This window comes from Pinus tabuliformis, chromosome 7 (genome assembly GCF_031772625.1).
Source record: "Pinus tabuliformis cultivar Carrire ecotype Pingquan chromosome 7, CPIR1, whole genome shotgun sequence".
NCBI lineage: Eukaryota > Viridiplantae > Streptophyta > Pinopsida > Pinales > Pinaceae > Pinus > Pinus tabuliformis.
This window is the reverse complement of record NC_142293.1, coordinates 521,745,749-521,817,837: the sequence shown is the minus strand read 5'-3', so window position 1 is coordinate 521,817,837 and position 72,089 is coordinate 521,745,749. Positions and strand designations below refer to the sequence as shown.

At 37.8% G+C, this 72,089-nt stretch overlaps 1 protein-coding gene across 1 annotated transcript; it reads left to right on the top strand.

Moving 5' to 3' along the window:
• Window positions 1–37,811: 37,811 nt before the first annotated feature.
• Window positions 37,812–38,540, top strand: LOC149248361 (uncharacterized). The gene has a single exon (XM_089449326.1). The coding sequence runs from the start codon at window positions 37,812–37,814 to the stop codon at window positions 38,538–38,540; it is 729 nt and encodes a 242-aa protein (XP_089305452.1).
• The last annotated feature ends 33,549 nt before the right edge of the window (window positions 38,541–72,089 follow it).

Sequence of the window (72,089 nt, the reverse complement as noted above, 5' to 3'; positions counted from 1 at the left end):
ACTGAGGCAGATACACGTTTCAAGCATATTAAATTTCAGTTAAGTTTCACATGGTCCTATGACCCCTTCGACATAATTTCTAGTCTAAGAGTGGAGCAAAAGACCACTCCTTATTCTCATACTCCCAGGCCCAAAATTGAGAAGTTTATGAACAAATATCAATGGGAAGAGAACACCTTGCAGGAAGCTGAGGAGCAGATTTTATCTACAACCACCTCATAAACACTAGTCCCTCAGGAGGAACGTGATAAAAGGCCTAGAGAAGAAGAACCTTCTCATGTGACAAAAATTGAAGCCAAGCAGTTCTTAATTTATACAAAGAGCCCCAAAAATAATCCACCACCAATTTTTATGCAGCATGAAGAATAACAGACTACTATAGTCATGACAAGTAAACATGTTTCAACAACACCATAAGATATTTTTGTAGGTACAAAACAAGTTGACATTTTTATAGGCTCTCCATCTTCCTCTGCTTCACAAGATCCTCCATATGTAGCTCAGACAACAGACTTGGCTCAAGGCCAAATAGAGCCTAATATTTTTGCTAAGTACAAAGCAATCAAGCAGAAGAATGAAATGTTAAAATCTAATACTTACACTCAGTTCTGGAAGCAAACTACTACTTCCCAACACAGGCTTTTGTCAGCCTTTGATACTGAACAAGGGAGAATGCAGATGGCTTTCCTGCAAGCACATGTTCCTTTTCCTAAATCACCAACAGACTACAAGAAGACAATATTCTCCTTTGATACAAATCAGATCCATCTGATTGATCAGATGGACATGCACAAATAGACTGGAGAGATGTTGTATTCTACATTGACTAACACTGCCATGACAACTTCAAAATTGCAGGCCTTCATCAACAACATATAGTCGCAACTAAAGCTGTAGAAAATCTCATCCTTGGCAAGATATACTAGGATTAAGTCATTAGAGGACTTATTCATAAAGCTAGGTTATGAATCTAGTGATGTAAATGTAGTGGAGGATATTGTAAAGAAGAAAAAAGTTGATATAGCAGCTCTCAGGAATCAGCTCAAGATGCCATCTATAGAGGATCCTCAGACCAAGGAAATGGGAGAACTATAAAAACAAAAGGAAGACATGTTCAAGATAATAATTGAACGTAATGTCCATATTAGAGAAATGGAGGTGGAACTAGAAATATTACTCAAAGAGAAGGAGAAATCCTCACAGTTGGCTATATTCCCACTTACAACAGTACCAATTGCAATTGGAGGAGTAGAAGAGGCTTCAACATCAACAACAACACCAACATCGACTACATATTCTACCATTGAATTGGTTAAAGCCATGTAGGAGATGTCCATTGAGGGAAAGGAGATTGAGAAATTTAAAGAACATTTGAGAAATCTATAGGAACAGAAGTTGAAGAATGACAACTCAAATATAACAAAGTTACAAAAATGTCACAGGCTTGCTCAAAGAATAGAGTTTTTAGAGGGTGAGTCAGTGATGGCTCAAAATCTAGCACAGGATAAAGAAAACATATGGACAGATATCAATGCATCTATAACTGAGATTTAGCCATCAATCCAAATCATTTTCGAGCATGAGGAGTTTATGCAGAGGTCAAAAACATTGATAGAATAAGTGAAGGAAGTATTGGGAAATAAGCCAATTGAAGCAGGAACATTGATCAAACTCTTAAATTCTAAGACTAGAGAAGAACTAGAGGAGCTAAAAATTGAAGATAGGACTGAAACCATCTTAGAAATCAAGAAGGTTTTGCAGAAGAGAAACCTGATGGTTCAATTAGAGAACAAATGTCAGACTCTGGAAACTGTTGTCCAGAGATTTCATACCAAGTTTAATCTACTGAATCAGAGAGGTCTGTCAGGTTTAGTGGCCATGAATGACAGGTTAATCAACTTGAGTGACTATAGTCAAAAGCTTTACACTATTGCTAAAGATAAATCCAAGTTTGTAGGGGTAAAAGGAAGTATGAAAAGCAAAGATTTCTTGGAGGCTTTAGATTTTGATCTCATCATCAAACATGAGATTAAACATATTTTCATCAACAGACCCACCTTTGAGAAATATACCGAAGTTGATGAAACATATAGAAAGCTAATAAAACTTTCTATCCCCAGTGAAGATCTATGGGATCACTTGTGTGAATTACTTGAGTGAAACATTTTTCATCTCAAACAACAAGGCAACACCTTTTTGGGACCAATCATCAACAACCTTCCTCGACAATAGTGCCAACAGCTCTAGTAGTTCTGAATTCCTAAATTTATGTACTATTTATGTAATATGTTTTAGATATTTTAGGATTCTGTCTTGATCTTTTGACATTAAGATATTTTGTAATTAATTTCCTATAAGTACTTCATAATTCGAAGTAATAGAGGTTGATGTTTTATGTAAAAGAAAGGACCATTGATGTATATTCGTTCCACCGAGTTCCAGTGGACACATTTCACTAATACATAATCTTTTTTAGGATTCCTATGTTAGATTTTTTGGTGAAGTGATCTTCTCTCTGTTATTGTGTTTTCTCTATTTTCCTTATGTGTTTCTTTTCTCTATTGTTTTAAAGAAAATTAAGTTTAGGATTTCTTTTAATAGCACCTTGTTTTGGCTTAAAACAATATAAATGTTTTCTACTGAAGTTAAGCAATAGAATTCTTAATTTCTCTCTGTTTAATGGATACTTAATCATTTCTCTTTTTCCATCTCATTAAACATATAAGATCCAATAAATTTTGCTACCTTGCCCTATTAGACCTGTTTGTAAATGTTGAAATAAATCCATTTGAAGTATATTGCATCCATTACCCAATGGTGTGTTGTTACATGCTCAACCAAACCAAATCTAAAACCAAGCCCTTGAACTTCCACAACTAGACTAATAACTCAAAATAAACAAATCTAAATTTGAAAGAGAGATCCCTCTCTGAAGTTGGCAAGGCTAGATCTCAGCTTCCAAAGTGGTTTTGTGGTTACCTTTCTATTTCTTTCACAGTCTTAAGAAATACATAGTGCTAACAGAACTATTGTGAATCTTACGGAAGATTTATTCAATATGTGGGAATTGACATTGATAATGAAGATTTAATGTATGAAGAAATCAAAGGAACATTATTTGAAATGTCTTTTATCTAGAAGAACTAGTAGAGACTAGTTGCCATAAACCTTAGGAGTGTTTTCAGCAAACATTAACCTATCCCTTAGCTGAAAATCAAATTAAGAAGAATCTTAATCATAATAGTAATATGCCATTCCATGAGTTTGATGAAAATGTACAACAACCTTGCCAGTATTTTAATGATCAAAATGAGATCAAGTTAGTCAACAGAGTTTTCAACATTCTTCAAATGACCAAGAAAATTATAGGGACAACCATCTAGATATATTTTTAAATCAATCATTTTCTGGGTTTTTGTCTCGTGGTGAAAATGGTTAAAATTAGAATTTTGAAAGTGCACACATGGAAACTCTAAGCAGTGAAACCAATCATGAGGATAGCTAACTAGAGTTGTAAATAAACACTGAAGAAAAGCGAGATTTTTATACTCCTTGAATGACACTAAAACTACTCTTGATTTTACATCCTTGGAAATGACAAACTCGGAATTTTTTAAAGGCCAAGATAACAGTCTCATCGAGTCACAAGAAAGGGAAAATTTAAATGTTTTTGTTGCACATGATGTGGTAGTTTTGTTTGAACCTGTTCAAGAATGTATAGAGGTTTTTTCTGATGTGAATGGTGAACAACCTCCTGCAATGTTTTTTGAGTATGATGTTGAGAATCAAGATATAGATAGGAACAACCAACATCTAATCATGAAAAGAATGCGTTTTTGTTGGTAGATCATCAAGAAGAGGTTAATTTGCATATTTTTGATGATTTTTTGGCTAGCCTGTTGGAGTCATCAGTGCAGGCAGAGTTTTTGTTGTCTATGGACTATGGGTTTCCGTTTCAGCTGGAGCTTAAGTTTGTTTTTTAGAACAATGAAAACAAATTCCATTAGGTTAGATTAGGAAATGGCATGCAATGAGTTTGGTTTTTCAGCAGTGAGTTTTTCAGTTTTCAGTTTGCAGTGTGCAGCAATGTGTGGTTTCTAGTTGTAGAGTTAATTGGTTTCAAGTAAGGTTACTAGTTTTAGGTAAAAGGTTGAGAGCATCCAATGGATTAGGCTAGTGGTCTATGGGGTTCTTGCTGCCATCCATGATTAAAACCATCCCCATGGAGCCAATTATTATCATATTTTTTAGTTTGATTTTTTTTAAGCGCTGACAATGGGAGTGTTAGTGCATTTTTTTAAATGGTCAGTTAAAACTCTTTTTTTTTCCTGTATAACACAATAATTTCAGCCAAAGTTTCCAAACAAATGAGAACAGACTTTTCAAACTGAAATAGATATTTTCCTAGAACATACTCATTTAAAATAACCTCTCTCGGTTTTCTAACAGCTATCACAGTTTTGGAGATTCGAATGTCTTTCTCGACCCTATTTTTCAGAATTTCGCCAATTTTATTTCCTTAAAATGTGAAGTGCATGTGTGTTGTTCCAAGCTCGTGGGCATATTTATGTATTTGTTTATTTTGCATCTAGAAGAAATAGAATATCAAATGGCAATCACAGTAGATAGAAGATTGGTGTTATGCAGATGATTGGATGAATTATAAAGTAAAGGACATATGTGGCAATCAAATCACAATTTTCTAGGCATCCAAATTAGCATTTGAGGTGGTTGAGGATTTTATTCATCTCTAGATGTCAAATAATTAAATTTAACAACTTCACATCAAGTTCCAGATCTTGGGAAATAATTGTAAATAAGATTCATCTTTTTAGGTACATATCCAACACATCATGAACACCTGGCAACATGGATCAACCGTTAAATATATTTCTAGATTCCAAGGGAGGCGTTCCATATTTTTAGGTTAAAAATATGCATTCGAAGGACACATGTGGTAACTAAGCATCAACCAAATAATCATTATTGTATTCATCTATATTTAAGGAAGAGTGAACGGGCCAGTTCTAGCTTCTTTAGAGGATCGAATTAGCTCCATATCACATATTTTCATGCACAAAATCAACAATACGAGATACATCCAAGTTTCAAGGTAGAGATTAGATCTATCTTTTTTAGGAGATTTAACTAGCAGCCTTTAACCATTCGAGGTCTTTTTGCAATCATTTAAGATTTAGTTTATTTTTTATATTTTTGTTTAATTTTATTTCCAGAAAAATAGAAATAGATTGAGATTCTATTCTCTATATATTTTATTTTTCATATGTAATAAGGGTTTGGAAGCTTGGAAAAATAAAACCTTGGTGTATATTATTTTTTGATACCAATAGAACCTGCTGCAAACAATATTACTGGATTTCAGAGATTCATGTGTGGAAAGTTTCCAGTCAGTTTTCAACTGTGTTTTTCCTTCTCCGTTGTCTTAATTTGAATTCATGGATCTTTAGTATTTGAGTACAATGTTATGAATCATAATTCTTCGTGTATGCTATGTTCATGATTATTCAGATACTTGTGTGTGTTTTTTTAGCTTAAATGTCAACTGCAGAATTCACATGGTTGTTCTGTCTTTGATGTTTACTTTTATTGTGTCATACCATATCTTGTTAACAATTGTTCTAATGTACTTGTTGTTATATTACCTCTGTTAGACTTTTTTGTATGGTTTGTAGCTAGTGTTTTTACATTAGAGACACCATGCCTGATGGTTTTAACTTTCCTTTCCAAACCAATTTCATGTTACCCAACAAAACCTAGCCATTAAGATGAAGTGACCTACTGCTAAAAGTGACCAAGAGTGGTAGGGTTTTCAAAGAGAGAGCCCTGCCTGACTCCGAAGGGTCAGCTTCCAAGTCCAAAGTGGTTAGAGGTTAACTTACAGTTTTTCCCCCACAGCCAGGGTTTTCTCTAAGTGATAACGTTTGGTGCCCTTGCTGGGGAGGCGAAAGCTTCAAGAAAATATCCTCGAAGAAATGACAATGATCAGATTTGACAACTGATGGTGAATAGTGGTCAAACAAAAAGCGGTTGTGCACCCTTCACCAGACGAATCCATTGCCAAACAATCCAGAGTTCATGGAGACTCCACCGTCCGAAGAATTTGAAGCTTGAAGAATATATTGATGGCTCCATTGGTCGAAGACTCAGTTGTCTGAAGAACTATTTGGCGACTCGACTATCTCAAGATGGATCCACAGTATGAAAGGTATGTTCCTATGAATCATGTTCATATTCTTGGCTTTCTAAATCATATTCCTTGTATAGATTGACAATTATATTTTCCAAGGTTCAAAGATGAGGATGGGGATGTTGCTGCTCTTCATTTGGAGAAAATTCATATGCATATACATAGGCTTAGGGTTAATTTTCTTGAAGACTACCTGATGAAAATTTTTATGGCAACCTTAGAAGAAAACACAAGATTTTTGTATGAAAGGTTGCCACCTACTAGTGTTTATTCTCTTAAGTATTTTCATACTGTTTTCTATGAGAATTATAAGGAATGCTCCCAATATTCATCACTTTTTGAGAATTGTTGTGAGTCTTTAAAAATATTTTTTCAATATGTGGGAATTGACAATGATAATCAACATTTAATGGATGAAGAAACCAAAGGAGCACTGTTTGAAATGTGTTTTCATCATGAAGAAATAATAGAGACTAGCTACCATAAAGCGCAAGAGTGTTTTGAGCAAACAATAACCTATCCCTTGGCTGAAAATCAAATTGAGCATAATCTTAATGATGACAGTAATATTCCATTCCATGAGTTTGATGAAAATGTACAACAACCTTGCGAGTCTTTTTGTGATTAAGATAGAGATAAAGATAGTCAACATTGTTTTCAACATTCTTCAAACAACCAAGAAAATGATAGGGACAACCATCTAGATATATTTTTAAATCAGTAATTTTTTGGGTTTTTGTCTCATGATGAAAATGGTGAAAATCAGAATTTTGAAAGTGCACACATGGAAACTCTAAACAGTGAAACCAATCATGAGGATAGCTACCTAGAGTTGCAAAGAAATACTGAAGAAAAATGGGATGTTTTAAACTCCTTAAATGGCACTCAAACTACTCTTGATTTTACATCCTTAGAAATGGGAAACTCGGAAATTTTTAAAGGACAAGATAACAGTCTCATTGAATCACAAGAAAGGGAAACTTTAAATGTTTTTGATGCACATGATGTGGTTGTTTTGTTTGAACCTTCTCAAGAATGTATAGAGGTTTTTTCTGATGTGAATGGTGAACAACCTCCTGACATATTTTTTGAGTATGATGTTCAGAATCAAGATATAAAATAGGAACAACCAACATCTAATCATGAAAAGAATGCTTTTTTGTTGGTAGGTCATCAAGAAGAGGTTAATTTTCACGTTTTCCATGATCCTTGGGCTAGCCTGCTGGAGTCAGTGCAGACAATTTTTTTGTTGTCTATGGACCATGGATTTAAGTTTTGTCTGGAGTTTGAGTTTCCATTTTCCTTTTCTTTTTTTAGAAAATTGAAAACAAAATCTAGTCATTAAGCCTGCTGCTTGCATAGTTGCATTGGGTTTTTTATTTCCCCTGATTGGGCAAAGACTTTCAATAGGTTAGAGTAGGAAATGGCATGCAATGATTTTGGTTTTTCAGCAGTGAGTTTTTCAATTTTGGTTTTCAGTTTGTAGTCTGCAGTAGTGTGTGGTTTTCAGCTGCAAATTTAATTGGATGCAAGTAAGGTTTCCAGTTTCAGGTAAAATATTGAGAGCATACAATGGATTAGGTTACTGGCCTATGGGGTTCTTGCTACCATTCATGATTGATAACATCCTCGTGGAGCTAGTTGTTATCACATTTTTTTGTTCAAAATTTTTTAAAGCACTGACAATGGGAGTGTCAGTGCATTTTTGGAAAAATGGTCTGTTAAAAATCTGTTTTTTCTTAGAAAACATAGTAATTTGGGCACATTTTACAAACAAATGGGACAAAATTTTCAAAACCCAAAGAGGTTTTTTTCTTTTTGAAATGGACTCATTTAAAATAATCTCTCTCAGTTTTCTAACAGATATCACGGTTTTGGAGATTCGAATGGCTTTCTAGACCCTATTTTTCACAAATTCGCCAACCTTCATTTCTTAAAATGTCAAGTGCATGTGCATTGTTCCAAGCTTGTGGGAATATTTATGCATTTGTTTATATTGCATCTAGAAGAAACATAATATCAAATGGAAATCACAGTAGATAGAATATTGGTGTTATTTAGATGATTCGATGAATCGTAAAGTAAAGGACATATGTGGCATTCAAATCACAATTTTCTAGGTATCCAGATCAACATTTGAGGTGGTTGAGGATTCTCTTCATCTCTAGATGTCAAAGAATTAAATTTAGCAGCTTCATGTCGATTTCCAGATCTCGAGCAACAATTGTAAACAAAATTCATCTTTTTAGGCACATATCCAACACATCATGAACATCTGGTAGCATGGATCAACCGTTAAAGATATTTCTAGATTGCTAGGGAGCGGTTCCATATATTTAGGCAAAAAATATGTTTTGAAAGACACATGTGGTAACTAAGAATCAACCAAAGAATCATTAGGGCATTCATCCAGATTTAAGGAAGAGTAAACATGTTAGTTATAACTTGTTCAGAGGATCAAATTAGCTCCATATCACATATTTTCATACACATAATCAACAATAGGAGATAGATCCAGGTTTCAAGGCAGAGATTAGCTTTATCTTATTTAAGATATTTAGCCAACAACCTTTAACCATTCGAGGCCTTTTTGCAATCATTTTAGATTTGGTTTATTTTTTATATTTTTGTTTAATTTTATTTCCAGAAAAATAGAAACAGATTGAGATTGTATTCTCTATATATTTTATTTTTCATATGTAATAAGGGTTCAAAACCTTGGAAAAAATCAGACCTTGGTGTATATTATTTTTTTATACCAATAGAACTTGCTACAAGCAATATTACTGGATTTAAGAGATTCATGAGTGGAAAGTTTCCAGTCAGTTTTCCACTGTGTTTTTTCTTCTCCTTGGTCATAATTTGAATTCATGGATCTTCAATATTTCATAAAATGTTATGAATTAGAATTCTTCATGTATTCTATGTTCATGATTATTCAGATACTTATGTGTTTTTTTTTCAGCTTAAATGTCAACTGCATAATTCACATGGTTGCTTTGTCTTTGATGTTTACTTCTACTGTCTACTACCATATATTGTCAATAATTTGTCTAAGGAACTTGGTGTTATATTGCCTAAGTTATACTAGTTTGTATGACTTGTAGCTAGTGTTTTTGTATCAGAGACTCCATGCCCAATGGTTTTATCTTTCCTTTCCAAACCAATTTCATGTTACCCAACAAAACATGGCCATTAAGATGAATTACCTACTGCTAGAAGTGACCAAGAGTCGTAGGGTTTTCAAATAGAGAGCCTCTCTGACACGGAAGGGCTAGCTTCCAAGTCCAAAACAGTTAGAATTTACCTTAGAGTTCCCCCCCCCCCCCCCACAGCTAGGGTTTTCTCTAAGTGATAAAATTTTGGCGTCGTTGCCGGGGAGGTGAAAGCTTCAAGGAAATATCCCAGAAGAAACAACAATGATCAAATTTGACTTCTGATGGTGAATAGAGGTCAAACACAAAGCGATTATACACTACTCACCATACAACTCCATTGTCAAACAATCCAAAGTTCATGGTGACTCCACTGTCTGAAGAATTTGAATCTTGAATAATGTATTTATGACTCCAACGGTCGAAGACTCAGTTTTCTAAATAACTGTTTGGCGACTCCACTGTTTCGAGATGGATCCACAATATATAAGGTGTGCTCCTATGAATCGTGTTCATATTCCTGGCTTTCCTAATCATATTCCTCGTATAGATTGGAAATTATATTTGTCAAGATTCAAAGATGAGGATGGGGATGATGCTTCTCTTCATTTGGAGAAATTTCATATGCATATACATAGGCTTGGGGTCAAATTTCATGAAGAACACCTGGTGAAAATGTTGATGGAAACCTTAGAAGAAAATGTCAGATCCTGGTATGAAAGGTTGCCAACTACAAGTATTTATTCTCTTAACGATTTGCATATTGTTTTATATAAGAATTATAAGGAATGATCGCAATATTCATCACTTTTTGACAATTTTTGTGAATATTTCGAAATATTTATTCAATATGTGGGAATAGACATTAATAATGAAGATTTAATGGATGAAGAAATCAAAGAAGAATTGTCTGAAATGTCTTTTCATTAGGAAGAACTAGTAGATACTAGCTACTATAAAGCTCAGAATTGTTTTCTGCAAACATTAACCTATCCCTTAGGTAAAAATCAAATTGAGTAGAATCTTATTGATGACAGTAATATGCAATTCCATGAGTTTTATGAGAATGTACAAGAATCTTGCTAGCCTTTTCGTGATCAAGATAGTCAACAATGTTTTCAACATTTTTCAAACGACTAAGAAAATGATAGGCACAACCATCTAGATATATTTTTGAATAAGTCATTTTATGGGTTTTTGTCTCATGATGAAAATGGTGAAAATCAGAATTTTGAAAGTGCACACATGGAAACTCTAAGTAGTGAAACTAGTCATAAGGATAGCTACCTAGAGTTGCAAATAAATATTGAAGAAAAGCGGGATGTTTTAAATTCCTTGAATGGCAATGAAACTACTTTTGACTTTACATTCTTGGAAATGACAAACTCAGAAAGTTTTAAAGGCCAAGATAACAGTCTCATTAAATCACAAGAAAGGGAAACTTTAAAAGTTTTTGATGCACATGATGTGGTTGTTATGTTTGAACTTGTTCAAGTTGTCCTAGTGGATATTGGTGGCCACCTATCTATCCACTTGTACCCCACCATTGTTTCTTTCAGTTTTTTCAGTTTCCTTAATTGTAGCACAATTTACTATTTTTTGTAGTTTTATGGGCCTTGAACTTTCAGAGCCATTTTGAGGCCCTAAACAACGTTTTTTTGGAAAATGGGAAAACATGAGTCTTTATTTAATGATTTTAGTCAAAATTTATAATCCTCAGATAGATATTTCTAACAAGGTATCGTGCACGTTGTTATCTATGATAACCTCGACCCTGTTGCAATCAAGATTTTTAAAAGGGTCGTGTCTATTTAAAGACCCTTCATCTTTTAATGGCCCAGATTATCACTCCGCCAGATCAACGACTGATAATGCTTTTCGGCCCCCCCTTTCCATCCTACCTTTACCAGTCGGGGGGGTCTGAAAAGTGGTTTTTCCCACCGGGGCCCACTGCTACGTGTCCCTCCTACATGATTTCGCACCCCCCCTCTCAATACCTCTTACCACTCGCACCCCCCTCTGAAAACCACTCAACCCTTACACCCACTCCCACCATAACATGTGCTCCCGATTACGTCACCCTCACTTCCACTCCACCTCCACTTCCCCACTGCCACATATCTCCTCCCGCCTGATCCCACTCTCGATTACTGTTCCATCTCCCGGCCTCCATCCACAATGCACCAACCCAGCCATGGACGTCCACTCCCGTCCTGATAGTATGTTCATTCCCTCCAATCCCCAGTTTCCATGTGGCCCATCCTGCATGAACGGTTCTGAGAGAAGTGGTCCTCCTGCTTTCCTTCGTAAACGCAAACCACGATGGGATTTCCAGATTTATCAACAGCCTAGATCAATGAACACTTCCTCTTCGTGAGACAGTAAGAGTTTTTTTAGGCATTTCTTCAGCAGCATGATCATTAAAGAGACAACAAGAAAACATGGCAGATTCACATTGAAACAGTAATGGCACTTTCAAACATGTTTCATACAAAAAACAACACTCTTATCAATAGGATAAACAATATTTCTCATTTAAAAGCCCAGAAACAGTGCAACATAATTCAAAAGGTTGGATGCTTTGGATTTCCACAAATACAGTGCCAACGCTACAACAGTTTTTATTCTCCTAAAAATTTGTAACTGTTAGATAGGCTATGTTCATACAACTTCCATTTGTATTCGAATTCTGTTGTAACAGAAATTCCAATGAAGTCTCAAAGTTTTATTAATCAGATAGGAATAGGTCTCTAGAACAAGGGATTGAATTAGGCCCAGGTGGTAAGATAGGTAAATAGATCTTTCTTTATAAATAGGTAGATTTCCAACTCTAAGAAGCATTGATTTGGAATGTGAGAAACTGGCCTTCTGTAATATTTTGTTCTTGTAATAGAAAATCTGCAACACTCTGTTTTTGTACTTGAGATTCTTATTATGGATTTTATGAGTTTTTATTTTGTTGTTATTAGTTTTACATAGTATCTTGATTACTTGGAAATCTGTCATACAACTCCAATTTCCTTCATTTACTGTGTATCATTGTGGGTGTTCATTTGTATCAGTTTTAAAGCCATAGATGCCTCAACTTCCATTAAACATTGTTGTTGATCATTTTTTGTTTTAATTTGACTCCATGCCCAATGGTGGCAGTTATCACATTTTTCTTCACCTACAAAAATCACAAAAAGAGATCAGAGTTAGTCATCTGAATTTTGAGTTTATCACAAGTCATTTTATAAATATTTTGAGAGAGCCCTCTCAGATTGGAAGGACTAACTTCCAGTATAAATTTGGTTTGAAATAGTTACATTTGGTTGAAGGTTGATACAACCCAACCTGTCCCAGCTGAGTGATAACATTTTGGTGCATCTGCCAGGAGTCCGAAAGTTATATCATCCTGGATGTTTCATTTCAATAGTTGAGCTCTTAAAGGTAGTAGGAGATCAGATTGTTCAAGGCTGCATTTTTTCCTTGGTGACTCCACTGGTACTTTCAAGTTAAAGGTGGCTTCTAAGAAGATTCATACGAGGAGCAATCCAGACCCTAATCCACTAGAAATAGTTGATGATCCAGAAAAAATTCTCAGAAAAGATGCTAGCTCATCAAAATTAGGTACTTCATTTCTCTTAAGATCTACCTCATTACCCTCTAGAGATATTCAAGATATTGAAGGTATTAGATTTGATGAAGAGTATAAGCCTATATTGCTCAGATCTAAATCAGAGAATGATTTACCAAAACTAGAGTTAGATTCTATTTTTGAGATTCCTAAAGAAGTTAAAGATAGGTTTTGGGAAATTGTTGCATCAGAATTGTCACTTGAACAAGAGTCTTTAGAAAAACTAAAAGAATTTGATCCTTTTGAACTTTTGTCAAGAAAAGAAATTGGTTTCCCTTTACTTGAAAGAAGTACCTTTACTTCGAAAAAAAAAGTCTCTGTCACTCAAGCCCCTTCGAGTACATTTGCTTTCATCACTACCCCTACTAGTTTCATTTTTACCCCTCCTGTTGGAATTTCTGCTAGTATTTCTGCTATGGCAGGCCTTGCTAGATATGCTCCTCTTGTTTTACCAACCATACTTCATGACTTACCTCAAGGGTACTCCACTAGAATAAAAAATTTTGGAAGTGAGGAGGGGATAATTGTAGAACAACATGTTGACCAGTTCAATGACTTTATAGACCTGGAAGAGGTAGATTATGAAGATGTTAAAATGAGATTGTTTGTACAGAGTTTCATTGGTGAGGTGAAAAAATGGTTCAAATCTTTAACCCCTGGGAGTTTACATGATTGGAATGAATTAGAAGATGCCTTCTTAAGGAAATGGGGAAGTAAAGTTAATCTTGTACAAGCCTTGACTGAATATAATAATTTGAAGAAGGCCAGCCATGAATCAGTGCAAGATTTTTCAAAAAGATTCAATAAAGTCTACAATTCCATTCCTGCTCACATTAAGCCTCCCCCAGGAGCTTCTCAGTTACACTATGTTGAAGCCTTTGATTATGAGTTTTCCATCCTACTAAGAGAGAGAGAATCTGTTACCTTAGCTGACATGCAGAATGATGTTGTGAAAGTGGAAGTTAATATGGCTGCAACAAAAATATCTAAAGTGGCTAAAGGAAAGTTAAAGGAGGAAGAACAACCTTCCACCTCTTCTGATGTTAAATTTGATACCATGATGAGAACAATGGAAAGACTCATGGATAGATTAGCCCTTGGAAATAATCCTCCTGCTGCACAACCTGAGACACAAGTTAGAAATCCAAACTTCAGAAGGGTTCAAATCCAACAGAGGCAAAGAGAACAAAGAAATCAGCCTGACCAACAAGTTAGGCCTCCTTTCCATCAAAACCTAGTAGATGATGAGGAAATGCCACCAGAAGTCTGAGAAGATACCATTCATTGTTTGGATGAAGATGAGAAAGGAATGTTTTTAACAAAAGAAGAACATGATGAGTCTTATAATGACTTGCATGGTGATGAAACTGAGCCACAATCAAAATACTTAGAAGGCTATCAACATGCTATTCTAGAGATGCAAAATCAATATAATTTGAGAAACATAAATGTTCCTGTAGTTGCAAATAAAAATCAGCCTAAGAAAGATGCTCCAAAGGTTGCAGAACAAAAGAAAGAAACCCCTGCAAAGGAAGTTGAGAAGACTGTTATAGATCCATTTGGGCACATCACTCCCATCATCCATATCAGTGTTTTAGGGCTCATTAGATCCTAATTCTAGTTGCTACCTGCCCTAAACAAGTCGCCCTTTTGAATGCCTCCTTCCCAGACAGTTTCATGACCTGAAGACATCCTGAAATGACCTCTAGAGGAACAAGCGCAGGTAGGCCCATGTAAGGGTGCGCTATAGAGTAGTTGAGTCCATGCCAAGGTGCTCTGCAGAGGACTTAGGCCTTCATTCACTTGCACTGGGCAAGATTGAGCGAAATTCACATAGGGTTTGGGGAATATTCTTATCTTTTGGAGTCATATAGAAGGTTCTCTCACTTATCAACTCCTATGAGCTCGAAAATGGATGGGGAATGAATTAAGATGCATCCTATCCTCTCATCCCTTCCTCCATGGAACTAATTCTAAGTATGGAAGGCCATGCAATACCACCGTTTATGACATAACCTCCTTCATCTCCCTATAAATTGACCACTCATCTAAGTGATCAGGGGCTGGACTATGTTGAATTGTAAGGAGATAATGTTGCTATGAGAATTGGCTTTGAAGCAAGTATTGTAATGCTACAAGTTTGTCATGCTTTTGATGTGATGTGGATGGGATCCAAGCTGGAGGAATGACTTTGAATCAGACACAATGGTTGTAATTCCTTCTTCTATTCAATAAAGTATTTGAACCTTTTTCCCATATGATTGTATTGTTATATGATGCTTATATGTGTGAAATGTATCTAATTCCATTTACTTATATTCAATAGATCTTTTGCTTTGATCGATTCTTTGTCTTCTATTTGTGTTTATAGGTACTTCTCAAGCGTGTAAAGTACAATAAGGAGCGACAGGATTGATACAAAGGAGACAAGAGGAAAGTGGAACTACAAGTAGGTCTTCTCATTTTCTTTGTCTTATCTATTGCTTATAGGAAAAGGCTAAAGTGCTTTAAACTATTGTTCTAGATATGGCTACTTATCTAGGGAATTAGTATTTATCCATAGCTACCAAATTATCCAAAACAAATTGGCGACCATACTGGGGAACGATCATTGTTCCAAGTAGCTTATCCACATCCTAGGACACTCTAGTAGACCTTACTTCCTTTCATTGATTGTATTTCATCCTTGTTGAAGTGTTATTTGGTCAAAAAGTGAGGTGAAATGACTTTTGAGTGGCCTCTCACGAATCAGCGCAGGCTTGGTCAGGGGACAGTGCTCTGCAGAGCACCCTTGAGTGAGAGACAGTGCTCTACAACGCAGTTAGGCCCTCTCTGACCTGCGGTGATCCACGTTAGGGAAAATTGTCACCTTCAGATTGGGTTTTTTCTCCAAATTTCCTTCTATTTATGCTTGCTGAAAGATCAATGATTGTAGTATGTCTCTGAAATCAACTTGTATTTCCTCTTTCCAACCCTACTTTGACTTTATTGATTAATTCTTCTTAAATGTTTTCTTTATCATTATCAATCCATAGTCAAAGTTAGATTATATTCTATTAATCTTTGTTCGAAATAAAGTGTTGTAAAAGTATTCTTTTCCTTCGAAACAGAATTGTCGTAAAGTGTTCGTTCTTATTAAAGATTGATTGATTGTATGTGCATTAGTTTCCTTTTCTGTTCATCATAATGTTAAGGGAATCGAAAAGAAAAACTTGCATCGTTCATATTGTAGTTTGTGAATGCTTGAAAGGAATAGCTAGGGAAATTGCATTAGATGTGTTCTTTTCTCTTTGTCAAAGATCTGATTGCTTTATCCCTACTAGCCAAGGTTTTCATTGTTCAATTGAATGAGAAGAATTCTTATCATATTATTTTCATTTTAGGAATTTCAAATATACATCACATGGTGAACCTTGAAAGGAAAATTATAAAGAAGATCAACTTAAAATTTATCTGAATTTACCTAATGGAGAATTGTCACCTAACGAAAAACATTTAGAGGTCTAGGCTAGAGACGTGTTCCGACATCGTAAAACATAGCATATGTTGCTAACTTGTCTGAAATACATCCCGAGTGTGATACCTCAATCCACGTGTGTGAGTATACCATAGCTCGTCCACGTACCTTCGGGTATATAGGGTGGTGTTACAGTACGTAAAGTATATGGGAATGCTCTCACTGTGCGGTTTTGCAATAGACAACACTAATACCGATTGGGACTCCACGTACTTTCGGGTATATATGGGAGGAAAACACTAGGTTGCTATCCATCCTTAGGTAACCGAGTTAGCCGCCTTGTACACTGTGATACATCAAACACAACATTTGGGGAGATTGCCTGCCCGTACTTCTTCGTTCGCCTGGAGGTATTCTGCAGTTCACAACTGCTTGGTAAACCTTTTGCCTAGATTATCCCTCTTTTTTTTGTTATGTTACTTTGATTAAAATAAAATTAATTGACCGCGGATAACATCCTCCATGCTGACTCCTTAGTTGATCTTAGGTTGAAACATATGGCGACAAATACGGAGTCCACCGATCAAGGAATTCCTTTTGATGGGAATCCTAGTCCTTTTCCTCCTTTTGGAAATATTGGTGCTCCTTATATGGCTACATTGTCCCTTCTTGGATTTACCATTGGCTTGAAAATATGGTTGTTTTCAACCTCCTTGGTTCAAAATGTCGTGATTTCTCCACAATCGAGTACTCATCCAATTGGACAAAATCAACTTCTAGTTGATCCTAAAGTTGACCCTTTGCCTTCTTCCTCGGTTGCTTATTCCTCCCCTTCTTCCTCTTCGCCTGGTGAAAGTATTGGTACTAGTAACCAGGTGGCTAAGAAGAAGAAGAAAGGGAAGAATAAGAAGAAGAATCAAATTCAGCAAAGGGGAAACCAAGCAACCATTGCTTTGAATGCAAAATTTGATGAGAAACCCTCTGTCAATCCTCACAAAGTTCGATATCCATGCAAAATTTGTGCGAGAGACCATCTTCTTCGAAATTGTCCTGATATTCCTTAGATATTAGAAGAATGGTCTTCTCGTTCACATCATCCTGTGCCATCAACTTCTAGAGATCATGTTGGTGACACACCATCAACTAGTGGTAGGAAAGTTCATGTAAAAAAGGGTAAAGTTAAGTTTCCCTGTAGGTTATGTGAAGGGAATCACCCCATTCACCTTTGTCCCTATCTGGATGAAGCCAAAAAAGTGTTGGATAATCGTCCTACTTCACTGGAGCGACTTCCATCTAGTTACAGGAAACTCTCCCTAAATCCTTCACTAGTTGATGAATTGACTGACCAAAATCAACCTTCGGTCAAACCCACTCTCTCTAAATGTGAATCTCATGAGTCTACACCTGACCCATCGCAGGTCGAGGAAATAGTTGACCCGATTTCACCTTCAGTTAATCATACCTTTCCCGAAGAGAGTGAATATGATACCACTCAAGTTCTTTTTGTTTCTTCAGATTCCAATGAGCTTGGAGGCAATCTTGCTATTCCATCAAGGCAGGAGGAAAATCCTCGTTCTCGTAACTCAAGGGGATAATTCTCCCTTTCTTATGGTACCCCCTCCAAGTAGTCTAGTCACTTCCTTTGATTGGAATCGATTGGTAAGATTCTGTATTCCTTCTTATGTGCCTTTCCAGATCATAGTATAGTTTTATAATATGATTGTATCTCTCACTATTATAGATGAAGGCGCATCTGTGAGTATCCTTTCCTCTACTACTTGGCTAGCGCTCGGTTCGCTGCCACTTGTGCCTATTACCTAGAATTTGTTGGCTTTTAACAGAGGAACCAGTCAACCATTAGGGGTCCTTCCTCAGTTGCCTATTACTTTGGGAGGAAAAATCATTTATCTGGATGTGATGGTAGTCCTTAGCCCTTTAGATTACAATTTACTTCTTGCGCGCAACTATGTTTATGACATGGGAGCTATTGTTTCAACACTCTTTTGAGTGATGTGTTTCTCGCATGAAGGTAGAATTGTCACGTTGACCAGCTTTCATTTCCCGGTCCAAGTGTGGCTTCCAATCAACCATCTTTCCTTAATGATCCTTTTGTCCCAATGGTATCTTCCCCACCACGGATCAATTATGTGGCAACCTGTTCCATGCCTACATCAACTGATGATCAATTTCATGATGTTGTACATTATGTACTGAGGGCATTGGAAGTAGATCTCAGTTTCCTTGATACGGATCCCTTCCAGAGCATTGTTCTCCCATCAAATGAGAACCTCTTGGAAGTCATGACCTCGTATGGGTCGTGATCAAGGAACATGAGGATAGTTCCTTGTCTTGTGTCAACCTCGTTAAAAAATGAAACCAAGGATATGAGGATAGTTCTTTTACTGTGTCAACCTCATTAAAAAGTGAAAAAACTCCCATAACTATAGTTACTTGTCTTGTTTCAACCTCATTAAAAAGTGAAACACGGAATCTAAGCAGAGTTCCGTGTCTTATGTCAAGCTCATTAAAAAATGAAATAAGGTCCCCTCGAGCAAAGTTCCAAGTCGAGTCTTTGATTAGATCTCGTAAAATCCCAGTCGAGTCTTTCAATTGATCTCGTAAAAGAACCTTCATTCCATCCACCTGATAGCCATGAGTAGTCTACTTAGGTGAATGTAATGAAGCTTGGGGGGCATGCACCTAGTGGTAAAGTTTCCCTGTAGTTTATGTGAAGGGAATCACCCCATTCACCTTTGTCCCTATCTGGACGAAGCCAGGAAGGTGTTGGATAACTGTCCTGCTTCACGCAACGACTTCCATTTGGTTACAGTAGACTCTCCCTTTCATCATGATGGGGGAATGTAAACCAATCTCAAGCATAGTTCTTCATTTCAATCTTGTGTAAAAATGAAACTGAATTCAAGCATAGTTCTTTGTTTCAAGCTTGTCTAAAAATGAAATTGAATTCAAGCATAGTTCTTTGTTTCAAGCTTGTCTAAAAATGAAATTGAATTCAAGCATAGTTCTTCATTTCAAGCTTGTCTAAAAATGAAACTGAATTCAAGCATAGTTCTTCATTTTAAGCTTGTGTAAAATGAAACTAAATCCAAGCATAGTTTTTTTCGTTTCAAGCTTGTGTAAACATGAAACTGAATCCAAGTATGGTTCCCTATGGTTCAAGCTTATATAAAATGAGCCCATTTCCATTTTAACCCTCGTGATTTCCATTCTATGAGCCTAATCCATCAGATGAGCCTTGGTTTTTCTCCTTCCATCGTCACTATTTGCTTGGTCGATCATACACTTTCACTTGGTTGTTTTACCTTTTTTGAGGAACAATTGCAATCACTAGTCTTATTAGCTAGCCTCTTCACATAAATAAACATGTTTTGAGAAGTTACAACATCACTGGAACCAATTACTACCCTAGACACCACTCGTTCCTCAAAATGGAGTCCTCTTTAAGCTCTTTTAAGACTCTCGAAATATGAAAAGATTGTCGAACGCTTGTCCTTTTCAGCTCGTTAACGGATTGGAAACGACATCTACTCAGTATAAGTTTAACCCTTTTTTGGGCTGAGATATATTATTTACTGAAAAGGAATACATTGATTGAACATGGTCAATAGGTTCTCTCTTTTATTGTTTTACGTTTTTTCAGACTTGACAGACAAATTTACGAAAAAGAACTTGTGGAGTTTCCATTTGTCCCTTTTCAAACTCTCTAAAAATGAAAAGGACCGAGTTATCTTTGTCGTTAAACTCGTTAAAACATCAAATAGTGACAAACTTATCCATCTAGACAAGACCGAGTTTCACCTTCGCTAGACTCGTTAAAACATCACATAGTGATGGATTCACCCGAAGGGTGGAATTATACAACAAGCATATGTTATCCTCCTCAAGCTTTATAAAAATAAAGAGGTATTGGTCAGCAATCACTGGGGAAAATAGGAAAAGGGGAAAACCACTTTATGGTAGTAGGTCGCTCTTGAACATGACACTTTCACTCCATCACCGTGACTATTTGGGTTGGGTTATCAACTTGATGGTTATCATACCGTTGGTCTATCATACCATCCATCACTTTTTTTTGGGTCAATGCTACCAATTCATTTTAGTGTCGCTGACATGTTCAAGAGAAGTCATTCAGTCAAAATTCATCCTTTGCAATACCATAAACCTTCATTTTCATGACCGCCATTCCTGAACCTTGTGTCGTCAGTCAAATTCCATCTCCAAAATCACTACACTCGTTTCGTGTCATTGATGTGGGATAAATCAAGGCCCTCCTGCGATAAGTCGCTTCTTGTCGACATCAATACATTATCCAAGAAGTTGACTTAGAAACACCCTTCCAGTACCTTGAGGCTTGCATACATCAATGGCAGGTTTCTTACTTTTGGCGATAGGTTGACATCAATGGCCTTCGACTAAAAGAATTTGTATGGTGTTCTACATCAAATCATCCATTCACAACATGCAGAATTTACTGCAATACCTTGAGGATCATTATCATTATTGGTGATTTCTCTTGCGTCTGTTAACGACTTACATCATTGGCTGGTAATCACATGATGTCTTGCCATGTTTGACTTCAGATCACATATTCACGTGGTTAGACTCGTACTTGAGCGAACGATTGAAAAAGATAGAAGACCCTGGATCTAGTTTCATCCATCCAGGCTGCGATTTCAAGAGTACTAAATCATATGTACAATGGCTTTACATTAATGGTCATTCTGATCATGGGTCTATATTTGTAGACGACTATCTATGTACATGTAATGAAAGTTTATATGCTGAGCCTGGGTATGCCTTCCCTCAATAATTCATGTAAAAACCAAATGTCATGGTATATGTATTGTAATTGATGCAGGTCACCTTCCACTTCGAAACCTCCTCATCACATCGTAAAGCATTTCATTCGACATTTGCATTTTTTGACATCAAGCTTTAGGGGGCAGTCGTTACAGATCCATTTGGGCACATCACTCCCATCATCCATATCAGTGTTTTAGGGCTCATCAAACCCTAATTCTAGATGCTACATGCCATAAACAAGTCACCCTTTTTAATGCCTCCTTCCCAGACAGTTTCATGCCCTGAAGACATCTTGAAATGACCTCTAGAGGAACCAGCGCAGGTAGGCCCATGTAAGGGTGCGCTGCAGAGCAGTTGAGTCCATGCCAGGGTGCTCTGCAGAGCACTTAGGCCTTCATTCACCTGCGCTGGGCGAGATTGAGTGAAATTCACATAGGGTTTGGGGAATATTCTTATCTTTTGGAGTCATATAGAAGGTTCCCTCACTTATCAACTCTTATGAGCTCGAAAATGGATGAGGAATGAGTTAAGATGCATCCTATCCTCTCATCCCTTCCTCCATGGAACTAATTCTAAGTATGGAAGGCCATTCAATACCACCATTTATGACATAACCTCCTTCATCTCCCTATAAATTGACCACTCATCTAAGTGATCAGGGGTTGGACTATGTTGAATTGTAAGGAGATAATGTTGCTATGAGAATTGGCTTTGAAGCAAGTATTGTAATGCTACAAGTTTGTCATGCTTTTGATGTGATGTGGATGGGATCCAAGCTGGAGGAATGACTTTGAATCAGACACAATGGTTGTAATTCCTTCTTCTATTCAATAAAGTATTTGAACCTTTTTCCCATATGATTGTATTGTTATATGATGCTTATATGTGTGAAATGTATATGATTCAATTTACTTATATTCAATAGATCTTTTGATTTGATCGATTCTTTGTCTTCTGTTTGTGTTTATAGGTACTTATCAAGCATGTTAAGTATGGGAAGGAGCGACAGGATCGATACAAAGGATACAAGAGGAAAGTGGAACTACAAGTAGGTCTTCTCATCTTCTTTGTCTTATCTATTGCTTATAGGAAAGGCTAAAGTTCTTTAAACTGTTGTTCTAGATATGGCTACTTATCTAGGGAATTAGTATTTATCCATAGATACCAAATTCTCCAAAACAAAGACACAACCAATTTTCAACTTGAGAATGAAATCTCAAAGATAATGATTGTTGTTCCCTTTGGAGAAATAATATTTACAAAATACAGAAAGCAAATTGTTAGAATGCTTAATGTTGAAGCTGGATCATCTAATATTTTGAATTTGCATGAAGATCATCCTACTGTGTTCCTAGGGCCTAGAGCAGAAGATGAGCAGAATGAAGAGGTACCACCTTTCTATGTGATTTTAAACATCCATGACATGACAATACATAATGCTATGTTAGATTTAGGGGCATCACACAAGCTAATGCCTAAGGTCATCGTGGAAATATTAGGTTTAGACATAACCAGGCCATACAAAGACTTGTTTTCATTTGATTCAAAAAGGGTGAAATGTATAGGTCTAATAAAATATGTGGTTGTTGCTTTAAGTCAAATTCCTACTAAGACTATATTGATGGATATTATTTTGGTTGATATTCCACCTAAGTTTGGCATGTTGCTATCAATATCATGGGCTACAAAAGTCAAAGGAACCATTCAGATGGATATGTCCTATGCTACTATCCCGGTTTTTGGTGAACAAAGGAGATTATACAGAGAACCTAGGATGGCATATATGGTTAGCAGTAAAGACAAACCTCAAAATTTCCCAGTATTTGCAATGGAGACAGAATTGGGCTCATCTATACTCTTCAATGAAATCACCAACAACACAGAAAATTAGCACACAAAAAAGGAGCAGCAAGTTGAAGAAATTGATAGGAAAGGGTAGTGGCAAATGAGCTTTGATGGTGTTGTAGGAAGAGAAGGAGCTGATGAAAGCATATGGATAATTAGCTTGGGAGATGAAAGTAATTTTTTCTCTTATACACTCAATTTTGATTGCACAAATAATATGGCAGAGTATGAAGCATTGGTTTTGGGTTTAGAAGTCTTGAAGAATTTAGGTGCAAAGAAAATCTATGTTTTTGGTGATTTTGAATTGATCATCAAACAAGTTAACAACACCTATCAAACCAAGAATGTTAGAATGAAAGCATACAAAAATCTGATTCTTGAATTACTGGAAAATTTTGAAGAGTATAATTTCACCATCAAGCCTAGAGAATAGAACAGTGTTGTAGATTCTTTGGCTGTTTCAGCAAGATTATTTACAATTCCAATTCATTCTAGAAATAAATATGAAGTTGAAATTAGGCATAAACCTGCTATACCTGATAACATAATAAACTGGAAAGTGTTTGATAATGATCAGCGAGTCAAAAATTTATTGGAATTGAAAGAAAATTTTGAATCTATTCAAGTTGACCAACAAAACATCTTTGCTTAAACAAAAGCCAATACCGAAGTTGTTCAACTCAAAAAAAATTGTATTCCAAAGGGACTGATTCCTCTTGAGACGTTATTTGACCAGAATGATGTGACCCAAAATTCGAAGATGAAATCTGATGATGAGGAGGTTGAGACTTAGAATCTTGGTACTTCAGAAAATACAAAGAATGGCAAGTTGTCCAAATTTCTTTCTCTTGAGGAAAAAAATATATCTAGTTTTGATGAAGAAATACGTAGATATTTTTTCTTGGAGTTATGTTGATTTGAAAAGCTATGATCCAAATGTTATTCAACATACAATACCAATAAAAGAAAATGAAAAACCTTTCAAGCAGAAATTAAGAAGGATAAATCCATTGCTCTTGCCATTGATTGAAAAGGAGATTAAAAAGTTGTTTGAAGCAAAAATCATAGTACCATGGAGATTTTCCGAGTGGCTGGCTAACCTGGTGCCCATGAGAAAGAAGGATGGGGAAATTAGGATATGCATTGATTTCCGAAACTGGAATAAAACTTCATTAAAAGATAATTATCCACTTCCCAAAATGGATCATATTTTGCAAAGCTGTTATGGAACCAGCTCAAGAAAGGATAGAAAAGATAGATCAATGCCTTAGAATTCAACCTCTTCAAGGGGGCAACCTCCTTTACATTACATAAATGAACAATTCTTGGATGATACAAATGAAAAGACCTCCTTTCTATATATAGGAGTCTAAGGGGTCATAACATAATCAGAGCCGACATAACAATAATATTGTAAGGGCACAATAATAACAATAGTGGGCTTCTATGGGGCACAATAGTAACAATATGGGAACTACATGGGTACATCAATATAATAAGTGGGTTATACTAATAACAATAAGGGGTTACACTAGTAGTATAGGGGCCTAACATGCCCCTCTCCTTCAAAAAGTGTTGTCCTCAACACTTGAGTAGTTCTTGATGCTTCTGTATAAAATTATTGTCCTCCCATGTGGAATATTCAGTGGGTAACTTCTTCGAATTGATGAGATACTCTGAAATTGATCGATTTTGTAGTTGTCGAGTTCTTGTTTCTGTGACTGCTCCAGGTTCCAATATGATTTTTCCTTCCTCTTCAATTTCTGGCAATATTGTTTGAATTGAGATCTTTTGCAACTTTTGAATAAGTGGCCATACTTCTTTGTCCTTCTTCCATTCATCCCTTGCTTCATTTATCCAATCTGTTTGGATAATATAAATAGCACAAAACAATGCTTCCACATCCTCATCCTTGAAGAGTCTTCCCATTCAGTAAGGTCGCCATTTTTTAAGTGCATGTAGTATTGCCAACATTTCCTTCTCATAAATATCTTGCTTGAGATGTAGCAGTAAAAATACCAAATCACCTACATCAAAACATTTTTCACCTCGATGTTGATCTACCTGTTGTTTCGTTGATTTTGCACCGAAGTGGTGTTATCCTCTAAAAGTTGGAGAACTTGTTGTTGACGCTCGATGTGATCTTTCACTGCTTGAACCTTTTTCTTCTTGATATGTCCTTCTATCTCTAGAGTTTGAGGAGTGGTAATTTCTTCCAATCCTTTACAAGATATGGTCGGATTCATTTCTTGATGCTCAATGTGATCTTTCACTTCTTGAACATTTTTCTTCTTGATATGTCCTTCTATCTTGATAGTTTGAGGAGTGGTAATTTTGAACAATGAATTACAAGATATAGTTGGATTCATTTCTTCTTTCTCGATGTGATCTTTCACTTCTTGTACCTTTTTCTTCTTGATATGTCCTTCTATCTTGAGAGTTTGAGGAGTGGTAATTCTTGCCAATGCTTTACAAGATATGGTCTGATTCATTTCTTCTTTCTCTGGGGTGGGGTCCTGGCGTATATCTTCTTCTTTTGATGTTTCTTGATCCTTTTCTTCCTCCTCTTCATATTCTATGTAAAATAATTTCTTCTCAGCACACTTATGACCTTTAGTGCATTTGCTATCACAATTGTAACAAAGCCCTTTTACTCTTTCCAATTGTTGTGGTGTTGCTCTAAAGAAGGTGTTTCTCTTTGTATCCTCATAATGTGCTATCATTTCCTTTGTGAAAATTGACCACGTAACAAGTTGTTTACGAGAACAAAGCCCTTTCTACCATAAAAATTGATCTGGTTCTAAATATGAAGATGCAATACATACCTTTTGTAATAGTTGTACACCATTAGATCAAAATATTGCTCCATCTGAAGTATCCAATTTACCGGATCCTTGCCATCAAACTTCCTCATCTTGCTTTTTCTTGATTTTAGGAGCTCGACCTTGAAACGACTGTAACTCTGTACTTTCAGATCTTTAAGTTCTGAAATTGCGATCTATAGTAGTCCTCTGTGTCCTCTTTCCAATGCCACTAGTCTGATCCAAATTGGATTCGCTAAGGAAGAGTTATGCACAATCTCCCAAGATGACTTGATTATAGACCTTTCCAGAAGAGCGAACTTGTATGAAGTGCCACGTGTCATTGTTTCGACCTTTGGATCTGAAAAATTCATACAAGAAACTACAGTCCGTCCTCTTTCTGTACCTTCTTAGGAAATTTCAATCTGATCCCCAGAGAGAAAGTTATGACGATTTTCCCCAGGTCACCTGTTTGGAATGTAATTCAGGAGTCTGCAAAAAGACCAACTTCCTCAGATCATATCTCCGCAAATGTAGCACGACAAGCTCTGAAATTTGGACCCAAGGTTCAGCGAGATTTCTTCTCAAATGGGTTTTTTTTGCAACTTCTGAAACGTCGCAAAAAAAGAGTTATAGCGAAAATGCCACGATGACCTGTTTGGAGCCGCGAAACCCTAGAATCCAAGGCTTTGATACCAAATGTTATGGAACCAGCTCAAGAAATGATAGAAAAGATAGATCAACGCCTTAGAATTCAGCCTCTTCGAGGGCACAACCTCCTTTACATTACATAAATGAACAATTCTTGGATGATACAAATGAAAAGACCTCCTTTATATATATAGGAGTCTAAGGGGTCATAACATAATCAGAGCCGACATAACAATAATAATGTAAGGGCACAATAATAACAATAGTGGGCTTCTATGGGGCACAATAGTAACAATATTGGCACTACATGGGTACATCAATATAATAAGTGCATTATACTAATAAAAATAAGGGGTTACACTAGTAGTATAGGGGCCTAACAAAAGCATTGTAGGATCACGAAGGATGTTGATGCTAGATGGTTTCTCAGGCTTGTTACACTAAAATTTGTCACCATGACTATTTACAGTGAGTATGGCTCCATCAACTGTCATACTATCCTACTTGGCAAGTCTCATACCTCTGCTCCTCATGTCAAACTCCAAGAAAGAGAGAAAGTCTTTAAAAATCTATATAACTCTGGTTAGGCAGTTTCTCTTGGCCTCACCTGCGTGTACGCACCTCCAGTTCATAAAACCTGCGTACTTGTACGCTCTGTCTGTAAAGGGGTGGGTGCGTACTCCTGTAAAGGTCAAAAGGCGCAAGTTTCACTTCAAAAAAGTTACTTGTAGTCATTTCTAGAGCATTCTAGAAGATGGTTTGACGTGGATTGAGCGCCTCCAGATGGTTCATGCATCCCTATGTAAGAGGAACTTATCCCATGAAGAGGGGAGCTATCCCATTGAAAGAGGGGCTTATCCCATTCATGGTGGACCTGATTAACTTCCTCCAAAGCACTATAAATACAGGCATTGGGCCAGAGGGAGGGGAGGTTGAAAGCTAAAGATTCCTAAGGGTAGATGTTGCTGAAATTAGGACTCCCTTATAGAGCTTGAGAGGAGAGATTCCCATCATTTCTTAGCTTCATTTGGAAGTGGGTGAGCTGATCAAAGTAAAGGAAAACTCTTGCTGGACCCTGGGAGGGACCTGCACAACACAAAGGCTCAGGTTGTAATGGTTTCTTTTGTTTTCCACTTAATACAATTAAGCTCATTTTTCTCAACAAGTTGTTATACATGATTTGTTTCATATACTCCTTGGTCTGTATGATGAATATGTTTTATTTTATGAGTTATTCAGGTGCTATGTAATCGTTTGCTTGTTAGTGAATGCAGGTTTTGAAGAGAAGGAGGAGCTCATCCGGATCGGAGAGACTGGACTACTACAAAGCGTTGGGCTAAAGGTATGTTATAAACATCTGATTACTTGTATTCTAAATGCATATTTAGGGAAAGATAGTGTTTAATTGTCTTGTTTGTCACTAGAAAGCCTTAGCTTCTAGGGAGGTTGGTTTTGTCTGCAAAATTGACTCTTTCCGCATGAAAAAATGGTGACTCCACTGGGGACCTTCATGATTTGAATGATTTCTCCTTTGTGTGAAACTTTGATTTGAGAAAAGTCATTTGCTTTCTGGTTTTTGGCTGTTTCACTGTGCATTTGGGTGGAATAGCTTAGGGTTAAGTTAGTTTTTATTTTTTCTTGGTTTTGCTAGCAGTACACACCCTCTGCGTTAAGCACAGTGCGTACTTCTACGCACTGCAGCTTTGTACACAGAGCGTACACGCACCTGTGCAAACAGGTTGCCTGCGTACCCTGTCAAAATTGAGAAAATTTCAATTTTTTCCTTTTTGCCTCTTAGATTTTGTTTATAATTTGTTTTTGCTGCCCAGATCCACTGTTCACCTGTCAGAAGCTTTCACCTTGGTTAATTTCATTGGCGTTCCTGCTCTCAGCTTTTATCAATTGGGTGTTTTGAGTCTCTTTTTTGAGAAATTCTAAATTTTATTTCCTTTGGTCATTACTTGGAGGTTTGTCTCAGTCTTTTCACAATTTTGCATCTTTTTGCTTTTGTTTTTGTAAAAAAAATTCCCCCTCATTCGCCGGGGGGGGGGGGCTAAATTGTGTATGAGTGTTAATCGCCTTTGAGTGTTTTTATTTTTGATCTTTGGAACTCTCGCCCAATTTTCTCGACTTGCACTTGATTGGTTCTTAGATTACATTAGAATCATCTTGTGTTTGAGAATTCTCTTGCATAGATCACATTTGCATAATTAGAATTCTCATTTTCAGAATGTTATTGAAAAATGTGCATAGATTACATTTGCATACTTTTCAAGTGAATTGTGCATAAATTACAATTGCATAGTTTACATTCTAAAAAATCAATTGTAGATTTAGATCAGTTTTCTTTGATTTGAATTTACACAAAAATAAAAATAAAAAAAAACTATTTTGGAATTGATTTGCATTAGTTTTTCTTGATGAAATTAGTGCATTAGAGAATTTGTTATATTTTCTCTTAGTGATCAATTTTTTTGCATTGTTGGAAGTGAATGGAAACTCTCTCTTTACTTTAGTTAGGATTCATCGAATTGAAAAGATTACATTATCATATTCGATTGCATTCAGTTGAGTCGGGTCATAACACCATTGGTTTCGTATCCATTTACCCATTTGAGTAATAACAGCCTTAATAACACAGCGCTTAATTAAAATTCATCTAGTAATTTTTACATTTCTAGGGCTCTGATACACCAACATAGCTTAGGCTAGTGTCTTGGAGTAGGGAGTAATTAACTCTCCAAGACAGCAAAACCAAACAAGTATCTTATCTTGCGGTAGGATAAATACCACTGTTACATTTATGCTCTGGGAAAGCTCCTCTTAAAGGAGAAGCACGAGATCATGTCCGAACCAGTGAGGGGATCAATCCTCCTTCATTAGGAACGACGCCAGATACGCACATACTACAAACGGTAAACCTCGGATTAACCATTGTCGAGGAGCCTGGGGTCACTTGTCGGTAAACCTTGGATTATTATCAAGGAGCCGGCAAGGGGATTGAGCTTGTTACTCTGCCCTTGCGTGCTATCGGATCGTAGACTATTCCCCCAGGTATATTTGTTGCTATTGGTGACCTTAGTGACTATTATCTTTAGGGTTCTACCCAAGGTGACGGTGGAGGGAAGATCCCACTGTACCTGGAGCAGACGTCGGCTAGACTCACTTGGATTTTCTGGGGGGTTCACTTCACTCGAGACGGTTAAAGTGGAGGAACTTGGTCCAGTCTATTCATTAAGCAGGTTTCCGGGGTAACTGTTCCAACCGCCATTTCTGTATTGAATTCTGCAACGTTGGATTTCATCACCAACTAGTGTTTTCGGTACGGAAAGTTACTGTTTGTGTGTGGTTTGACTCCTAGATTTGATAGCGCGTGTTAATTTGTTTGTTTTTACTTTTAGGGACCATAGGTGTGAATTGTGAATTTTAATTGTTAGGTGTGAATTGTGAATTTTAATTGTTAAGTGTGAATTGTGAATTGTTAATTTTTAGTTTTAAATTATTAATAAAATTCACTAAAGTTGAATATAATGGCAAATGTTCCGGAATTTATCAACCTAGGAACCCCTCCTAACGAGAATCCTAGTACTTTTCCTTACTTTGGAAATGTTGGTCCTCCTTATATGGCTACTTTGTCATTACCTGGATTTACAATAGGTTTACCGATATGGTTATTTTCAACTTCGTTGGCCCCAAATACTCCAATTGTTCCACCTCAACCGAATGCTTCACCTCAATAGAGTTCACCATCTCAGCATCACCAACCTTTTGTTGACCCTTTACCTTCTTCGCCTAATTTTTCTTCCTCCGTTTCTTCCTCTTCGCCTGGTAAAAGCCTTGATGCTAGTAACCAGGTGTCTAAGAAGAAGAAGAAAGGGAAGAAGAAGAAGAAGCAAGATAAAAACGAAGTCAACCAACCAACCATGGATGTAAGTGTTAGTTGTGTTGAGGAAAATTCCGACATGCATCCTAAACCCAAATACCCTTGCAGGCTTTGTAAGGGTGACCACTTCCTTGTCAATTGTCCTGGTATTCCAAAGGTCTTGGAAGTATGGTCAGAAAAATCTCATCAACTTTCCATTGATCCATCAACCAGTGATAGTCAGGTTCCTGGGAAAAAGGGTAAAGTTAGGTTTCCTTGTAAATTATGCAAAGGGAGTCATCAAACTCACATTTGCCCTCACATGGATGAAGCCTCAACATTGTTGGAAAACCTTACTGTTCCACAGCAAGAATTTCCAACTGGTTACCGTAAACTTTCTCCCAACCTACCGTCAACTGATGGAGTGATTGATCTAGTTTCAAGTACAGTCGATCGCACTCTTTCATTGGAGAGTGAAACTCATGTCACTCAGGTTGATGATCCATTAGTTGATCAAGTGGTCGCTTCAATTTCACATTCGGTCGACCCCACTTTCCCTTTAGAGAGTGAACTTCATACCGCTCATGTTCTTCTTGTTACATCAGATTCTTCTATGTCGGGGGGCATTTCACCTGTTTCTACAGAACCCCCTCCAAGCACTGAGGTCTTTTCCTTTGATTGGAATAGACTGACAGAACCTCGTCTTCCTTCCTCCATCCCTTTCCAAATCATTGTCAAGGCTAGTGGTAGGGACATACATCGTACTCAGGTAGATGAAGGTGCTTCTGTTAGTATTTTATCCTCAACTGTTTGGAAAGCTTTGGGTTCCCCTCAGCTTGCGCCTATTACGCAGAATCTGAAAGCTTTTAACAGAACCATTAGTGAACCTTTAGGGATCCTTCCTAAGTTTTCTATTACCTTGGAAGGTAAAACTGTCTGTATTGATCTTATGGTAGTTCGAGGTCCCTTGGATTTCAATTTACTCCTTGGGCGAGACTATGTTTATGCAATGAAAGCTGTCGTATCGACACTCTTTCGCGTGATGTCTTTCCCTCACAATGGCAGTATTGTGACTGTAGACCAGCTTTCGTTCCCTAGTCTTGTTTCAACTACCAATAATATGACACCCCTAAATGTTCCTGATTCTAAAGTGGTATCTACCCTGCCACGGGTTAATTATGTGGCAATTGGTCCCATGTTTTCAGTTACCAATGTAAGTGAGCCTCTCACTGTTTGCTCATCTTCCTTTGATTTAGATTCGGTAATTGACATGGAAAACTCTATGGGATTACTTGAACACGATGTTCTTATCCCTTTTGAGTCCCTTGACATGTGTTCCTTCCAGAGAACTATTCTTCCTTCTGATGAAGATCTCTTGGAAGCCATGATCAGGGTGTGTCCATTGACATGTCTTTCTTCCAGTTAGAAGCCATGATCAGTGTCGCGAGGATAGTTTTTTCCTGTATCAACCTCGTTAAAAGATGAAATAGGTTGTCGCGAGGATAGTTCCTTTTCCTGTGCCAACCTCGTTAAAAAATGAAATAGGTGTCCGTAGAGCATAGTTCCTTGTCTTGTGTCAAGCTCATTAAAAAATGAAACAAGGATTTTAGAGCATAGTTCCTTGTCTTGTGTCAAGCTCATTAAAAAATGAAACAAGGATTTTAGAGCATAGTTCCTTGTCTTGTGTCAAGCTCGTTAAAAAAGAAACAAGGCGTCATGAGCATAGTTCCTTGTTTTGTGTCAAGCTCATTAAAAAATGAATCAAGGTTTTTAGAGTAGAGTTTTTGTTAGGTAGATTGTATAGAGTAGAAGCGAGGATAGTTTGTTCCTCTCTCAACCTCGTTAAAAAATGAAATTGGATGTTACGAGGAAAGTTCCTTTTACTGTGTCGGCCTTGTTAAAAAATGAATCAGTGAGTACGAGGAAAGTTCCTTTTACTGTGTCGACCTCGTTAAAAAATGAATCAGTGAGTATGAGGACAGTTCTTTTCCTGTGTCAACCTCGTTAAAAAATGAATCAGTTGGTCAGAGGACAGTTCTTTTCCTGTGTCAACCTCGTTAAAAAATGAATCAGTTATTTGAGGATAGTTCCTGTTACTGAGTCAACCTCGTTAAAAAATGAATCAGGTATGAGGATAGTTATTTTCTTGTGTCAACCTCCTTAAAAATGAAACAACTCCCTTTTCAAGTTAAATATTGAAAGTAAACCTTCATTCCATCCACCTGGTTGAATGCAATGAAGCCTGGGGGGCATGTACCTCGCTTTGCATCATTATCCTGGGAGCGTGCGAACTTCTTGAGCATAGTTCCTTGTCTTGTGTCAAGCTCGTTAAAAAATGAAACAAGGAGTCTTGAGCATAGTTCCTTGTCTTGTGTCAAGCTCGTTAAAAATGAAACAAGGTTAGGTTAAGTAGGTAGATTGTAGAGAGTAGTTTTGAGCATAGTTCCTTGTCTTGTGTCAAGCTCGTTAAAAAATGAAGCAAGGAGTCTTGAGCATAGTTCCTTGTCTTGTGTCAAGCTCGTTAAAAATGAAACAAGGGTAGGTTAAGTAGGTAGATTGTAGAGAGTATTTTTGAGCATAGTTCCTTGTCTTGTGTCAAGCTCGTTAAAAAATGAAACAAGGAGTCTTGAGCATAGTTCCTTGTCTTGTGTCAAGCTCGTTAAAAAATGAAACAAGGGTAGGTTAAGTAGGTAGATTGTAGAGAGTAGTTATGAGCATAGTTCCTTATCTTGTGTCAAGCTCGTTTAAAAAATGAAACAAGGGTTTTGAGGATAGTTCTTTTCCTGTGTCAACCTCACTAAAAAATGAAACAACTCCCACGAGTCTTTCCAAGATTTCGAAAGTAAACCTTCATTTCATCCACCTAGTTGAATGCAATGAAGCTTGGGGGGCATGTACCTTGATTTGCATCATTATGTTGGGGGCATGCGAACTTATAACAAGCATAGTTTTTCATTTCAAGCTTGCGTAAACATGAAACTGAATCCGAGCATAGTTCTTTTCCTGTGTCAAGCTCGTTAAAAAATGAAACAAATCCTCCTCTACTTGAGTCGAGAGTTTGACTAGATCTCATAAATGTTAAGTTGTATATTTAGGTTAGTTATTTTAGTTTTTGCATAATTTTCTTACAGTTTTAGGTCGAGTCTTTCAAATGATCTCGTACATGAACCTGCATTCCATCCAACTTGTACTTAGTTGAATGAAATGAAGCTAGGGGGCATGCGCTCTAGCAGTTACGCTTAGGGGGCATCAAGCACAGTTTTCTCTCTGTTTCAAGCTTGTGTAAAAATGAAACTACTTTGAAGCATAGTTTTTCTCTGTTTCAAGCTTTTGTAAAAATGAAACCTATCTCGAGTCAATTTCAGTTATTTTCAAGACTCGTTAAACTCATGAAAATCCCGAGATTATTTTGCTATCTTTCATTCTCGTAAAACAAATGAAAATGCCGAGTTCTTTCCATCTTTTCCTGCTCGTAAATTAAATTGAAAGTCGGCCATATGAGTACATTTTTATCATTTTTTCGAACTCATTAAAACTTACGAAAAAGTGAAAACCATGAGTACATTTTTATCATTTTTTCGAACTCGTTAAAACTTACGAAAAAGTGAAACCTCAGAGTCATCTTTAAGCTCTTTTCTGACTCCTAAAATGTGAAAAGATTGCCGAGTTTTCTTTTTAGCTCGTTAAAACAGAATTAAAAAGACGGTCCTCTTACAGCCCTTTTCTGACCATAAAAACATGAAAAGATTGCCGGATTTTTGTCGTTTCAAATTCGATATTGGAAATAAAACGACGTGTCCTTGATCGCTTTCTACTTTTCAGATCAAAGACACTAATCATGAAAGTACTCCTTGGTCGTAAAAATCAAGCGGTTCTCTCAAGTATTATTTTATACTTTTTCGGGCTTGGGAGACACAAATTTACGAAAAAGTTCAACCCTAGAGTCTTCTTAAGTTTTTCAGACTCTGTAAAATTGAAAAACGCCGACATCAGAATCATCTTTAATCTCTTTTCTGACTCCTAAAATGTGAAAAGATTGCCGAGTTTTCTTTTTAGCTCGTTAAAACGGAATTAAAATGACGGTCCTCTTACAGCCCTTTTCTGACCGTAAAAACATGAAAAGATTGCCGGATTTTTGTCGTTTCAAATTCGATATTGGAAATAAAACGACGTGTCCTTGATCGCTTTCTACTTTTCAGATCAGAGACACTAATCATGAAAGTACTCCTTGGTCGTAAAGATCAAGAGGTTCTCTCAAGTATTATTTTATACTTTTTCGGGCTTGGGAGACACAAATTTACGAAAAAGTTCAACCCTGGAGTCTTCTTAAGTTTTCAGACTCTCTAAAATTGAAAAACGCCGAGTTTCTCCTATACTGGACTCGTTAAAATTTCACAGTAAAGGACCTGTTCGATTACAAACAGGAACGGACCACTCCTTCTTAGGGTTCGAATCTAAACTAAGTTGGACTCATCCGAAGGATGAGCTTATAATCAAGCATATGTTATCCTCCTCAAGCTTGCTAAAAATAAAGAGGTACTTGCCAGAAATGGTGGGGGAAAAGAGAGAAAAATGAGCCTATTTGTTATCCTTTGTCTCAGAAGAAACCTTATCACCACTCTTGAACACGACACTTTTCATTCACCTGGGTTGGGAAATCCTTTGCCTAACAGTTGATCAAACCACATTGAAAATCTTCAACCGGTTCCGGGTATTAACTTTGGGTCAATTATCACCAAGCCATTTGTCGTGTCGTTATGTGTTCAAGAGGTCACTGCAAATAAACCATTCATCTGCAAAATACCCGTCATCCATTTTGACCATCCCTAAGTCAGTCCTTATAGCTACATTTCTTCAACTTGATTTATGATTTCGTGTTGTGGGCTTGCCTGCGACAGGTCGCTTTCTATCGACATCAGCACATTATCTAGAAAGATGACCTAGAAATCGTTAGTACCTTGAAATTTGCATGCATCAATGGCAGGTTTCTCGCCTTTGACGACAGTTTACATCATTGACTTTCGATTGAAGGATTCCGTGACATGTTCGACATCAACACATTCATTCACATCTCATGGATTGTACTGGGTACTTTGAGAACCATTGACATCACTGGTGGTCTCTCTCACACTTGTTAACAGTTTACATCATCGACTGGTAATCAAGTGGTTTCTACCATGTTCGACATCAACTCATTTATTCGCATGGATAGAATCGTACCATTTCGGGAAGTAGAAATGAAGACCCTGGATCTAGTTTCCACCATCCAGGCTGCGAGGAGTTTTGTATTCATTGTATAGTAGACTAATCATAAACAAATGGCTGCGTCCATACTGTGTCTACAAGAGTCTATGATTATGATGTATTGCGAAATCATTCTTATAATCATAGCAGTAGTTAGTTTGTTAGTTAAAGTCTTCAATCTGAGTATGGGAATGCCTACCTCAGTGATGATATGATCTTACATATGTATTTTGTGTTGAATATTTGCAGGTTCCGACTGGGCTCTCCACAAGATAATCCTTGAAATGATAAAGCACTTCACCCTTCCTAGATGATATGAAACCCTAATCTACTACAGGCTTCGCACTTTAGGGGGCAATCTGTTACACTAAAATTTGTCACCATGACTATTTAAAGTGAGTATGGCTCCATCAACTGTCATACTATCCTCCTTGGCAAGTCTCATACCTCTGCTCCTCATGTCAAACTCCAAGAAAGAGAGAAAGTCTTTAAAAATCTATATAACTCTAGTTAGGCAGTTTCTCTTGGCCTCACCTGCGTGTACGCACCTCCAGTTCATAAAACCTGCGTACTTGTACGCTCTGTCTATAAAGGGGTGGGTGCGTACTCCTGTAAAGGTCAAAAGGCGCAAGTTTCACTTCAAAAAAGTTACTTGTAGTCATTTCTAGAGCATTCTAGAAGATGGTTTGACGTGGATTGAGCGCCCCCAGATGGTTCATGCATCCCTATGTAAGAGGAACTTATCCCATGAAGAGGGGAGCTATCCCATTGAAAGAGGGGCTTATCCCATTCATGGTGGACCTGATTAACTTCCTCCAAAGCACTATAAATACAGGCATTGGGCCAGAGGGAGGGGAGGTTGAAAGCTGAAGATTCCTAAAGGTAGATGCTGCTGAAATTAGGACTCCCTTATAGAGCTTGAGAGGAGAGATTCCCATCCTTTCTTAGCTTCATTTGGAAGTGGGTGAGCTGATCAAAGTAAAGGAAAACTTTTGCTGGACCCTGGGAGGGACCTGCACAACACCAAGGCTCAGGTTGTAATGGTTTCTTTTGTTTCCACTTAATACAATTAAGCTCATTTTTCTCAACAAGTTGTTATACATGATTTGTTTCATATACTCCTTGGTCTGTATGATGAATATGTTTTATTTTATGAGTTATTCAGGTGCTATGTAATCGTTTGCTTGTTAGTGAATGCAGGTTTCGAAGAGAAGGAGGAGCTCATCCGGATCGGAGAGACTGGACTACTACAAAGCGTTGGGCTAAAGGTATGTTATAAACATCTGATTACTTGTATTCTAAATGCATATTTAGGGAAAGATAGTGTTTAATTGTCTTGTTTGTCACTAGAAAGCCTTAGCTTCTAGGGAGGTCGGTTTTGTCTGCAAAATTGACTCTTTCTGCATGACAAGGCTATAATCAGATATTGGTACACCATGATGATCAAGAGAAGACAACTTTTACCACACCATGGGGAACATTTATGTATGCAAAGATGCCTTTTGGACTTATGAATGTAGGAGCAACTTTTCATAGAGGTATGGATATTGCATTTGTAGATGAGATAAATAGGTTTGTAGTAGTATATTTGGATGATATTACTGTTTTTTCTAAAAAATAAGAAGAACATCTCAAACACTTGGAGAGAGTCTTCAAAAATGCAGAAAAATCGGTATTTCTCTAAATCCTACTAAGAGTATTTTTGCTTTGACAAAGGGAAAGTTGTTGGGTCATATTATATCAAAGGAAGGAATTAAGATTGATCCAAGTAGGGCTTCTGCTATCTAGAAAATTGGTCTGCCTAGAAATATAAAAGAAATTCAATCTTTTTTAAGCAAAGTGAATTTTGTGAGAAGATTTGTTCCTAACTTTGCAGAAATTGTGAAACACGTCACAAAGATTCTTAGGAAAGACTGTGATATTAAATGGAAAAAAGAGGCTAAACATATATTTGAAAAAAAAAAGGCTCTTACGTAGGCTCCAATCCTTATAAATCCTAATTTTTCAAAGAAATTTATGGTTTTTACTTTTGCTTCAAAACACAAAATTGCTGGAGTATTTTTGCAAAAAGGACAACAAGGTTATGAACAACCTATTTCATTTTTCAGTAGAACACTTGGAAATTCTAAATTGAAATATAACATCATGGAGAAGCAAGCTTATGCTTTAGTGAAAGCTCTTAAAGATTTCAGAGTGTATGTCATTCATTCACACATTATTGCCTATGTACCTAATGTTGTAATAAAGGACATATTAACTCAAGCTGATCCAGATGGTAAAAGGAGTAAATGGATTGCTACTCTGCTGGAGTATGATTTGGAAATTAGGCCTACAAAATTGGTAAAAGGACAAGGGTTGGAAAAGTTGATGACTCAATCAAATTTTGACTGTCTAGATATTAATTTTGTAGCAGAAAATTCAGATACAATTGAAGATGAAGAGCTGATCCCTGTTGAAGAAAAGTTTACAATGTCAGATTGGTATAAAGATGTTATCTTTGTACTACAAAATCATAGATCTCCTCCTGAACTAACAAAGTCAAAATCTAGATTTGTCAAGTTGAAATCAATGAGATATTGTATTTTGAATAAATGTTTGTATTGGAAAGATTCAGGTGGAATACTTCTTAATTGTCTATTGGAAGATGAAGCTGAAAAGGTGATCGAAGAGTTTCATAAAGGTGATTGTGGAGGACATCATTACTGGAGAGAAACAATGAATAAGATACTCAGAGCAGGATTTTATTGGACTTCAATGTTTAGATATGTTTACATAAAGGTTGCTACTTGTCATGAATGTCAAATATTTGAAGGAAAAAGGAAGTTACTCTCATTGCCTTTGAAGCCCATTTTTGTTGAAGCCCCTTTCCAGTAGTGGGGGCTAGATTTTATTGGTGAAATACATCCTACATATTTAGGCCAACATCAGTGGATCCTAACCGCCACTGATTACTTCACAAAGTGGATTGAAGCTATTCCCACAAGGCAAGCTATAGATGCAGTCATTATTCAATTTCTGGAAAATAACATCATGTCAAGATTTGGTTGCCCAATGAAGATCATCACTGATAATGCCCAAGCTTTCAAATCAAAGAGGCTGGTAAGATTTTGTAACCAGTATAATATCACTCTTGGCCATTCTACAACTTATTACCCCCAAGGTAATGGCTTAGCTGAATCATCAAACAAAAGTCTAGTAAGAATCATTAAGAAGATTTTGCAGGAAAATAAAAGGTCATGGCATTTAAAGCTCAGCTGATAGAATTTTTACTAAAAGATCTATAGGAGTTTATCCTTATGAGTTAGTTTATGGAAATGAAGTTGTTTTTCCTAGTTCTCTTGGAGTTCCAGTCATGAAATTATTATAGGGACTAGAAGAAGAACCAAATGTTATCCAAAGGAAGATCAACCAACTAATTGCTCTGCAAGAAAAAAGAGAAGAAGTCTACAACAATCATTAGCAATCTCAGAATAGAATTAAAAATACTTTTGACAAAAAGACCAAAGAAGAAAATTTTAGTCCTCAAGACGTAGTTTTGAAGTGGGAAGCTAAGATTGAAGATAAAGGAAAACACAGCAAGTTCAAGAATCTCTGGAAGGGGTCGTATAAAATTTCAGCTTACCATGGGAATAATACATTTATATTGCAAGAGATGGATGGTCAACTATATGCAGGAGGACTTGTTAATGGGAGGTTTCTCAAACATTATATCTCTTGATCCAGTTGAAAGAAATACCATTGTATATATTCCATTTTTTTTCTTTTTTCTTTGTTTATCTCATTTGCAGGTGTGGATGATATATTTGACAAGTTTTAGCCCGAAGTGAAGGTCATAAAAACTTGGAGATTATGTCATCATTTTCAGTTTTCAATAAGGCAACTAGTCTACTAGTTCTTTGTTGCACCGTAGGGGCGCAACATCCCCATTGGATCCATTGTTACCTATGATAACCCCAACCATACTATGATCGTGATTTTTAAAAGGGTCGAATTTATTTAAAGGCCCCTCATCTTTTAATGGCCTAGATTATCACTCCATCAAATCAATGGCTGATAATGCTTTTCAACCCCCCTTGACATCCTACCTTTACTGGCAGGGGGGTCCAAAAAGTGGTTTTTCCCACCGGGGCCCGCTGCTACGTATCCCTCCTACATGATTTTGCATCCCCCCTCTCAATACTTCTTACCACTCGCACCCCCCTTCAAAAACTGCTCAGCCCTTACGCCCGCTCCTGCCTTAACACGTGCTCCCGATTACGTCACCCTCACTTCCGCTCCACCTCCACTTCCCCACTGCCATGTATCTCCTCCCGCTTGATCCCACTCCCAATTACTGTTCCATCTCTTGGCCTCCATCCACAATGCGCCAACCCAACCATGGACGTCCAATCTCATCCCAGTAGTATGTTCATTGTCTCCAATCCCTAGCTTCCATATGGCCCATCCTGCATGAAAGGTTCTGAGAGAAGTGGTCCTACTGCTTTCCTTCGTAAATGCAGACCACAATGGGATTTCCAAATTGAAAAATGACCCAGATCAATGAACGCTTCCACTCCATGAGATAGCAAGAGTGTTTTTCGACGTTTCTTTAGCAGCATGATCATTAAAGAGACAACAAGAAAATAGGGAAGAGACACAGTGGAACAGTAATGGCACTTTCAAACATGTTTCAAACAACAAACAACATGCCTATCAGCAAGATAAACAATATTGCTCATTTAAAAGCCCAGAAACAGCGCAACAGAATTTGAAAGGTCAGATGCTCTAAATTTCCACAAATATAGTGCCAACGCTATAACTGCTTTTATTCCCCTAAAAAATTGTAACTATTGGATAGGCTTTGTTCATACGACTTCCATTTGTATTTGAATTCTATTGTAACAGAAATTCCTATGAAGTCTCAAAGTTTTATTAATCAGATAGGAATAGGTCTCTAGAACAAGGGATTGAATCAGGCCCAGATGGAAAGATATGTAAAGAGATCTTTCTCTATAAATACATAGATTTCCGACTCTAAGAAGGGTTGATTTGGAATGTGAGAAACAGGCCCCTTGTAATATTTTGTTCTTGTAATAGAAAATCTGTAGCACTCTGTTTTTATACCCGAAATTCTTATTATGGCTTTTATGAGTTTTTATTCTATTGTTATTAGTTTTACATAGTATCTTGATTAGTTGGAAATATGTCATACAACTCCAATTTCCTTCATTTATTGTGTATCACTATGGGTGTTCATTTGGATCATTTTTAAAGCCATATATGCCTCAACTTCCATTAAACATTGTTGTTGATCATTTTTTGTTTTAATTTGACTCCATGTTCAATGGTGGGACTTATCACATTTTTCTTCACCTACAAAAATCACGAAAAGAGATCAGAGTTAGTCATTTGAATTTTGAGTTTATCACAAGTCATTTTATAAATATTTTGAGAGAGCCCTCTCAGATTGGAAGGACTAACTTCTAGTCTACAGTTGGTTTGAAATAATCACATTTGGTGGAAGGTTGATACAGCCCAACCTGTCTCAACCGAGTGATAACACACGTCAAATGAAGATCGTATGCCAAATTTACAACCTCAGGAAGTTGATGTACCAATTTACCTTAACGGGGCCCATGTTTTTGGTGCTTTATCTCCTAGGGTTAGGTTTTTGGATGTTTAGGGTTTTTAACTGTTTCTTGACATTAAATAAGCCTTCTAGCCTCATTATAACACAGTTCAGAAGCATGTAACCGTCACATCTCTTCTCAAAGATAAGCTACCATCGTCTTAGCTAGTTTATTTATGTAGTATACATAGGGGGGATATTATGGGGTATAGAGGGAGGTACCTAAGGGAATAATGTAATAATGTGATGGGTCATAGTTAATAAATAAAGTGGTTATCCCACATAATGTAAGGGACCACAAGTAGTTAGGAATAATGTGATAATCCCATTGTATTAGATGTATGGTATTGAGAGACCCATGGTATTGTATGTATGAAGCCAATATAGAGGCTATAGAATATTCATTATGGGATGTCAATGATTATTGTATTGGCAAGCATATGGCTTGTGGAGTGTTCTCCTTCCTTAAGGAGTAGTTGCATGGTGTTGCCCTGCCTTAAGGATTTTAATTAATAAAGAGAATCATTTATATATTTTGATCTTATTATTTATGAACACGTTTCTTATTTTCATATATTTGTAAGTCAGATATATTACAAGTGGTATCAGAGAACTTTTTTGGGTGGAGAGGGGAAGCAATTTTTTTTTTCATTTTTTGTAGGATTTTTTTGGGTTAGAAAGTTTGCAGATCAGATCTAAAAATTTTGGTGCTAAATTTGCAAAAAAGAATAGCATATCTAGATTCTTTGCGAAAAAATACCCAAATTCAAAAAAAAAATAAAAAAAATCAGTTGAATCGGAATTTGGATGAGGGATATATCGTTGATTTAAAACCAATTGTGTTGCAGAAATTTTTCTGATGACAATTTGTGGACGACAACTCTCCTGTCAATTTTCAGAGTTTTTTTGTAGAAATTTAGAAAAAAGATTGCAAATCTGAGCTCCTTTTGAAAAATTACCCAATTTGAAAAAAGAAATGGTCGAATTGGAGTCTGGATGATGGAAATATCGTTGATTTAAAATCAGTTGTATTATAGAAATTGTTCTGACGACAATTCGTGGATGGCGGCTCTCGTGTCAGTTTTCAGATTTTTTGTGTAGAATTTCAGACAAAATAATATATATATATATATATATTGGATATATGAGATTCTCTTGAAAAATTACCTAAAAAAATTAAAAATTGGTCGAATCGGAGTCTGGATGAGGGAGATATCAGGTTGGGTTTTTTTGTTTTATTTATTTATTTATTTTATTTTATTTTTACGGCAAGACAGTTGCAGCACGGATATGAGTTCCAGAGTTTTGAGATCGAAATTTCAATTACATGGGAAGATGAAAAATGATCGTTCCATTCAAAAAACGGGCTATAATAAGGATTCCGGACTATATTGACCGAATTATGGCCATTTTAAATTTGCTACATAAAGTAGGTAAATTTTTTCGAAACCCTCATTATATTTCATGGCTTCTACTGAGATGATTTTTACAAGACATGATAATGGTCCCACTATTGAAGAATTCCTAAAAAATCTTAAGTCAACATGGACGACACTTTGGAAAGATGCAACACGACTTTATTTGAAAATTGAGGCAGCCAAATGGCAGGACTCACTTGACACCCAAAAGTTGGTAAGCCTTCTTGATGAAGAATTTGAAAAATTCCTTATGGAAAAATGGTCTCATGCTAGAAAACAGGATAATGAGAAACATAAGGGGTTATTTTCTGCTGGTATCTCCTTATTACAGGTTCATGGATGTATTCAGAAAGAGAAGATCATTGTGTCTATCAATCCTAATTGCAAGCATAATTTTATTAATGTTCATTTGGCTAAAAGATTGTAAGTCTCAGACAAACAAATGGAGCACGCACATATTAATAATGAGGAGGTGCAAGTTTATAAAGATTTGAAGATTTATATGGATAAGTATGTATTTCATTCTGATTTTTATGCTTCAAATATGGCTAATGTGGATGTTGTTTTGGGATACCCTTGGATGGAATCTGTTGGAAATATCAATATTAATGTGTAGAAGAAATTCCTGAAGTTCTGGTATAAAAAGAAGAAAATTACATTATAGGATATTTCCATCAATAAACAGGTAGAGTCCAAGGAGGCTAAAGCAGAAAATGTTGCAGGTACTGGCACATCAGATGAGAAGTCAATGGTTGAAGTAATACTAGAATATAAGCAACAACCACAGGCGCCACAACAGATGCCAGATACTAATCAAGCTCCATTAGTTGGTGAATTAAAGAAAGATACACCTTTGGTTAAAGCTTCAGCATATCACCACCCACATCACCTAGCAAAAAACAACCAACAATATGGCAATGAATTAGCAACAAAGACAACAATCCCTGCACGACACATAGACAGGTGTGACAATCCACGCACGACACATCAACACAGATGAACCGCCAGGATCAACTCCCATCTCAAGCGCGCGAGGCACCGACTAGATCGAGTAATCACCTTTCTCTTGGATGGCTAGATGCACATGCATGGTATCAATGGACTACTCTTTTGAGTAGATCTTATTATTTGTGTTCTTCTGTTTCGAGGATGAAACATGTTTAAGGGGTGTGGAATGTAGTATACCTAGGGGGGATATTATGGGGTAAAAAAAGAGGTACCCAAGGGAATAATGTAATAATGTGATGTGTGATAGTTAATAAATAAAGTGGTTAACCTACATAATGTAAGGGACCACAAGTAGTTAGGAATAATGTGATAAGCCCATTATATTAGATGTATGGTATTGAGAGACCCATGGTATTGTATGTATGAAGCCTATATAGAGGCTAGAGACTCTTCATTATGGAATGTTAAAGATTATTGTATTAGCAAGCATATGGCTTGTGGAGTGTTCTCCTTCCTTAAGGAGTAGTTGTAAGGTATTGCCCTACCTCAAGGGTTTTGATTAATAAAGAGAAACATTTCAATATTTCGATCTTGTTATTTATGGGCATATTTTCTATTTTCATATATTTGCAGGTTAGATCTATTACAAGTTCCATTTCTGTATGTAAGCATATTTTAGTTATTTGATATTAATGGAATGAAGTTTTATTTCCGTTGCATATCAATGTATATGAGTATTTCTATATTTTGTTTTGTTCTTGCATAAGTCTAGATCAATGGTATCAAAGAGGTCTTCTCTTTCTCTGTTTTTCTTTGCATGTCTCCAACGAGGTTAGGGTATAAGGAGTTAGGGATCGAACAGGTTGAACCTTTGCAAGATGAGTCTCGCAAACCTCGATAACCTCCCATAGCAAAAGAAAAGAAAGATGAGGGGGTAGGAGATCCTTTCAAAATATTGCTCGAGGAATCCCTCGAGAAACAATGGAATGCAATGATGGATAACTTTGCCCAAATCCTTTGGTGGCTACCCACAAGCGACACATCTTCATCCAACAGCCACTCTGGAGGCGCCACTCCTTTTAAGATACAAGTTAAGTTTGATATTCCCATATTTGAGGGCTAGATAGATGCAAACATCGTAGATAGATGGTTAAATCTATTGGAATGATATTTTTTAGTTCATGAGTTTTCCAATTGTGAAAATAATACTTTTTCACTTCTCAAAGCCACCCCACACGTAATGGACTGGTGGGAAACCTACTGTGAACAAAAGGACAAGACTGAATCCTCACTGTTTTTAGCCGCATCGACTTGGAATTTTTTTGAGATGCCATCAAGGAATAATGTTACCCTGTCGGGAGCTATGAGCATAAATACATAAGGTGGACCAAATTGTGGCAGGGAAGGGACCAAGATGTGTCGGAGTTCACAAATGTTTTCCATACCCTTTGCACGAAGTTGGGTATCAACAATTCTTAGTGGCATTTGGTACTCAAGTACCATGATTGTCTACACAAGTACATCCAGGATAAGATGGAGTTCCTGGACATATCCTCGGAGTAAAGGATATCAGAGGTAGCACTGCCTACCCCCATTTCTTTTATCATTGCGAAGCAATGTAGTAAGATAATTTCCTAGACAGGGAAATTTGTTTTCCTTATGATTCACCTTCAGGGCAAGAAGAAGATTATGGCCATGGCCTCTAGATAGGGCTCTTCTGCATGGCAGCAACAGATGGAAAAGGTTGTGGAGGAGTATAGGGACATATTCACCTCACCCAAAGGGGTATCTCTACACTGTTAGTCAAGCACTCCATTGATCTAACCCCGGGCGCACCGCTACCCAATGGATCGATCTATCGATGATATGTTATGGAGAATGATGAAATCAAGAGGTAGATTCATGAGTTGTTGCAAAAAGGGCACATCAGGCCAAGTTCATCACTATGTGGGAACCTGATCATGTTGGTACAAAAGAAGGAAGGGACCTAGAGACTCTGTATTGACTATTAGATGCTAAACATGATCACTGTCCGAAAGAGGTACCTAATCCCACAGATTGGTGACCTTCTAGAGCAGCTTAAGGGGGTCAAATATTTTAACAATATTGAATTGAAGTCTGGTTATCACCAGGTATTGATTGAACCCTCCAATGTGTAGAACACTGCTTTCAAATCCAAGGAGGACCTTTTCGAATGGCTGGTCATGCCTTTCAGGTTGACATATGCCCTCGCAACCTTCATGAGGATAATGGATGAAATCTTGTGACCTTTCACCAACTTATTTGTGGTGGTGTATTTGGATGACATTTTATCTTCAGCCATATTTGGGAAGAGCACCTCCACCATATTCGAAAGGTCCTCCAAATCCTACGACAACACAATTTGTGTGCCAATTTAGGGAAATGCACTTTTGGTATGACCCAAGTTCAATATCTTGGGTACATCATTGATGAGCGCGGTGTGCCTATGGACCCACCCAAGCTACAAGTCATTCAGGATTGGCTAGCCCCAACCACTCTAATAGAGCTTCTCATCTTTCTGGGTCTTGCCAACTTCTATCACAGGTTCGTGTTGGGGTTCTCTCATATCACTTGGCCCTTGACTCAAGTCACCAAGGGAGGGGCAGAGGTAAAGTTATTTTGGTTTGAATCCCAACAGAATGCATTTTTCGAGTTGAAGCATCACCTCTGCTCTGCATCAGTGCTCACATTACCGGACCTACAACAACCATTTGAGATCGAGACATATGCCTTTGACTATTCTATTGGTGTAGTTCTTACTCAACAGGGGCATCTAGTGGCATATCACAGTGAGACACTTTCAGACACAGTTTGAAAGTACTCCACCTATGAAAAAGAGATTAATTCCATTATGCAGGACTACCGAGAATGGAAGAATTACATTATGCGGAAGGAAATGGTCATCCACACAAACCACTGACCCCTACAATTCATACATATACAAGGGAAGTTGCAAAATGATTGCCATAAGAAATAGTCAACATACCTGCAACAGTTACATTTGAACATTAAGTACAAGAAGGGAAGAACCAACAATGTTGCAGACTACCTCAACAGACCATCGGTCATGGCATTGACCACGGTGCTTGACTCCTGTGGGCACGAGACTGTGAGATGGCCGCATCTTTACAAGAGTGATTTCGAATTTGACAACACATACCAGATGCTCCTATAAGGCAAACAAGTTCAAAATTTTCACCTCTAGGATGTATTATTATGCCACGTGGGACACATCTATGTTCCTTCAAGCAAGCATGCCAAGATGATTTGGGAGATGCACTATAGTCGGATCGATCGAAATTTCAAGGTAGAGAAAATATTGGTAGTGCTGCATAAATATTTTTATTGGCCAAACCTTCGACATGATGTTGGGAAGTACATAAGATCCTGCATTGCCTATGCCATTTCCAAACCGACCATCAAGAAGAAAGACCTATATACTCCTCTTCCTACTCCTAGTCAACCTTGGGAATCCATTTCCATGGATTACATGTCGGACCTTCCTTCTACTAAGCATGGTAATGACTGTGTTTTCATGGTCATCGACAGATTCTCTAAGATGGCCATTCTGGTAGCTTGCAAGAAGAGAATCACAACAGAAGCCATTGTTAATCTCTTCTTTGAACGAGTGTTGGTGCACTTTTGGATCCCACAGTCCATTATCTTAGATTGGGACAACGAGTTCCTGAGTACATTTTGGTCAAGTCTCTGGTCGATGGTGGATACCAAACTCACTAAGTCCATGAATTTTCACCCCCAAACTGATGGCCAAATAGAGGTCGTCAATATGATGATTGTACACATTCTGTGCATGTACAACTTGAAGCATCCACACAAATGGGATGAAAGCCTCCCCTATATCTAGCACAACTACAATAGAGCTCTCCACAACTCAACTGGCCACAACCCTTTTTAGGTGAGAATGGGATTCTAGCCACTATGTCCCATTGATGTGGCCATAACATTTGCAGCTACTCCAGCAGCTTTGACTCATGTCTAGTCTGAAGCTGAAAGGGCTAACATCTTCATTGAGTGCATTCAACACATCTACCATCAGGTCCATGACATATTGGACAGATCCAATGCTAAGTACAAGAAACGACATGATCACATCAGTTGCCACACAAGTGCTATGTGGGCAACAAAGTTTGTTTACATTTGTAGAATGAGCGCCTCGCTAGGCCCCACCGCAAGCTTTGCCCACTCTGATATGGCCCTTACACCATCACTAAAGCTATATGGGGTAATGCTTTCGAGATCAACATTCCAACATTCCTTGGCCTGCACCTAGTGTTCAATGTGGATCGCCTTCGACCACACTTTCCACCATTATTGGACACACCAAACATTGCAGAACAACTCACACCAACAGAGTTAAACCCAGATTGCATGGAACATGCCACAAATGATCGGATCATGGACACACAGATCAAGAACACTTGCCAGTAGAAGATCCAACTATATCAGGTTGTCAAAGTTGGCCAACTCTTTCACCATGGAAAGTGGCTCACCAAGGACCAAGTTCAACAAAAGTTTCCCCATATCATGGAGGCACTCAACGTAATGGGGACCATTGCTTCCTAAGGGGGGAGAACTAAGATAGGTGCATATTGGTGGCCACCAACCTATTTCACTTGGACCCCCACCATTGTTTCTTTCAGTTTTTTCAATTTCCTTAATTGTAACACAATTTACTATCTTTGGCAGTTTTTTAGGTCATGAACTTCCAAAGCCATTTCGAAGCCCTAAACGAATTTTTTTGGAAACTAGGAAATCAAAATGCTTGGGTTGACTTTTCTTGTTGAAAGTTTTAATCCTCGGATAAATATTTCTAATGAGGTATCGTGCGCGTCAAATGAAGATCGTATGCCAAAGTTACGAACTCGAGAAGTTGATGTACCAATTTACCCTAACGGGGCCCATAGTTTTGGGGCTTCATATCCTAAGGTTGGGTTTTTGGATATTTAAGGTTTTCCATTGTTTCTCAGTAATAAATAGGCCTCCGAGCCTCATTGTAACACCATATAGATGCCACATCTCTTCTCATAAATAAGTTACCATTGCCTGGGCTAGTTTATTTCCATTTTTGTATGTAAGAATATTTCAGTTCTTTGATATTAATGAAATAAAGTTATATTTCTACTACATCTCTATGTATATGAGTATTTCTGTATTTTTTTGTGTTCCTGCATAAGTCTGGATCAATGGTATCATAGAGGTCTGATATTTCTCTGTTTTTGTTTGCATGTCCCCAACAAGGGCAGGGTATAAGGAGTTAGGGCTTGAATTGGTTAAACCTTTGCAAGACCAGCCTTGCAAACCCCGAAAACATCCCATGGAAGAATAAAAGAAAGACGAGGGGGAAGGATATCCTTTCAAAATATTGCTCGAGGATGCCCTCAAGCAACAAAGAAACAAGATGATTAATAACTTTTCCCAGATCCTTGGTGGCTACACACAACCAACACATCTTCATCCAATAGCCACTTTGGAGGCACCACTCCTTTTAAGGTACACGTTAACTTTGATATTCCCATATTTGAGGGATAGATAGATGCAGATGTCATAGATATATGGTTAAATTTGTTGCAAGGATATTTTTTAGTTCATGACTTTTCTAATCGGGAAAATATTACTTTTGCACTTCTCAAAATTGCCCCACACGTCAAGAACTGCTGGGAAACCTATTGTGAACAAAATGACAAGAGGGAATCCCCACTATTTTTAGCCACACCCACTTCGATTTATTTTTGAGATGCCATCAAGGAATAATATTACCATGTCGGGAGCTATGAAGATAAATACATAAGGTGGACCACATTGCAGCAGGGAAGGGACCAAGATGTGTCATAGTTCACAAATGTTTTCCATACCCTTCACACGAAGCTAGGTATCAAGGATTCTAATCAGCATTTGGTACTCAAGTAGCACAACTATCTACACAAGTACATCCAATATGAGATGGAGTTCTTGGACATATCCTTGCTTGGCATTGCCTATCGAGGCACCCCCAAGTCACAAAAGATTAAAAAAAAAAAAAAAAAAACCAAGGCGAGGTGACCCAGGACAACTTGCCAAAGCTGCAAGTGAAGAAAAACACCACGAAGACCAAGAAGAACATATGGAAATGATGTGAAGTCCATAAGAGCTGCAATCACAACAAAAGTGAGTGTCAAGCCAAGCAGTCACTAGTGGCCGAGTTGAAGGCTTCCGAATCAGATGCATGTTCTAACTCTGAGTCAGAAACTGAAAAGGGGAATGATAAAGGGAAATAGGTTATCATTGCAAAGCTTAGTTCCACCATTGCCACCACCAAGATCTAGAAGGATGAGCATGAAGATCCAAAGGAGGGGGAGCGTCTCTTTCACTCACAAATGTGGGTGAAGGGTTCTCTGTTGCAGTTCATTGTTGACATTGGGAGTCAAAAGAACCTCATTTCGAAAGAGGTCATGAAGCAGTTGTGCCTACTAACCACACCACACCCACAACCATACACCATCAAGTGGCTTCACTGAGGGCGAGATCTCCACGTAAGGCAATAGTGTCGCCTTCCCTACAACATCAAGCCCTTCACAAATGAGGTACTTTGTTATGTTTCTCCTCTTGAAGTTTGTAATGTATTATTATGCAAACCATACTTGTGGAAACAACATGTTGTGTATGAGTCTAAGCCTCCCACTCCTATTATTACTTTGGGTGATAAGTTGTACAGGATACTAGAGGTAGCACCACATATCACCATTTCTTTGATCACTGTGAAGCGATGCAGTAAGATCATTTCATAGACTAGGAAAATTGTTTTCCTTATGATTCGCCCTCAGGGAAAGAAGAAGATTGTAGCCATAGCCTCCAGATATGGCTCTTACACATGGTAACAACAAATGGACAAGGTTGTGGAGGATTACGATGACATATTCACCTCGCACGCAAGGGTACCTCTATAGTGTCAGGTCAAGCACTCCTTCAAATTGACCATGGGTGCTTGTTACCTAGTGGACTGATCTATTGACGCTCTATTCTAGAGAATGATGAAATCAAGAGGCAGATTCAGGAGATGTTGCAGAAAGGGCACATCAAGCCAAGTTCATCACCCTATGGGAGCTCGATCATGTTGGTACAAAAGAAGGATGGAACCTGGAGACTCTGTATTGACTATCAGGCGTTGAACAAGATCATTGTTCGGAACAGGTATCCAATCCCATAGATTGATGACCTTCTGGACCAGCTTAAGGGGGCCAAATATTTCAGAAATATTGACTTGAAGTCTGATTATCACCAGGTACCAATTGAACCCTCCGATGTGTGGAAGACTACCTTCAAATCCAAGGAGGTCCTTTTCGAATGGTTGGTCATGCCTTTTGGGTTAACAAATGCCCCCGCAACCTTCATGAAGTTAATGGACAACATCTTGTGACCTTTCACCAACTCATTCGTGGTGGTGTATTTGGATGACATTTTGATCTTCATTCAGAGTTGGGAAGAGCACATCCACCATATTATAAAGGTCCTCCAAACCCTACGACAACACAAGTTGTGTGCCAATTTGGAGAAATTCACTTTTGGTATGACCCAGGTTGAATATATGGGGCACATAATTGATGAGCAGGGTGTGCATGTGGACCCAGTCAAGATACAAGTAATTCGAGATTGGCTAGCCCCAACCACTTTAACATAGCTCCATTACTTTCTAGATCTTGCCAACTTCTACTGTAGGTTCGTGTTGGGGTTCTCTCATATCACTTGGCCCTTGAGTCAAGTCACCAAGGGAGGGGCGAAAGAAAAGTTCTTTTGGTATGAATCCCAATAGAAGGCATTTTCTGAGTTGAAGCATTGCCTCTGCTATGCACCAATGCTCACATTACTAGACCTGCAACAACCATTTGAGATCGATACATATGCCTCTGACTATGCTATTGGTGCAGTTCTTACTTAGTAGGGGCATCCAGTGGCATATCACAGTGAGAAACTTTTAGACATAGTCCAAAAGTATCCCACCTATGACAAAGAGATGTATTCCATTGTGTAGGCTTGTTGATAATGAAAGCATTACATTATGGGGAAGGAAACAATCATCCACACAAACCACAAACTCCTGTAGTTCATACAAACACAGGGGAAGTTGTAGAACGATCGCCATAAAAAATGGTCCACATACCTGCAACAGTCCCCTTTGAAATTAAGTAAAAGAAGGGAAGCACCAAAAATGTTGCAAATTGTCTTAGTCAACTGTCGATCATAGCGCTCACCACAGTCCTCGACTCTTATGGGCACAAGACTGCAGGGTGGCCACATCTTTACAAGAGCGATCCAAAATTCACCTATACATATCGGACACTCCTAGAAGGCAAGAAAGTTCAAAATTTTCACCTACAAGATGCACTGTTATGCCACCTAGGACACCTTTGTTTTCCTTCAAGATAGGATGCCTAGATGATTTGGGAGGTGCACTACAATTGGGTCACTGGACATTTCAAGGTAGCGAAAATAGTGGCAGTGCTACAGAAGTATTTTTATTGGTTGAAGCTTCAACAAGATGTTGGGAAATATATCAGATCCTGCACTACCTATGCCATTTCCAAACTGACCATTAAGAAGCAATGCCTATATACTCCTCTTCCTACTCCAAGTCAACCTTGGGGATCCATATCCATGGATTACATGTCGGGGCTTCCTTATACTAAGCATGGTAACAACTGCGTTTTTAGAACAGTAAAAAAAAAGTCCAGTCATTAAGTCAGTTGCTTGAATGGTTGCATTGGGTTTTTGATATCTCCTGATTGGGCAGAGAATTTCAGTAGGTTAGAGTAGGAAATGGCATGCAATGAGTTTGGTTTTCAGCTTAACTTTTTATATTTAAGTTTTCAATTTATGGTGTGCAACAATGTGTGGTTTTCAGCCGTAGAGTTAATTGGTTGCAAGTAAGGTTGTTGGCTTCAGGTAAAAGGTTGAGATCATCAAATAGGCTACTGGTCTATGGGGTTCTTGCTGCCATCCATGATCGACAACATGCCCATGGAGCCAGTTTTTATCACAATTTTTAGTCTGATTTTTTTTAAAGCGCTGACAATGAGAGTGTTAGCACGAATTTGTAATAAATAGGGTTAAAGCGCAGACAATGGGAGTGTCAGCGCATTTTTTTAAAAATGGTCAGTTAAAATTCTGTTTTTTCCTGTACAACAAAGTAATTTTGGGCACGGTTTACAAACAAATGAGAATGATTTTTTCATAAGAGAAAAAGGTTCTTGTTCGGAACAGACTCATTTAAACTAACCTCTCTCGGTTTTCTAATAGATATCATGGTTTTGGAGATTCAAATGTCTTTCTAGACCCTATTTTTCAGTAACTCGCTAGTTTTATTTTCTTAAAATGTCAAGTGCATGTGCGTTCTTCCAAGCTCATGGCATATTTTATGTATTTTTTATTTTGCATCTAAAAGAAACAAAATATCAAATGGAAATCACAGTAGATAGAAGATTGGTTGTTATGCAGATGATTCGATGAACCATAAAGTAAAGGACTTATGTGGCATTCAAATCACAATTTTCTAGGCATCCAAATCAACATTTGAGGTGGTTGAGGATTCTCTTCATTTCTAGATGTCAAAGAATTAAATTTAGCAACTTCATGTCAAGTTCCAAATCTCGAGCAACAATTGTAACCAAGATTCATCTTTTTAGGCACATATCCAACACATCATGAACACATGGCAACATGGATTAACTGTTAAAGATATTTCTAGATTCAAGGGAGTGGTTCCATGCTTTTAGGTAAAAAATATGCATTCGTAGGACACAAGTGGTAACTAAGCATCAACCAAAAAATCATTATTGCATTCATCCAGATTTAAGGCAGAGTAAATGGGCTAGTTCTAGATTCTTCAGAGGATCAAATTAGTTCCATATCACATATTTTCATGAACATAATCATTCAAGGTAGGGATTATATCTATATTATTTAGGATATTTAACCATCAACCTTTAACCATTTGAGGTCTTTTTGCAATTTTTTTTTTTTTAGTTCCAGAAAAATAGAAACAGATTGTGATTGTATTCTCTATATATTTTAATTTTCATATGTAATAAGGGTTCAAAACCTTGGAAAAAATAAACCTTGGAGTATATTATTTTTTGATACCAATAGAACTTGTTGCAAGCAATATTACTGGATTTTAGAGATTCATGTGTGGAAAGTTTCTAGTCATTTTTCGCCTATGTTTTTTCTTCTCCTTGGTCATAATTTGAATTCATGGATCTTCAGTATTTGAGTATAATGTTATGAATTAGAGTTCTTCATGTATGCTTTGTTCATGATTATTCAGATACTTATGTGTCTTTTTCCAGCTTAAATGTCAACAACAGAATTCACATGGTTGCTCTATTTTTGATGTTTACTTCTACTGTCTCCTACCATATATTATTAAAAAATTGTCTAAGGAGCTTGCTGCTATCTTGCCTCTGTTAGACTAGTTTGTATGACTTGTAGCTAGTGTTTTTGTATTAGAGACTCCATGTTTAATGGTTTTATCTTTCCTTTCTAAACCAAATCCATGTTACCCAACAAAACCTAGCCATTAAGTTGAAGTGACCTACTGCTAGAAGTGACCAAGAGTGGTAGGGTTTTCAAAGAGAGAGCCCTCTCTAACTCGGAAGGGCTAGCTTCCAAGTCTAAAGTAGTTAGACGTTACCTTGGAGTTTTTCCCCCATAGCCAGGGTTTTCTCTAGGTGATAATAGCTCGGAGGCATACGTATGGACACCACCTGTTAATTTTTCATAGGGCTACATTATTCTTTGCTTTGATAATTGAATTTCATCATTAATGCATTAAGTTCCCCCCATATCATCATTACATTATTCAGATCTACACCATTATTCGTCAACATATGAAATTATATTGAAATAACAATGTCATCATCATCAATGCAATAGAATATAAAAGGAACAGTAGAAGAAAAGCATGCACACACATAGAGACACTAGGATTGGTCCGAGACCACAGAAAAACCCACTATGGGGAAAAATCCTTGCAAATATTCTTCTTCTTAGATCGTCATCAAATAATATAGCAAAAGATAATACAATGATCCATAACTTTATCTATGCAGCTAAATAATTATGATATCCACGAATAAGATCTAGTCATGCTTAAAACAAAACCCTCATACTAATGGCTGTAATGTGCTATCACAAACTGAAGTCAACTGCTATATATTGTTGTCACTATGTCGAACATTGTCGAACACTGTTTTCATTGAGTGAAGACTTTGGAATACTAAAATCTCATCTTTGAGTCTCAGACACAGGGAGGAGAAGTTGTGTGAGCAACTATAGCAAACCTGGACGCTCTCTGTGAACTATGTGCCAGCAACTGTGGCAGTCTGGACACTCCCATACAATTTTGTGCATGCGTCCAGGGAACAACTCATCATATCTACTAAAAAATCCTTGGTCACTCCCTTAAATTTATTGTGTGTGTCTAGGAGAGCCTGGATGCTCTTAGGACCACTCTATGCGAGCGTCTGGGGACCAACACCTCCAAATCTGCCTCTTAATCCCTAGACGCTCCATAAGCCTCTGTGCCAGCGTCCAAGGCTCTTTGGATGCTCTCATAACCACTGTGTGCCAGCTTCCAGGGACTAAAATTTCTTGTTCTGTGCCAACGTGCATAAACCAAAAAACCGTAACTCAGAGCGAACCTCACCCTTGTGATTTCAAACCCTTGTGTGAACTCCTTATGTCGAACCTGTGCGAACCAAGACAAAAGAAGAGAGAATATAGCTTGATCGAATGTGTTCAGATGAGCTTGATGTATGGGGTTAAGGCTGACCCAAATAGTTACTCATGTGGTTAGGGCTAACCCATTCCATAACACATGTATGAATAAAATAATCATAACTCAACTTCCGCTTGACCAAATTGGGTGATATTTAGGTTGATTTTGGTCCTCTCGAAAATAGGAATCTAATGTAATCATAATATTGGTCATTTGAGCTGTCCAAGGTGGAATTTGACCGCATTTGCAAAAATTAACTCTCCCTCTCAAGTAGGGAGAATTCCACCTACCAATAACTGTTCATCAAACATTATTCCATTCTGAAATCTTCAAGTGTCATCACGTATCATCATTGATCATATTTGTCATGTAATCATCGTGCCATGTCCATCTCAAGTGTCTAATCATCACAAATCATCATTGTTCATCTCAATATATTCTTTGCTTATTCCTTCTTATCTCTTGATTGTTCCTGCTCGTATGCTGAACATTCTCGAATCTAGAAAAAGAAGAATTTGTTACTGGAACGGGAGCTTAAGCTACCACCCTCTATCCATAACGATGCTATCTGTAATCTCTGTCATCGTACTGCTACCTAGAATACCATCAATAGTCATCAGAGAGCATATCATCAAGGAGCACACCTCAACTTGGAACCACATCGGGGATCACGTCTCGACCCAGAATCTCATGGGGGAGTGTTATGAAACCAGCTCAAGAAAAGATAGAAAAGATAGATCAACGCCTTAGAATTCAGCCTCTTCGAGGGGGCAACCTCCTTTACATTACATAAATGAACAATTCTTGGATGATACAAATGAAAAGACCTCCTTTCTATATATAGGAGTCTAAGGGGTTATAACATAATCAGAGCCGACATAACAATAATAATGTAAGGGCACAATAATAACAATAGTGGGCTTCTATGTGGCAGAACAGTAACAATATGGGCACTACATGGGTACATCAATATAATAAGTGGGTTATACTAACAACAATAGGGGGTTACACTAGTAGTATAGGGGTCTAACATGCCCCTCTCCTTCAAAAAGCGTTGTCCTCAACGCTTGAGTAGTTCTTGATGCTTCTGTATAAAATTCTTGTCCTCCCATGTGGAATATTCAGCGGGTAAGTTCTTCCACTTGATGAAATACTCTGAAATTGATCGATTTCATAGCTGTCGGGTTCTTGTTTCTGTGACTGCTCCAGGTTCTAATATGATTTTTCCTTCCTCTTCAATTTCTGACAATATTGCTTGAATTGGGATCTTTTGCAACTTTTGAATAAGTGGCCATACTTCTTCGTCTTTCTTCCATTCATCCCTTGCTTCGTTTATCCAATTTGGTTGGATAATATAAATAGCAAAAAACAATGCTTCCACATCCTCATCCTTGAAGAGTATTCTCATTCGGTAAGGTCGCCATTTTTTAAGTGCATGTAGTATTGCCAACATTTCCTTCTCATAAATAGCTTGCTTGAGATGTAGCAGTAAAAATACCCAATCACCTACATCAATTTTTTTTTCACTATGATGTTGATCTACCTGTTGTTTCGTTTGATTTTGCATCGAAGTGGCGTTATCCTTTAAAAGTTGGAGAACTTGCTGTTGATGCTCGATGTGATCTTTCTCTGCTTGAACCTTTTTCTTCTTGATATGTCCTTCTATCTTTTGAGGAGTGGTAATTTCTTCCCGTCCTTTACAAGATATGGTCGGATTCATTTCTTGATGCTCAATGTGATCTTTTACTTCTTGAACATTTTTCTTCTTGATGTGTCCTTCTATCTTGATAGTTTGAGTGGTAATTTCGTCCATTGAATTACAAGATATGGTTGGATTCATTTCTTCTTTCTCGATGTGATCTTTCACTACTTGCACCTTTTTCTTCTTGATATGTCCTTCTATCTTGAGAGTTTGAGGAGTGGTAATTCTTTCCAATGCTTTACAAGATATGGTCTGATTCATTTCTTCTTTCTCTGGGGTCGGGTCCTGGCATATATCCTCTTCTTTTGATGTTTCTTGATCCTTTTCTTCCTCCTCTTCATACTCTATGTAAAATAATTTCTTCTCATCACACTTATGACCTTTAGTGAATTTGCTATCACAATTGTAACAAAGCCCTTTTTCTCTTTTTTCTTCCAATTGTTGTGGTGTAACCCTTGTAGGTTGTGGAAGGCTAGGAGAAACAACACGTCCATCTTTAAAGTTGTGAGGGGTAGACTTCCTTGTTGCCATAATTTTACTTTCAAATATGTCACAAATCCCTTTTACTCTTTCCAATTGTTGTGGTGTTGCTCTAAAGAAGGTGTTGCTCTTTGTATCCTCATAATGTGCTATCATTTCCTCCGTGAGAATTGACCACGTAACAAGTTTTTTACGAGAACAAAGCCCTTTATACCATAAAAATTGATCTGGTTCTAAATATGAAGATGCAATACATACCTTTTGTAACAGTGGTACACCATGTAGATCAAAATATTGCTCCATCTAAAGTATCCAATTTACCGGATCCTTGCCATCAAACTTCCTCATCTTGCTTTTTCTTGATTTTAGGACCTTGATCTTGAAACGACTGTATCTCTGTACTTGCAGATATTTAAGTTCTGAAATTGCTACCTGTAGTATCCCTCTGTGTCCTCTTTCCAATGCCACTAGTCTGATCCAAATTGGATTCTCCAAAAAGGAGTTATGCACAATCTCCCGCAGTGACCTGATTATAGACTAGTTCAGTAGAGCGAACTTGTATGAAGTGCCACGTGTCACTGTTTCAACCTTTGACTTTGAAAAATATATAAAAGAAAATTATAGTCCGTCCTCTTTCTGTACCTTCTTACGAAATTTCAATCCGATGCTCAGAAAGAAAGTTATGACGATTTTCCCCAGGTCACCTGTTTTGAGTGTAATTCAGGAGTCTGCAAAATGACCAACTTCCTCAGATCATATCTCCGAAAATATAGCGCAAAAAGCTCTGGAATTTGGACCCAAGGTTCAGCGCGATTTCTTCTCAAATGGGTTTTTTTTGCGACTTCTGAAATGTCACAGAAAAAAGTTATAGTGAAAATTCCACGATGACCTGTTTGGAGCAGCGAAACCCTAGAATCCAAAGCTCTGAAACCAAATGTTATGAAACTAGCTCAAGAAAAGATAGAAAAGATAGATCAACGCCTTAGAATTCAGCCTCTTCGAGGGGGCAACCTCCTTTAAATTACATAAATGAACAATTCTTGGATGATACAAATGAAAAGACCTCCTTTCTATATATAGGAGTCTAAGGGGTTATAACATAATCAGAGCCGACATAACAATAATAATGTAAGGGCACAATAATAACAATAGTGGGCTTCTATGTGGCACAATAGTAACAATATGGGCACTACATGGGTACATCAATATAATAAGTGGGTTATACTAACAACAATAGGGGGTTACACTAGTAGTATAGGGGCCTAACAGGGAGCTATACATCTATAACTCCGTATCTAGCAATAGGATATCCAAAAACACAGGGGAGCACATATTGACCCTGGGATCTCATCAAGGAGCTCAATCTCAACCTGGAATCACATAAGGTTATCCCAACCCATCCGATTCCCTACTGATCTTCCTATTAATGACCTTGAATAGTCATTTGGTAGAACACCTACATCATAATCGACTTGCATTGTACACCCCAAGTACACTCTCAACTCGTTGGTCGAACGAGGAGCGATATTCCTGACAAGCCGACTTGCTTATGGGTATGATGCTAACTGGGGTATACTCTGGGAAGACCAAACATGGGAGCAACATTCTCTGACCCTATGAGGATAGGGGAGCAACATTCTCCAACCCCAGGGGTAACAAATAGGGGTCATACGCTATTGTCCAGAGTTCCCTCAACCCCAGGAGCCCTCCATCTCAATTCTTTACCCTGGGAGCTCAAATAGTGAGGAAGAGTTGGCTCAGTGTTATCGATCAACGCTGCTCTCTTCATCAGCTTGTCTTAATAGCAATTGTTTCCTGTTCATACAGAACATCAAATAAAATATCATGTCAAATCATATATAATCATATAAATCATAAAATGATACCATAATCATCCTCCCTCTAAAGGAGGTGCCAACCACAAGCTTGAGCTTGTTTCGAACAACTACATTGTCTCAATATATGAGAGTATCTCGGTCCCAACTATAAATATGGGACTTCTTGCCAATTAGATCTCACTCTATGTCATCACAATGTATTCATGTCATATCCAGATCATGCTCAGATAACTCTCTAAGGAGATTCTTCATCTTGCCTCACAGCTAGCCATGCTAGCAACATCATACTCAACCTCAATCATACTATGGACCTCTCATCCAAGATATCATGGCAAATCTCATACTAAAGCAACATCCAAATGTGCTTATCAACAATAATCTCAAATATCAACAATACATCTATGCAGACACATATCATAGGAGAAATATCTCATTCTAAAAAATAGAACACCTCATGCAGATATTTCAAAGCATGCTCGGTGGCAACTCTATGTGAGTGAAGCAGCTCAATCATGAATTTATTCAGGTTCTATGTACATCATACATATACAGATGGATGTTCAAAACAGAACATAAATGATCTAATCAACTGTCAGATGCCATGTCAAGTTCAACAACAAATTGAACTTCAAATTAGAGTATCCAAGGATTTGCATTTTGATTATTCAAAATCATTTTCAAATAGTTTTGCAATATGGAATTTCTTTTCCAAATTCCATAAATCGATTCATCATGCAATGATACATCATTTTCAGCTTCAGAAGCCATCTCCCTTTGATTTAGATTATCAATGTCTCATCACCTATCACAAGTAGATCACCAAGATATAAAGCAAAAACCATATTCAATATCAAAGCCATACCTTGGAACTCACCATCCTGACTTCATCAGATAACTGTCAAATATATACATATCAAGATCGGGGAGCTTGCTTCATGCAATGCTTTAAATATAATTCCTTGCTAAGCCTAGCATAATTAGCCTTACATAAATCAATGTTGTACCATCACAACAACAAAGTCAACTCATCATAATTTAGAAGCTAGATCACGATTATTATCAAAGTCATCAATATCACAATATCAATTATTTCAACCAGGAGACAGGTGGAGCTCATATCAGATCATGACTTCATCATGCTAATAAGTTGTCATCAACCATGCATTATCAATCAGAACTTGATCAATTCATTCTCATAATACAAGTCATTTATGTTACTACGTGTAAATGCATACACCAAGGATGAGTCATGCAGGGTTCAATTTCATGTTGAATCACAACTATAAGTACCACAACCATTGTGCTAGGAACGAGGTGGCCAATACAAAATCATTTTTTTTTAATACTCACATAAGTCATTATGCCCACATAACGTAGACATTAGGGAAAATCAACAATCATCAAAGCATATCATTAGACATGAGATCAAGTCCAAATTCACTATCATAGAGAGATCTAAAGTCAAATCATATCTCAATCATCAATTCAAAGTTATTGTATAGTACTGCTCATATATATCAATCAACCAAATCATGCCAACCTCTTGTAGCACAAACATAGTGACATATCTATATGTATGTCCTAGTCACCTACAAACATAAGTTTAATCTGCATGTTCATGTTATGGAAAACATTCAAGATTTTCCTACTTTCAAATCTAACCATCTGCAACACATCTGTTTTAATAAGCATCTCCTCTCATCTCCTGTCTTGAAAGCTAGGTTCTTTGAGCTAATGAAACATAATAATAAGATCGAATTCACATATTTTTACATATACATGTCTATCTTTACATACACCAAATGGCTCTACATATGTGGAGGTTTGAACTTGGGTTGTCTATATGGTGGTGCTCCATGACAAAACATTAAATCACAATCTAACATATACAATAATCTTATATTTTTTCGTTATTATTATTACTATTATTTTTAGAGAAGTAATCTCCTTTGATTACATAAGGGATGCTTCCTCCCATTTGTAGATGGCATTTCTAGTAAACATAATGTTGTAGACTAATGCACCTAGGCCATATGGATTTGAATTTGGCACCTATTGACATATGAGTAGCTAAGCGACCAATAACATTGATGACAATCTGTTCAAAGAAAAGACATATAAGCAATAATTGAATTGTCATTATAAAAATATGTTAAAGTAATAATGACACCTTCCTTTATTGATGTTATTTTGCATGTTGACACTTTGGCCTTTGAGTTGTCATTAAGTAGCTACACCACCTTGGATTTTGAATAGTTTTTTTTTTTTTTTTACCAACATGTTCGTGGCTTGTAGGACTAGCATGTGGTCTAAGAAATCATGACTCAGGGGCATTTAACCCATCAAAATCACTCAGGGGTCACACCTGGCCTAGGCCACACCAACCTTTAACTTGGTTGAATTTCTTTTGGTATCTCCTCTTGACTACCATGAATTTCGAACCTTGGCCATCTTCCAAAATAAAACCCTTGAAATCTAGTCATGCAAGTGGGATTTGAATGAATAGTTGGAACCTTGTCTTCTCTTTGTTATGTAGTAACTTAGTCATATAAGTATTTATCTTTCCCTCATGCACTTGCAAATTTCTCTTATGTGTTTTAATATTTTGTCATTTGCACTACCACTTTGGGTTTTGGATAATTGGTACTTTGACCCACTAAATTACTTAGCAACTTAGTCATATGTAGATCAATATTTCCCTTGTGAGATTGCAATTGCCATGCATTGTGAACCTACATGTTTGTAGTGTTTTTATTTTTGTAGGTTTTAACCCTGTACAGAAATTACCTGCATACGAATTCTAAATCACAGAAAAATAAACAATGCGAGAGCATAACACATAAAACACATATACACAGAGATTTTCCCCTGGATCCCAAAACCGGGACTACCAGCTTGATTTTTCATTATATTCCTTTCAATGTTACAATACATATTTATACATGCCGAAGCATCCAATACCATGGATCGAAAACCATCGCATCCAAAACCATGGACTGAAAACCATAGGTAGGTTCGCCCAACCTAATATAGGGTCCAAACAAAATTTTCCCGGGGCGCTGCCTCAGACCTCGTAGAGGGGGCTACCTGCCCCCCTCAAACCCCCCGGACAGGGGGGGCTACCGCCCCCCCTGTGTCTCCCCCGCTACGCAATCGGTGCAACGAAGGGGGGGCTCCGCCCCCCCTGTAACCCCCTGGATCACTACGTGGGTTAGTCATGGAAAGAATATAACACAACCCAACAATCTCCCACTTGTTGTTTTCTTTCCACAGGGGGCCACAGGAGAGCTTAGTCATTTTTCCACCCCTGAAATGCCCATTGTTTCTCTACACCAAGAGAACTTCTTAGTGCTCACAAATTTTGTCAATGCATCTGCAGTATTCTTCAAAGTGTCCACCTTTACCAGCAACACCTTTTTGTCTTCTATCATATCCCTCACAAAGTGATACTAAACATCAATGTGCTTTGTCTTTGAATGATAAGTAGGGTTCTTTGCCAAGAAAATTGCACTTTGGTTGTCATAGTCTATTCTTATAGCTCCCTGTACTAACCCCATACTTGAACACAATCTCTGCAACCAAACTGCTTCCTTGCTTGCATGAGTGGCTGCCATGTATTCTGCCTCTGTAGTTTATAGTGCCACAACAAATTGTTTCTTACTCATCCAACTGACTGCACCTCCAAATAGGTTAAACACATACCCACTTGTAGATCTTCTCTGATCCAGATCTCCAACCTAGTCTGCATCAACAAAGCCACGAATATCCAACACTCTGTCCACTCCTGGTCTTCCTTGGTAGCACAAACCATAATCACTAGTGCCACGCAAATACCTGAAAACCCGCTTCACTGTTGTCCAGTGCTCCTTCCTTGGTTTTGGCATAAACCTACCCAATACTCCCACTGCATGTGCAATGTCTGGTCAAGTACAAACCATTGCATACATCAGGCTACCGACTGCACTCGCATATGGAACACGAGACATGTCCTCTTCCTCTTCTTGTGTCTTGGGACACTGTTCAGCAGATAACCTCACGCCTACAGAAATAGGAACCTTCACCGGTTTACTATCCTGCATATGAAACCTCTACAGTATTGTCTTGACATACTTCCTCTGGCTTAACCAGAGCTTCCTCTTTGCCCGATCTCTTTTAATTTCCATGCCCAAAATATAGTTTGCAGCACCAAGATCTTTCATGTCGAATTTGGAGGACAATTGGGTATTCAAATCCTGGATAATTTCTTTGTCATTTCCAACCAGCAACATATCATCCACATACAAGACCAGATAAATAACACGGTCACCAGTTAATTTAAAATACACATAGTGATCTGCTTTGCTTATGGTGAAGCCAAGTCCCCGTATAAATGTTTCAAATTTCTGATACCACATCCTTGGTGACTGTTTTAACCCATACAGAGACTTCTTTAACTTGCATACCAGTTCTTTCTTACCCTTCACCGCAAAGCCTTCAGGTTGCTTCATGTAGATTTCCTCTTCCAAATCCCCTTGAAGAAATGTTGTCTTCACATCCATCTGTTCTACCTCAAAATCAAAAGCAGCAGCAACAGATAAAAGTAACCTAATAGAAGTTACCTTGGCAACAGGAGAAAAAATATCACCAAAATCAATTCCCGGCACCTGGGAATAACCTTTTGCTACCAACCGAGCTATGTATTTCTCCACCTTCCCTTCTGCATTTGTCTTCTTTTTGAACACCCATTTGCTGCCAATGGGTTTCCTTCCAGCCGGCAACTCCACCAAATCCCAATCCTCATTTTTGTGCAAAGATGTCATTTCATCAACCATGGCCTCTTTCCAGAGTTTTCCATCCTCTGAATCCACTTCTTCCTTCACAGTTCTGGGATCATCATCAGTAACAAACAAAGTAAGATTTGAACAGAAAGCAGATGTACTATACCTTTCTGGCTGCCTTCTTTCTCGAATTGATCTTCTCAGAGCTGGAGTTTGTGGCTCTTCATCTTCTGATTCCTCCTCTGTTGTAGAGTCTGATTCTTCCTCCTTTAGCTCAAACTCTATCTTCTCAAGTTCCTTTGGTTGGAATTCATGTTTAATAACATCTTTCACCTCTCTGAACACCACATCTCGGCTGTACACAACCTTCCTTGTTACTGGGTTCCAAAGCTTATAACCCTTTAAACCATCCTTATACCCAATAAAGATGCACTTTTCAGATTTACTATCCAACTTGGTTCGTTTCTCCTTTGGAACATGTACATATGCATCACATCCAAATACCCTTAGATGTGAAAGAGAGGGTTTCTTACCAGTCCATACTTCTTGTGGAGTCTTATCCTCCAACGCTGATGAAGGTGACCTATTGACCAAGTAACATGCAGTATCCACCGCCTCTTCCCAGAATTCCTGTCCTAACCTGGCACCACTGAGCATGCTTCTTGCCCTTTCCATCAATGTCTTGTTCATTCTTTCTACGACTCCATTTTGCTGAGGTGTATATGGAGTAGTCTTCTGCCGTGCTATACCACACTTCTTACAGAATTCTTCAAATTCCTTGCTACAAAACTCTCCACCATTATCTGTCCTCAGCACCTTTATCTTCTTCTCTATCTGATTTTCCACGAGAGCCTTAAATTCTTTAAACCTGTCAAAGACTTCAGATTTCTTCTTAAGAAAATACATCCATGTATTCCTTGAGAAGTCATCTATAAATGATACATAGTACACAGACTTACCCAGTGATGGAACTTTCACAGGTCCAAACACATCACTGTGCACAAGCTCTAATATCTGTTTCACCCTCTTAGCACTAGAGGGGAAACTCACCCGATTCTGCTTCCCATATACACAATTTTCACATAAATCAAAATATAGAGAGCTATTACTCATACCTTCTACCATACCTTTACCATGAAGTATTCGAAGGCCCTTCTCTCCAATATGTCCAAGCCTTTGATGCCACAGCATGGTCTTCTCTCCAGAGACTACTATATTTTCAGCTCCACTTTCAGGAACCATAGAACTGTTGCACCCATCAACAATAGTGCTACCTTGCAGCTTGTACAGAGTTCCAGTCTGAACTCCTCACATCAATACCAGTGCGCCCCACACCGTCTTGCAGGTATCCTTCTCGAACATTGTTTTTACACCTACATCATCCAACTTGCTTACAGAGATAAGATTTCTGGCCAATGCAGGAATATGCAGAACACCCGGGAGTGTTCTAACCATTCCACCTTGCAACTTCAACTTTACTTTTCCGCAACCAATGATTCTAGCCTTCCTATCATCTCCTAAGAAGACATCACCACCATCGTATTTCTCATACTCACAGAACCACTCTCTATGGGGAGTGAAGTGAAAGGATGCACCTGAGTCAATCAGCCATGCCTCATGATCTACATGTGTACTTGAAGAAGCCAAGTACACATCCCCTCCTTCATCTGAGGTGGTTTTCGCCTCTGCAGAAGGAGCATCATCAGATCCCTTTCCTTTACCAGGAGCTTTAGATTTACAGTCCCTTTTGAAGTGCCCTTCCTTTCCGCATTTCCAACACACCACCTTTACAGGTTTTCCTGGAGATTTAGATCTCCCACTCGATGACTTATTTTTGTTTCTATTCTGGGACCGTCCTCGTACAGACAAGGCATCACCATTCTGGCTCTCCATATTTTTCCGTCTCATCTCCTCCGTCAGCAAGGCTGAGACTATTTCATCAAACTGCAAAGCAGTTGCATTGCTACCTATTGCAATAACCAGACTATCCCATGAATCTGGTAGAGAACACAACAAACTGATGCACTTATCTTCATCTGAAATTTTAATATCAACAGACGCTAACTGACTTACCACAGTATTAAATGTGTTCAGATGCTCTGTCACCGAGTCTCCATCTTTCATCCTCAGGTTATACAGCTTTTTCCACAAGAACAGTTTATTCACCAGAGACTTAGATTGGTACAAAGTCCCTAACTTGTCCCACAAAGCCTTCGCCATAGCTTCCCCTGATACATTCAACAATACTGAATCTGATACACACAATCGTATTTTGCTCTTTGCCTTCCGATCCAACTTCTTCCATTCTTCATCGGTCACTCCCGTTGGTTTAGTACCTAGATCTACCACGATCCACTGATCTTTATCCACCAACATATCCTCCATCTTGAGTTTCCACAACTCAAAACTCTGACCATTGAACTTCTCAATCTCTATCTTTCTGCTGCTCGCCATCTTCTTTCACCACCAGAATCGATCTCACAGATCTCCCACTGAACAGGGTCTACCACAGGCCCGAGCAAAACTCCTCAGCAACAAAGGCGTCCCCTTGAAGCCAAAACAGCTTTGATACCAAATGTAGGTTTTAACCCTGTACAGAAATTACCTGCATACGAATTCTAAATCACAGAAAAATAAACAATGCGAGAGCATAACACATAAAACACATATACACAAAGATTTTCCCCTGGATCCAAAACCGGGACTACCAGCTTGATTTTTCATTATATTCCTTTCAATGTTACAATACATTTTTATACATGCCGAAGCATCCAATACCATGGAACGAAAACCATCGCATCCAAAACCATGGACCGAAAACCATAGGTAGGCTCGCCCAACCTAATATAGGGTCCAAATTTTTTTTTCCCGAGGCGCTGCCCCGGACCCCGTAGAGGGGGGCTACCCGCCCCCCTCAAACCCCCCGAATAGGGGAGTGGTGCCGCCCCCCGGTGACCCCCCCGCTACGCAATCGGCGCAACGAAGGGGGCACTCCTCCCCCCCTCTAACCCCTCGGTTCACTACGTGGGTTAGTCATGGAAAGAATATAACACAACCTAACAATTTCAAATATTCTAAAAAATCTTAGAGAATATGCACGTCATTGGCAATGCAAGTAAGCATTATCGTGTCTTTTAAAGGCATGGGAGGATTTCTTAAAGAAATATTTTATTTCTTATTTACAAGAACCTCTTCCTTGCACTAATAGAGGGATGATGTAGGACAATGAACTAATGTTTAATTCTTAGCCACAACTTCACATTTTAAGTGTCAAAGTGGCATATTCAACTACATCTTCTCATTCGAGTAACTACTCATGTGTATATGGGAGGGATATTACACTCAAATGGTGGTAAGGTTTTCAATTCCCAATACTATCTCAATGATATTTATCTATTTTATTCTCCTCCACATGGGGCATAAGTTATTGTGGTAATAACATCTGTTTTTTGTGTGCACAAGCAATGTATTCATCCTCTTCTCTCACAAAGAGTCCACATAACCTTAATATCTCGAAGCTAGTTTCTACTCCAATTAATGTGCACCTTGGTTTATTTTGGTCATTTTTTTGTAATCCATCTCTTAGCATATATATTTTTTAACAAAAATTGGTAGATTTTTTTTTTTGTTAAGCTTGGCACGACCCTTCATTTTCTATTTATAAACAGCAAATTTACACCACATATATATGCTAGGTGGCCTCAACTTGCCCATTGGTAAACCAAGTCTATTGGCCACCTATCCTCGTTATAAGCCATCCAAAAATAGTAAAGATTCATCCTTTCTAACTAAGCTTAGTATGTTTCAGTTTCATGACAAGATGTTATATGTCTATCTATCATAAGCATGCATAATGTAAAGTAAATGCTACATGCATAAAGACAAAAAGAAACCAAATTAACTAACTATTCTTGTTGCTCTTCCGATGTCGATTCCACTGGTGTTGGATCCTTGATAGTTTCCCTAGGCATATCAGTCAATTCAATGATGCAAGGGATGTGCCTTTGAATTTTATCCAGTCAGATGTCCTGCTTGTGGAGCTGGAATTGGATTCGCTGCGAATCATGTTTGTAGTTGGGCATGTCTTGGACGAACAAAGCCATCCCCACAATACTTGTTCCATGGCCTTCCCCAATAGGCTTTTCATAAGCCAGTAGAGATATAAGGTCTGTTTGAATTGGGTTATCCTTCCTCTGGTATTCCCAGGATCGGGACTAATGTCCTCTAGTTCTCTATCTCCTCCTCTGTCTCACTATTTTGCTTAATTTCTTCCTCCCATTCTTCCAACAAATTACGGATTCCTACATCCATTCCCTCACGGTATGCCGTGACGGCTTCACTAATGAGATGTTCAACAGATTTCCTTCCTCTTCGCGGTTCTGATGTGCTCGGATCTTTGGCCTTTGCAAGCTCCCTCCCTCATCTTTTGCGACCCCTTCCTCCCACTGGACGAGCCATCTCCACTTTGTTCAAAACTTGTTCACATAAAAGAGGTGTTAACCTTTGTCTTTGGTTTTTGTTACCAACATTCTCCCTATTCCTTATCCTGACCCAATTATTCTCGAAACAGGCCATAGGTTGGGTGACAGCCCAGTCGTAAGACGAGGTATGTCTCCTTATCCTATCAGGCTTCTCTCTTCTCCCTTCCCAGTGTCGCTCATACCCTATATGGTTAGCGGTCCCCTCTCTCGGCCATGCAAGTATCCTCGTGCTCTGGTAAGCCTTCCCATTCCCCTCTGCCCAGTCAGCCTGCGCCGCTCCTCTGCTCTTATTATACCCATTCTTCCCCCCTGGGATCCTAATAGGTTTCTCTGCATGTCTCCTACTCCCTGTTCCCCAAGTCTTGCCAGGGTTTCCTCCACTTCTCCTCCCAACATCCCATACATTTGATTGTTTATCCTGAGCCTCTATTATTAGGTTGTAATCTACCCATCCCTAGTACCCAGCCTCTCCCGTTCCACCCCAAGTAACGCTCGAGGTCTCAATGCTACTCTCAGAAGGGGCCTCACGGCCACTGGCCATATCAATACCCAAATTCCTTACAGCCAGAATGCAAAACAACAAATAGCCACACAATGTCTACAATGCATTCCCCAGCATGTCCCCTAATTCTCCCTCCCAGTTCTCCCTCCCAGGTTTCTCCTGATCCCTCCAACGAAAAAAAAACCATGTCTCCATTGCAAGAGGGGTACAAGGCTAGGATACATACCTATTGTCGCTCCTTGGATGTTGTCAATGGTGTCGGTGCCTTCCTACTTTGATGCTCCAGCTCCAAACTCTGCAAACCATAATACAATTTCCCCTCACCTGTCTTGCCTTAATTGCTGCACCTCCCTCCTCATCCCTGCCGTGCCTGCCACCTTTCCCACCACCCTTGCATGTACTCATGTGAAGGGCCACCACACCCATCACCTTGAGCATGTGGGGGCAGTGGATTGCACCTTGCCTTTACTCTCCATAACTATTCGTCGTCCTTGCCAACCTCCAGCAGAGACCCCGATCGGGGTAAAAATGGTAGAAATTTTATTTTATCTTTACTAATATATTTTCTTAAAACAACTTCAAAGTTACAAACTACTTTGGAATGTATAGCATCAAACGAAGGAAATGATAATGTTGTGCCTCTTATAGCCCTAGATTGGTTAGATTTGATTCTTAGTTGCCAATGTCCATGTCATAAATAATTTGGTGCATAGTGTCCTCCTCCTAATATTTAGATGCATAGAATTGGTGGACATCCTATAATTTGAGGTTGTTGACTAATTGCTTTTGCTCAAATCGTGGGATAGGTTATGTATGCCAAATTTGTCATAATTATGAAATACTAAGCTAAAAACTAGTGTTTGCTCTTGGGAAGCTTTGTGGTGAACAAGAAAATGGGAGTCTTGTTATGTTGAATGGACTCTTTGTCCAAATGAAGGGTTCTCTAGATGTCTTGGCCTTCCATATAATCTATTAAAGTGGTAAACAAATGAGCTTGCCGTTGAGCCTCATAATTGCTTCTTTTTGACAACCTTTCCCCCCCTATTTTACTCCTTTTTTATCATCATAATAACCCAATGGGCAACAAATCACAAAATCTATGGCATGACAGGTATATAAAAGTCTTGTATTTCATAAGTTAGTAATGTTCTTTGTTATTAGTCTAATATTTTTTTAGCTACCAGATTTGGATGATTCTGCATCTAATGTTTGATTCTGCAGCTAAGTCCATTGTTTCATAGGTTCTAAGGTGCCAGCTGGATCGAGAAATATATAGAAATATAACGATCAATTGCTCTCCACGATTCCTTCCTATCTTCATGAGACATATTGGAAAATGAAGCTTCCAGTTACGTGGTCAAATGAAAAAGTCAACTCTATCAGCTAAACAGGCGAGCGTGGAATGATATGTATGCCTAATGATTTGCTTTGTTAATAGAAAATCGTTAGCAAATTTCATTATGATATCTTTCATAGTTAATTTTAGTATTTTTCTAAGCGAAGCTAGGCATGAAGCTCTGAACATTTAATGATACGAGCTCTATAAAAAGACTTCGTAAGCAAACATAAACAAAACTATTTTTGTTGTGCGAGAATGAGAATTAAGAACTCTGTTTTCAATTCAATTATAAAGAATCCTTCTTATTTTGATGCGTGGTTGATTGTTCAATTGGATCTCGTGACCATCTGCTTGTGGAGGGCCCCCTCAAGTAGTAAGGTTCTCTTATGGTTTTAAGTAGAATTTCTTTATATCATTTCGTGAGCTTATTTTCTAGATGCATCCTATAGAACGTTTTCCTTTGTTGATTTTTGAGTTAAATAGTAGTAGTATGATTTTCTTGTTAACTAATTTTCTTTATTGATTTAGAAGCACGTGAATAAAGTTTAATAAGTAATGATAACAACAATGAGAGTTTGGATTTAGATTAAAATCGTAATTCTTAAAACAAAGGATTTGATTACAGTTTTATTTCAAGCAAAAGTGATTTTTATTTTGAGCAAGTGGAACATATTTTCAATTCATTTTGTTTTTTCACGCAAGAGTGTGTTATTATGATAGATAAGTTGATTCCTTTAGAAAATTGAGTTTATTTCAAAGCATAATTTGGACATATAGCAGAGTGTGTGTTTTTATGAATTGAATTTCATTTTATAAGTGAGATTGATTTATAATTATGAGATTTTTATTGGTTGTGTGGATTTCATAATTAGATATAATTTTTGTAAGAGTGCAATTAATTTTCATAGGTGTGGGATTGATTTACTTTTATGCAGAGTTGTGAAAGTTTCTTTTGAAGCAGAGTGTGATATTTTCCATCAGTAGTCTTTGATAAAAGAGTGTGATCATTTTATTCTCTAGGAATAATTGCTTTACTCGTGTGCATTTCAATAACTTAATTTAGAATCCATATTTCGATAACTCAATTTAATTTAGAGGTGTGAATAACCAGAGACTTCTAACACATACATCGCACTTACACTTCATCAACTTACTAGCCCTGGACGATAATTTATGCAAGTAATCTTAAGTTAATTAAATTACCAAACACTTGCCATATTTTCTTGGGAAAAAAGTTGGACTTGGACACTAGAAACACCTTGTTGCTTGCCTAATGATCTAGGGGAAAACCTATTGAGAAATCAATGCTAGTAGTATATAGGGTTTGATTCCTCTTCCTTGAAAATTACTTGTGAATTATGTCAGCTTATTTTACTTATTAATTAGTTTATCTTTCATTGAGCAATTACCAAATTATATGTGTATGAAGATCATACGAACAAGAGACACAAGATGTATGCACTCAGCCAAACTCTTCCTTCAGTAGATTCAATTCAAGATGAGACACTTCTAAACTTCTTAGACCTAAACAAAGACTTTCTCCAACCACCAAATCAACC

Coding starts and splice junctions, on each gene's coding strand:
- LOC149248361 (XM_089449326.1), top strand. CDS start 37,812: ATGGAGAAGCAAGCTTATGCTTTAGTGAAAGCTCTTAAAGATTTCAGA.